This window comes from Nuphar pumila, chromosome 17 (genome assembly GCF_984573655.1).
Source record: "Nuphar pumila chromosome 17, dmNupPumi1.hap1.1, whole genome shotgun sequence".
NCBI classification, from domain to species: domain Eukaryota; kingdom Viridiplantae; phylum Streptophyta; class Magnoliopsida; order Nymphaeales; family Nymphaeaceae; genus Nuphar; species Nuphar pumila.
In genome coordinates this window covers 69,795,448-69,867,536 of record NC_143265.1, presented here as the reverse complement: position 1 = coordinate 69,867,536, position 72,089 = coordinate 69,795,448, and the positions used below count along the sequence as shown (strand labels likewise).

At 38.3% G+C, this 72,089-nt stretch overlaps 3 protein-coding genes across 4 annotated transcripts; 1 reads left to right on the top strand and 2 right to left on the bottom strand.

Moving 5' to 3' along the window:
- Positions 1-19,751: 19,751 nt before the first annotated feature.
- On the top strand, positions 19,752-31,219 carry LOC149812142 (ribosome biogenesis protein BOP1 homolog). Of its 2 annotated transcripts, XM_089992716.1 has the most exons (17): positions 19,752-19,843; positions 20,050-20,148; positions 20,245-20,399; positions 24,426-24,543; positions 24,687-24,788; positions 24,914-25,073; positions 25,439-25,547; positions 25,658-25,760; positions 25,922-26,072; positions 26,174-26,306; positions 26,387-26,493; positions 26,567-26,637; positions 26,753-26,813; positions 29,061-29,288; positions 29,363-29,447; positions 29,717-29,895; positions 30,580-31,219. In XM_089992716.1, the coding sequence occupies exons 1-17, from the start codon at positions 19,841-19,843 to the stop codon at positions 30,663-30,665; spliced, it is 1,950 nt and encodes a 649-aa protein (XP_089848842.1). In that variant the 5' UTR covers positions 19,752-19,840; the 3' UTR covers positions 30,666-31,219. The 2 variants fall into 2 exon arrangements, with proteins under 2 accessions (XP_089848842.1, XP_089848841.1); XM_089992715.1 differs by lacking the exon at positions 30,580-31,219 and having other exon boundaries at positions 29,717-30,157.
- A 1,045-nt stretch (positions 31,220-32,264) lies between these two features.
- On the bottom strand, positions 32,265-56,793 carry LOC149812140 (short-chain dehydrogenase fogD-like). Its single transcript, XM_089993417.1, has 3 exons — positions 56,391-56,793; positions 44,687-44,846; positions 32,265-32,803 (listed from the first exon to the last, which is right to left on the bottom strand). Exons 1-3 carry the CDS (start codon positions 56,737-56,739, stop codon positions 32,461-32,463), a joined length of 852 nt encoding a protein of 283 aa, XP_089849543.1. The 5' UTR covers positions 56,740-56,793; the 3' UTR covers positions 32,265-32,460.
- On the bottom strand, positions 49,060-51,727 carry LOC149812141 (uncharacterized). Its single transcript, XM_089993278.1, has 2 exons — positions 49,643-51,727; positions 49,060-49,364 (listed from the first exon to the last, which is right to left on the bottom strand). Exons 1-2 carry the CDS (start codon positions 50,679-50,681, stop codon positions 49,327-49,329), a joined length of 1,077 nt encoding a protein of 358 aa, XP_089849404.1. The 5' UTR covers positions 50,682-51,727; the 3' UTR covers positions 49,060-49,326.
- Positions 56,794-72,089: the final 15,296 nt, after the last annotated feature.

Genomic DNA, 72,089 nt, shown 5'->3' with positions numbered 1-72,089 from the left:
CACACTCTCCAATGTATGAACTAAGTCAGAATTGCTCCCTCCCCCCCCCCCTCCCTTTGGTTGGGCTTTATTTGGTTTTATTCCAACTAGGTCTAACCTTTAGTTACCTTTTTTAAATAATATATTATTTACAAGTTTTGATTTTTCTTGTTATTGTTTTTAAAACCTTCAATTTATGAAATTTCCACATTGGGTCTTGTATTATTTTTAGAAACTCCAATTTAGGAAATTTTTACTTTGGATCTTCTAGTTGGATCTGGTCCAAATCTAAGCTAGATTCAAACTCTAAAAAGAGTATTAAATTCCTTTTTAATATTTTAACAAAATTTCCTTATCTTAAATTCACAAATTAATGAATAAATCAAGTGTAATTACCTACTTAATATTAAATAAGCATAGTTTATAATTAATTGTTTGTTAATTAGCAAATAAACATTAATTAATTATACTTAATAATTAAATGCTTAATATTTATTTTAACAAATGCTAATAAATCTTAATTAGCCAAGATAAATATTAAGTCACCCAATTGATCAATATTTTCATAAATTAAATTTGCCAAATAAAAATTATCTTTATTTTGATTAAGAATTCAAAAAATTTGTGAATCTTACACGAAACGCGTGAGAGGTCACCATGTTTTTAAACACTGGTTTCAACTTATCCAACAACAACAGTCAGACAAGACTTTTTGATGACATAATAGATGTGTAACTTAGACAATAAGAAGGAGACCTTCGATTGCCACCACTTGAAGTTTGACCTATCAAATTGAGTGAGCTTCTCAAGGTCACGACTCAACAGATTGATGAAATTGGATGTCGAACCATAGGCCATATTGAAGTTCTAAAATTGTTGGAACAAATGGTGATAAAAAATAGGATTTAGGAAAAATCGAGATCCCAAACCCAGAGGCACGTTCTTAAGATCGCTATCTTTAGAACTTTAATCGCCCCACTTCAGGATTTTCGAAGATGCAAAAAGGGTTTGTTTGGCACTGAGTTCTCAGAATACAACTAGGCTTGAATTTCAAGAGTGTCACTGCTTCGCAAGATCAGGTGACCTCTTCCACACATGAATTTAGCAAGTCAAAACAAGAGTAAAAGAATAGAAAGAGAAAAAGCTTGAGAATTAGAAAATCTGATGAACTAAAAGACAAAAATGAAAAGATTTATAGACTTTAGGAAGGCCAATATATTTTTTATGATAAATGAAATTAAGGGCCATAAATTCAACAGTTTGAAAATTATACAAAAATGACCCTGAACGATTACCCACCCGTAACCAACGGTCAATGACCTTCAAAATCGTCCAACAGTCACAATGCCCCATACACACTATATAAATGCCTTTTAAAGTTGTCCAAATGGCCAAATCAATCGAGAAACAGAAAGTCAAAATTGCTTGGTTAAAGATTAAGGTGTAGTCAAAGTGAACCTCAGCGTCAAGCGTGCAAAGTGTGCTATCAAAATGCCACATTGTGTCTTAAGCTCCCTTGCGTACACATGTGCATGAATGACACATTTGTTCTTGTACGAAGTGCGGCAATGTTCGCAAGCCACCCTAACACATAAGGGTTACCAAAGTAAATAATAAAGAACAAAAAATTCTATTTAAAATACAAGAAAAAACTCTTCCTCTTAAATATGGGACTAAACATTTTCAAAGCACTTTTGGTGTGAAGCAATAAGACACTAAAACTTTACAAAACAATGCATATTTTGAAACTTTTTTCAATAATTCAAACAGTGGCACTCATGATTTTCATATGAAACAATATGTTTCATATGGGTCCCAACCATGCCCAAAGGATGGGGAGAACTTTCCCATGAGTGAGTGTGTTTCATATGAAAGCATGCTTCTTGCAGGTTTGTGTATAGCAGATGCACCACAGAAGTAATATTATAGTCTCATTCGCCTCAATCTTAAACTTTGATAAAAAAAATTAGAGTGATACTACCAATGTTTGGGCCAACTTTTAGTAACAATTGTTTGGGCCTTGGGGATTGTACAATTGACCTTCTCATCGTGAATTTTGGGGACCTTTGCAACTTAAGGTTGCAAAAGTCATACTGTATTTGCGAATATGAGGACATGTCAACCAAAGGTCCTTCTGCTTGGTATTTGTAAAAGTGTTGCTAAAGGTAAAAAAACCTTTATCGTCGCTCATAAAGTGATGCTAAAACTTTTAGCGGCATGTTAAAAGCATTGTTAAAGCTTTTAGCGATGCTAAAATCTTTAGTGACACTTTAAAAGTGTGCAAGGGACTTTAGAAAGAATTCACATATTCTTGTCTATCTAAAAAAAATCACATATTCTGATAATTAGGAGGAAAATCACAAATTTATGAGAAAAAATTCACATATTTAAAAGAAAATTTGCATATTTTGGAGAAAAATCACATATTTGGATATTTGAGAGGAAGTTTGCATATATGAAAGAAATTCGCTTGTGTAAAGGGTAAAAAGGTCTTTATAGTAAAAAAGTTGCAAATTTAGATATCAGGTAAATTTTCAAAATTGTAGGGCATTTCAGAAAATATGTTATTTTTGTCCTACAGTACAATCATTTTCTAAAATAATTAAGTTTTTTTGGTCTCTCTCTCCTCTCCTCTTACCACCTCCATTCGAGAAACCTAGCTCATAGCCTGACAGGTTTGTATCATTCATGTATTTTTTCAAAGAGAGAGAGAGGAAAATTGGTCGAACACAGAACAACAAAATACATGAGATGTCAAATTCAGATTGGATTTAGAATAGTTAAAAATTGCAAAACTTTCATTCTGGATTCAACCCATTTGCACACACACACACATATGTATATAAATATATATAGTAACGTACAATGCGGTCATTTTTTGAAGAAAAAAAAACCTGTTTATACGTGATGGCAACCTAAGAAAATGTTAACCCTAATTTAAAGGATCTTAATTTCATTAAAAAATACATATAAAATGCTTGGCTTAAGGCAGCTCGGATAAAATATTCTACAAAAATCATAACCCAAACCTGACCAACATATTACTGCAGTTGTTCAGCTCAACCGAAATAATACTCAAGTCGACCCAAATAATGCTCAGGTCGACATCTTTTATGCTCATACTTGGGTATTTAGGTTCAGGTCGGGTCAGTTATCCGATATAAACCTGAACCATTGACAGCCCTAAATTTGTTTGGCGTGTGGATGACGGTGTGCAGACCCTCAAAAATATAATTTTTGAAACCTACCTGATATCAAAATTCACATTTTTTTACTATAAAAAGACATTTTTACCCTTTGCACAAGCACAATTTTTCCTGATACATGATCTCCCTCCCAAATATCCAAATATCCAAATATAAGAATTTTCTCTTACACATTTGTGAATTTCCTTCCAAATATGAGAATATGTAAATTTCTTCCTAAATATGTGAATTTTCTCTTAAAGGATTTAGTGCACTTTTGAAGCATCCCTAAAGGTATTAACAGTGATTTTAAAGTATCGCTAAAGGCTTAGTTATGCTTTTGAAGTGTTGCTAAAGGCTTTAGCGGCACTTTTGATGCATTGCTAAAGGCTTTAGTGACACTTTATGAGTGAAGCTAAAGCCTTTAACGATGCTTTACGAGTGTCGCTAAAGGCTTTTTAACCTTTAGCGACACTTTTATAAATACTAGGCAAGAGGCTCTTTGCCTGACATGTCCCAACATTTGCATGTACAGTACGACATTTGCAACCATGAGTTGCAAAGGTCCTCAAAATGTGAGTCTCCTTTTAATAAAATTGAGTAAGGGGCACAGGCAGGGGGGACATTCATAAATATATGCAAGAAAATTTGCATATTTGTGTATTTGTAAGGAAGTTCTCATATCTAAAGTAAATTCGCTTGTGCGAAGGATAAAAGGTCTTTTTGGTTGGTTTTGAGATGTTTTTCATAAACGGAAAGACTCCAAATGAATAGAGATAAAAGCAAGGTAATTATTTTCAACGATAATAATAAGTGGTTTGGGAGATTTGGTCTCATGTATTTTGGAATGTGGAAAGGGTAGTTTGCCTCTTAAATACTTAGTAATACCATTGCATTGGGACGGGGGGTGTCAAGACTATTGGGCAGGAGTGGAAGACAAGGTGAATAATCAATTATATATGTGGTTGGCTAAACTATTTTTGTTAACCGGTATGATCACACTGGTTAGGCATGTATTGGTCACGATTGCACAACACATTATGATCGTGTTCTTGATGCTAAAAGAACATCAAAAGGATTAGTGAAGACGTTTCAAAAATTTCTTTGGGTTGGCAGGAAAGAAGGAAATATACAGTCTGATTAATTGGCAGGCGATATCACTGCCAACTGAAATTGGTGGGCTGGTATACAATGGGAACTCAAGCAACAATGCAAACAGAAATGGTCTGAGTTTGATCTGAACTGGGTTGGTTTTCAAACGATGGATGACTCTTCAAATGAGGAGATTCATGAGCTTCAATTTCTGTTTTTACTTTCTTCTTCATGATTGGCTTTAAGGTGACATCTTGTCCCCTATATAAGTGTTGTACAAGTTGTTCTTTTGCCATTTGAATGAATATTTTCTTTCAAAAAAATATGCTTTTATATTATTATATATTTGGCTATAACACGTCTTGTATTTACCATATATTGATTTTGCATAACTTTGTATTTGTTTCCTATTCACTTTCATTTCTTGTATATCGTTTCTTGTCTTTTCTCTCTTGCTTTTCTTACACTTCCACAATCACTTTAAAAATACATCTTGCTTTCCACTTCTTGATACTTTTTGTCTCTTCTTCCCTTTAGCTCCATGCATCACTTCATTGTCTTTAAGGGCACATTTGGTTTGTGTGATACTCCAAAACAAATTTATCAAATTTAATTTAGAGTTTTAGGAATCAGAATCGCAAGTGGCCCTTTAAATTCTGGTTCTCATGTAAATGGCTAAATTATTCTTATTAGCAAAGGAAAATGAGCTTTGTTTTTTTTTTAAGGGAAAATATTTCATAGATAACAATTCAGATTGAAAGAATTACAACCAAAAGTGACCAGAAGTCACTAGACAAGCATTAAGAAATTTGCAAATTTGGACATTGGTCAGATTTCAAAAAATTGTATAGAATTTCAAGAAACACGTCATTTTTATCATATAATACGATCATTTTTCATTTTTTTTCTTCAACTTTTGGTTGTTTTTCATGAAACTAACCTTACTATTTACAGAATAAGTGTGGTTGTATTTTTGAAAAATGAAAATACTATTCAAAAGATATTCACTTTTAAAATCTCATGAGAACTCAAATCATATGAGGTCTTATGAGTTTTGAGTTCTCACACAAATGAGATTCACTTTCTAAATCTCACTTTTGGGGTTATGTGCCAACTTACTTCTTATGAAGTTTATTTTTTAGGTTGTGTAAAAAAAAAACTTATGTATGATTGCTTTTGGGGTACTGTTCAAATGAGATTCACTTTCTAAATCTCACGAGATCAAACCAAATGTGCCCTTTGATCGTAGATACATAGGCATGATTTTATGAGCCTTAAAAATCAACAACCTATAAGGTGCAATATTTTTTTAGGCTTATAAAATCCTTTTTCTTTCATAAAAAAATACATAATCCAAAAGTTGGTTCCTATCATTTGGATTATGCTCAATCCATCTATAAGGTCTGATTGAGTTGATTCATCTCACGCCTATGATTTCTATCTCATTTAGGTGGTCAGAGAGACATAACCAAACCTTAACCCCTCAAATTATATGAATTCTGGCTTAAGATCTCATTTTCTTGACTTGACGAAACCCAAACCCAAACAACTAGTTATTTGAGTGGGTTTGGATTTAATACCCTAATAGGATAGATACCCAACCCCTTGACAGCCCTAGGCTGAGTTTTGTGGATGCCACCACTTCCTCTCCATTCACATAGCTACATTGCTAGTTCCTTTTCACGTAGGGGTGCCAATCGATTGGGTTTGAAATGGATCTGGCGTGTACCAAACCCTATGGGGCTAGAGCCTGGTGATAAAAAATGAGATCTCATTAAAAATCAGACTTTGAATGTCCATTTAATATATGGAGTCGAGTATGGTTTGTAAAATTTCATACCAGACCTAGGTTTGACCCTAGTTCCAATTAAGATCTATAAATTTTTAACATAAAAAAAGAGAAAAAAATTATTATTTTGATGGGCATGGACCATGTCTGATTCATGTAATCCTTATAGGACTCTGTTTTTCTTACTATGAATCCGATTGAGCTGGACTTGCACTTGGTACCAGTATCTCAAAGTCAACATCTGGGTTCGAACAAACCTGAGTCTGAACCAAGCCCAACTCATATATATATATATATATATATATATATATATATATATATATATATATATATATATATATATATATATATATATATAGAGAGAGAGAGAGAGAGAGAGAGAGAGAGAGAGAGACGAACTATAAACATCAACATTACGAAAAGAGTCAACAAACATTGAACTCGGCGGCAACGCAAAACAGGCCCCAGACAGGCCGAGAGTACATAAACAAAACTAAGAACAAAAAGAAACAAAAACCAGGCTAGATCAGCCTGGTTTAGGTGGGGTCCACGACGACAGAAAGCGCTGAAGATCGAGGATGGTAATGTGCAAAATGGCATACACATCCGCCAAAATACAGTTCACTAATTTATTGAAAACTGTCGAAACTTGCCAGAAAATGCCATTGTTGAGAGTCATCCAAACAGCCCACCAGGATGAAAGAAGCCATGTTCTCCAAATAATCTGTCAGTGCTTGCAACTGCGAATTGGCTGAGGGCCCCACAAAAGGTCTACAGCGAATGACTCCTGGCGCACGCTAACTACAAGATTATTCCAGATAACCTTAAAGAGGTTCTAAAAAATAAGGCACTCCTAGAAAAGGTGAAACACAGATTCTTCGGGTGCCTCGCACAGAACACATTTACTAGGAAGATGGAAACTGATAGATTTGAGGAAGTTGTTCGTTTATACCCATTCGTGAAGGATTAGCCATGCCAGAAAATGTGATCGAGGAGTAGGTCTCTTGCTCCAGATAAGGCGCGCAGGGAACCAATCAACCCCCGAAGGAAGGAGAGACAGGTGGCAAGCTCTTGTGTGGAAAGAGTCGTTAGGGGCGAGAGTGCGACAAAAGAACTATGCCTAAGAGACATCATCGCCCTCATTAGAAAAAGCGACAGACCAAACTTGGATCCATGAGCGACGCAGCTGCGAAACGGTTGGCCGAATCATGCGATGGTCAACAAACAATGATTCAACTGATCCGTATTTAGCAAGAAAGCTTGCACATGGGGACCCGGGTTGGTGCGCAAGCCAACTTTGCTTCACGATGAGAACAATACTTTTCAACCTGGAATCCAGAATCCCCAACCCCGCCCTATTTTGAGGAAGCATTAGAGATTTCCAACCCACCAGGTGGCGCTTGTTGTTGGTACTTCGCCCAGACCAAAGAAAATTCGCCAACAACCGAGAGAGCTTCTTGCTTACCCTCATAGGCATCAAGAACATAGACATAAAGAATTCTGGCATAGCATTTAAAACATGCTTGATGAGAGTAAGTCTCTCAACGGCAAAAAGGTAGGATGTTTGCCAAGCCGATATTTTAGTCTAAACCTTTTGAAGAGTTACATTCCAGGCTATCGATGAGATATGCGAGATCTGTAGCGGCAGGCCCAAGTAGGAAAAAGAATTTTCCGAAATAGCGCATCCGAAAATTTGCTGACCAATAGCCTGCATAGAAGGAGAGGCATTTATCATGGACAGACAACACTTATCATAGTTCATAGATAAACCTGACATCGATAGGAAAAAAAGAAGGATAAGCTTGATTCTTAATATTTGTTGGATGGATGCACTACAAAAAATTATCATGCCATCGGTATAAGTAAGGATATGACTAAGAAACTCTTGGATTTTGAGAGAACTAATGAGACCACACTCCACAACCCTCTTAAACAGAATCACAAAGCCTTCAGAGACGATGTTAAAGAGCAAAGGAGACAGGGGGCATCCTTGCCGAAGACCGCAACCAAGTTTGAACTGTTGGCCACTGACCCCGTTGATCTGAATTTGTGATCTGAGAGAGAAAGAGAGAGAGAGAGAGAGAGAGAGAGAGAGATAGAGAGAGAGGACTACGTGAAGGAGCATGTTCTCTCTTTGGATGTCATGGTATGTGTTTAGGGTTTAGCAAAGGGTTAGGGAAGCGGTGGCTTAGATGTGAGGAAGGGACGCTCATTGATAATACTGCACTTCATGGCTATGGTAAATAGGGTTGCTTTTTGTGTCAATGTTAGTATCATAGACAAGCATGTTTGTTCTACTTGTAAATAGACTTTGAGCCCTTCTACTTAAGTTTTTGTGACCATGTTTTGTGTTCCTATTGTGCTTGATGCTTTTTTATTTATTTTTTGCTGTCTAGAGTGATTACTAGTTCTCGAGGAAAAAACAAGGAGCCTCATTGACTAGAACTTGACTGCTCCAATCACTTTTCACCACAAGAAAAATGTCAATTAGCGATGGATAGTAGCGACGGCATTTTTCCGTCGCCAATTAGCGACGACTTAGCGAGCGTCACTAATCTGTCGCGAAGTTTCGTGATATTCACAGATGTAGCGATGGAAAATATTTTGACGCTAAGCCGTCGCTACTTTGCGACGGACCATTTTTGTCGCAACAACACGCTGCGGTTAGCGACGGATTGGGCGACAACATTTTTCCGTCACTATGTAGCGATGCCGTTAGCGACGGACATATTCTGTCGCTAAGGAAATGTATATATTTACGCTGGCTTAGCGACGACATTATTCCGTCGCCCAATCCGTCGCTAATTTTTGCGTAAATCTGATCAGAACCCTTTTCCCTCTATTCCTGTTTCCTCTCTCCCGCCCTCCCTACGCAGCCCGACGCCTTCCTCCACCGCCCGCCGCCTGTCGCCCCGCGTTCCGTCCGAGTCGTCGCCCCGCCGACCGACGCATTCCCCACCGGAGACAGGTTCGCCTGCCCTCCCTACGCGTTTCCAGCAGGGGTTAAACCCCCTGCCTTTCCGGCATGGGGGGTCGACCCCTGCCGGAAAGGCAGGGGGTTTAACCCCCTGCCGGAAAGAAACGCAGGGGTTAAACCCCCTGCCGTAAAGGTAGAGGGTTTAACCCTCTGCCGTGCCGGAAATGCAGGGGTTAAACCCCTGCGTTTCCGGCATGGGGGGTCGACCCCCTGCCGTAAAGGCAGGGGGTTAAACCCCCTGCGTTTCCGGCATGGGGGGTCGACCCCCTGCCGTTCCGGCAGGGGGTTAACCCCATGCCGGAACAGGCAGGGGGTTAACCCCTTGCGTTTCCGGCAGGGGGTCGACCCCTCCCTGCCTTTCCGGCAGGGGGTTAACCCCATGTCAGAACAGGCAGGGGGTTAACCCCTTGCGTTTCCGGCAGGGGGTCGACCCCCCTGCCTTTCCGGCAGGTCGACCCCGGCAGGGGGTTGACTCACTGGCGGAAAGGCTGGGGGTCAGTTAACCCCCTATGTTCCGTAAGGGGGTCGACCCTCTACCGGAACAGCAGGGGAGTCGACCCCTTGCCGGAACAGCTTCCTTTTTTTGTGGCAACTTTTTTTTAAAACTGCATTTTTTTGTGCAGTTTTTTCAACGGAACCAACTCGTGCTCAGCCACCTGTGGTAAGTAAGTGACAAAAACAATGCAAATCGGGTAAATATCCGTGGTGAGTAAGTGATGCAAGCGTATCACATGTTATTTAATTTATTAGATGTAACACTTTATTGTTCACACACTCACTTAGTTGTTGATATTTAGGGTTGCTTTGTTGGAGTTCGGAGATCATGCTGAGCATGATTTTAATGTATGAATATGGAAGTGTTCTTATTTTTGGAGTACGGAGTCCGTGCTAAGCATGGTAGTAGTTAGTGAGATATTGAAGTGTGTTTGTTGCAGGTACATGTTTGTCATTTGTTTGATATGAATGATTACGATGTATTGCAATGTTTGATGTAATTATATCCATGCTTGTATGTAGTTACTTTCAATTTGATTTTGACTTCCATGTGAAATTTTATAATAAAAGCATACTTCAAATGATTGTATCGTGTCATTAATAGTTTGCACATAAAAATATTAAGTTATCAATGCATGCATCAAAATTCTTGTTATTGTTTGACATAGTATAATTGCATGATAAATTTGATATTTTTTTCATCGTAGCATTCTAATTGTTTTCTTTTAATTCGTTAGGATACTATTCGTAACATCATACGACAGAATGACTGCAAACCGTGAATGAATGTACCATAGGATAGTGGACAATGAGTTATCGCATGAATATATGGATGGTGTTGACAGTTTTATTGAATTTGCAACGGCAAGTGTCAGTACAGTGGATCCTACAGGTCAGATTAGGTGTCCCTGCAAGATTTGTAAGAATAATCGATTTGTAGAACCTCATAGCGTTAGACATCACCTATACAGGAAGGGTTTTGTGAGTGATTATCAGAACTGAATGTTTCATGGAGAAGAATTTAGAAACGATTTTGATGCACGGGTGAATGTGGTGCACAATAATCCATATACGGATTTGATATTTGATGCCGCAGGAACAGAACTGGGTTCTGCTATGAGTTTTAGTGATGTAAGAACTGTCGTAGATGAAGAATCACCAAACGATGCAGCTAGTAGATTTTATGATTTACTTAGAGATGTTGATGAGCCACATTAGAACGGTTGTGAGAGTCACACTATCTTGTTTGCAGTTCTTCAACTAATGAATTTGAAGTCCGAGTATAATTTGAGTCAATCATGTTTTGACCGTTTGTGCATGATTGTGAAGAGTATGTTTCCCAAAGATGAGAAATTGCCATAAAATTTCTATCGTGCGAAAGTTATGGTCAACGCTCTAGGTATGGGTTACAAAAAGATTGATGCTTGTCCAAATCACTGCATGTTGTATTTCAAGGATTAGGAAAACAACATATCATGCCCGTCATGTGGGCATCCTCGGTTCAAGCCAAAGACAAGAGACAATGGTAGCACGAGATCAAAGGAAGTTTCATACAAATCGCTCTGCTGCTTTCCTATCACTCCTAGATTGCAGCGATTGTATATGTCTTCAAGGACAGCTAAACACATGAGATGGCATGCAAATAAAGTTCGACACGATGAAAACAAGATCACGCATCCTGTTGACGCTGAAGCTTGGAAGCACTTTGATCGTACTCATCAGAACTTCGCAATGGAAGTGCGAAATGTTAGATTCGGTCTATGTAGAGATGGATTTAATCCATTTGGGGGTAGATCAACTCCATATTCATGCTGGCCAGTATTTGTAACTCCATACAACCTTTCACCAAGCTTGTGTATGAAACATCCAAATCTTTTATTGTCTCTGTTGATCCCTGGTCCGACCTCACTTGGCCAAAATCTTGATGTATATCTAAGGCCATTGATTCATGAACTAAAAGTACTGTGGGATGACGGTGTTACCACGTATGATGCCCACAAAAAACAAAATTTCAACATGAAGGTCGTTGTTCTATGGACAATCAGTGACTTCCCTGCATATGGTATGTTATCTGGTTGGAGCACACATGGGAGGTTGGCTTGTCCGTACTGCATGGAGGATTCCAAAGCTTTTAGATTGAGGCATGGAAGGAAGCCTTGCTGGTTTGAGTGCCATTGTCGATTTCTACCCAGCGATCATCTGTTCTGACGTCAAAAGAATGCATTTAAAGCAGGCACAACTGAAACGGAAGGTCCATCCTCAAGATTGTCTGGCATAGAGATTCTAAGAAGATTGCGATACTTTCCAGATGTATTAATAGATGTCCGCAGTCCTACACTCTTCCGTGGATTTGGGAAGGATCACAATTGGACGAAAAATTCTATTTTTTGGGAACTACCGTATTGGCCGACCCTATTGATACGACATAATTTGGATGTGATGCATGCAGAGAAAAATGTGTTTGATAATGTGTTCAATACAGTAATGAATATTAAAGGAAAAGCGAAGGATAATCCGAAGGCCCGTATGGATTTAAAATTAATATGTAAAAGACCAGAATTGGAACTCAAAGAGTATAATGTCAAAGTACTGAAACCAAAGGCGAAGTACGTGCTCGGACCTGATCAAATAAAACATGTATGTCAATGGTTGAGACAACTGAGATTTCCAGATGGATATGTCTCTAACATTGCTCGGGCTATGACGATTGACGATGGACAGTTATATGGGTTAAAGAGCCATGATTGTCATATCTTTATGCAACGATTGATACCCCTAGCATTCCATGATATGTTAGACAAACCTATATGAGGGGTATTGTCTGAGTTGAGCGGATTTTTCAGAACATTGTACGCATCGGAGGTCGTTGTATCAGATGTAAAGAATCTCGAGGACTCTGTCATCACCACTGTTTGTCTGTTAGAAAAGATATTTACGCCAGCATTTTTCGATGTTATGGAACATTTGATCATACATCTGCCATATGAACTAAGGGTTGGTGGCCCTGTGCAATATCGATGGATCTACCCATTTGAAAGGTATATGTTTTTTATATTTGTCTCTTTAATGACAGATATTTAAAATTTGAAATGTATATTCTTGTCAGATGCATGTTCGACCTAAAAAAAAGGTTCATAATAAAGCCAGAGTAGAAGGCTCTATTTGTGAGGCGTACACTTTAGAAGAGATTTCAAATTTCTCATCTATGTACTTCGAACCTCATATTCCAACACGTTACACATGCCTGCCCCGTAATGATGATGGAGAACAAGTAACTGTAGCTGACAAGCTGTCGATATTTCAACCACTTGGGCATGCATTTGGTAGTCGCCGATCAAGGCTATTGACAGATCGAGAGCAAGATGCAGCACACATCTATATTCTTTTTAATTGCTTAGCGATCGACCCATACATCGAGTAAGTATATGTATATGCAACTCAATTATAAATCCTTTTATGTTCTATATGTGGATATATGGCTCGGTAATATAAGTATTTGTGGTTTGCAGACAATTTGATCTGAAGTTGCAAAGCGAAGTTTCACATCTCACTGATGCAGAAGTACAAAAAGAACATGAAACTAAGTTTGTGGAGTGGTTGAAACAGCTGGTAAAGAAGCTAACATAAATTTTGTACTTATAAACAACACTAAGTTACTTAATTGATCGTGATCACAATCATTGTTTATGTTTGTGCGTAGGTTCGCCATGGTGATGTTAAAGATCAAGGAATATGTGATTTAGAAAATGGTCCGACCAAAGTTGTGCAATGCTACAGCGGGTATATCGTAAATGGTTATCGATTTCCTATAAAAGACTACGGTATAAACAAATCAACGATAAATAGTGGCGTGTGTGTCAAGGGTAGCAGCTACGGTGAAAATGAACATGATTACTACAGTGTTATAGAGGAAATAATGGAGTTGACTTACTTAGGCATGAATAACAGGGTTACGATATTCAAGTGTCATTGGTTTGATCCAACTGCAACAAGACTCGACAAAGCTTCAGGCATTGTGGAGGTGAATCATAAATCCAGGTTTGGAACATATGAACCATTCATATTAGTCTCGCAAACTCAACAAGTTTATTATACTTTATATCCGAGTATAAAAAAGTCAGATAGAAATGAATGGTGGGCAGTTTGCAAGGTGAAATCCAAACTATACCCCGAGTATGATCAGTTACAGGAAGCTGAGTTAGCTGAAGACAGCGATTACTATCAATCAGATGATGTCTATGACTTCGCTTATGGTCACGATATTGCGCATGTATGCATGTCATATCTCCATTGGTCGATGAAACATTCATAGAGGAATGTGATCCAAATGATGTACCAAGTGGATGGGCAAACAATGAAGAAGAAGAAGAAGAAGAAGAAGAAGAAGAAGAAAGTCAAACTAGTGACGAGGAAGAATTCTCAAGCTAGTGAGCAAAATCTTATACTACAAACCTCTATTTAAATGCATTGCAGTACTTGATGTGAGTTGTATTGCAATACTTGGTGTGAATGATTAAAAATTTTATTTGAATGTATTGTAATACTTGATACGAATGATTCGAATGCATTGTAATACTTGATGTGAATGATTTCAATTATTTGAATATATTATAATTTATGCAACGAATGATTTGAATTATTGCAATACTTGATGTGAATGATTCGAATTATTTGAATGCATTGTAATACTTGATGCGAATGATTTGAATGCATTGCAATGCTTGATGTAAATGACTTGAATGCATTGTAATACTTGATGTGAATTATTTGAATGTATTGTATGACATATGTTATTTGTTAGAATATGGTTCGTGGAGGTTATAGTGGTCGCTCATCCAGTAGTGGCCAGGCTCAACCTTCATCTTCACGGGCTCCTGTGATAGGTATATCATATAACTAATTGGATGCTTGATTAGTTCAAATGTGCATTCTGAGAATTTCTAATGTATTTTTTTACAGATGATGTTGCGTCTGTACACGACCCACCTACACCAGTTGATCACACAAGTCAACAGCCAACACAGGAAACAGAGTCTTCTCTGGCTGGCACAAGAAGACTTATTCGAATAGTGTATATCGATAATCGACCGTAAGTATTTTGTTTTCAATTATTGCATATCTTTTAAATATTTTATATTGATATTTATTGTGTAACAATTCATGTGCAGCACGAGGTTTGAGTCACAAGAAGTAGTACGAGAGATTAGGAATTCACTTCTTCAACATCTACCAGGACCAGTTGCTCAATGAAAAGAGTACCCAAATGAGGTGTTAGACAGATTGTGGTCCTCATTCATGATATACAGTTGTTCCTCATAGTTAATGTGTTTCATGTTTAATTTATTTAAGCAATGTCTACTAACTTTCTGAAAATATTTGTAGGCTTCGAATCGCTTCGCAACTACGGTGGAAGAAAATGATACAAGGAAGGTGTGGCAGAAGGTGGTTGTCAATCGATTTGCAGACATGCTGCACACTATGAAGACTGCAGCAAAAAAAGCATCTGGCGTAGTAGATGATCCATTACTGTGAAAGGGCCATGGTCCTATTACTATCAGGAGAGATTACTAGGATGAAATGTGCGATAAGTGGGCGGGAGATGCATTTAGAAATCGCTCTGCGAAGGCTGCACAAAATCGATCGAAGATGCCCGAAGCCCATCTACACACAGGTGGATCTAGGACATTTGGGAGCCACCTGAAGAAAATGGTAACTCATTAATATATAATATTAATTTTATAAGTATTGTTGCAAACTTGTGTACTAAATCTTTTGTTATTTAACTTCGCAGGAAGCAGAAAAATGAGGCAGTGTACCATATAAGGATGTGTTTGTTGAAACACATAAACGAAAGATCACGGGAGTCTTCGTATCAGAGAAGGCGAGAATGACAACGGTATGTATTAATTCTATTAATAATCATTACAATATATATGCAAGTTATCATAATGTTATCATTAATTATTAATGAATACTTTAAACATTATTTTGTAGGAGGCATATGAGCAACAGATGGTAGAGCGATATGGCGATGACGCTACTCAGCATCCATCATTTAATCCTACAGCATGGGTGACTGCAGCAGGTGAACCCAAAAAAGGTCGTGTGTTCGGGTTTGTGAGTAATATGAATACTTCACTAGTTATTGGTTCTTCCAGTTATGGCTCACCGACTTCTTGCGCCGACATAAGCTCCAAGCAGCCGACTATTCTTTCCGGTGATGATATATGCCAGATCGTTAATGAATCACTGAATAACTACTTTCAATACACCGTCGCCCCCTTTCTCCGAAATGAGATCAAGGTCGCTGTTCTGGAAAGGGGATCTTCGATTCCAGGTCCCTCTCAGGTATAATCACATATTCAGTTTTTTGTCTGCCTTAGAACACATATGAGCATAATAGAATCACATATATAACTTTTTGCCTGCCTAAGAACACATATGAGCATGTTATAATCACATATTCAGTTTTTTTACCGCCTTAGAGCACATATGAGCATGCTATAATAACATATAGAGTTTTTTTATTGCCTTAGAGCACATATGAGCATGCTATATTCACATATAAAGTTTTTTTGCCTGCCTAAGAACAAATATGAGCACGATAGAATCACATATAAAGTTTTTTTGACTGCATTAGAACACATATGAGCATGCTATAATCACATATTCAGTTTTTTGACTGCCTAAGAACACATATGAGCATGTTATAATCATATATTCAGCTTTTTGACTGCCTTAGCACACATATGAGCATGATAGAATCACATATAGAGTTTTTTTATTGCCTTAGAGCATATATGAGCATGCTATAATAACATATAGAGTTTTTTTATTGCCTTAGAGCACATATGAGCATGCTATAATAACATATAGAGTTTTTTTATTGCCTTAGAGCACATATGAGCATGTTATAATCACATATAAAGTTTTTTTGCCTGCCTTAGAGCACATATGAGCATGCTATAATCACATATTCAGTTTTTTGACTGCCTAAGAACACCTATGAGCATGTTATAATCACATTATAATCACATATTCAGTTTTTTGACTACCTTAAAACATATATGAGCATGCACAAATCACATATAGAGTTTTTTTACTGCCTTAGAACATATATCATTTATGATAGAATCACATATAATTTTTTTTGCTTTGCCTGCCTTAGAGCACATATGAGCATGCTATAATCACATATTCAATTTTTTGACTGCCTTAGCACACATACGAGCATGATCGAATCACATATATAGTTTTTTGCCTGCCTTAAAGCACATCTGAGCATGGTAGAATCACATATAGAGTTTTTCTAGATGCCTTAGAACACATATGAACATGCTATAATCACATATTCAATTTTTTTACTGCCTTAGCACACATATGAGCATGATAGAATCACATATATATATAACTTTTTGTCTGCCTTAGAGCACATATGAGCATGATAGAATCACATATAGAGTTTTTTTATTGCCTTATATCACACATGAGCACATGATAGAATCACATATAGTGTGTAATTTATTTCATTATATCTTTTTTATCAATACTGACTGTTCTTTTCTTGTGTAGGCTGCTAGCGATAATCAGTGTAGTGGAGCTGAAGGGACAGATAAAGACAATGAACAAGAAGACACACAAAATCTTGGCGATGATTAAAGAACTGTGTTGAAGAAGTTCTATTTTTTTATGTTTCCTAATTGTAATTGTTGAATTGTAAATAATTAAACTTGTTAATTTTAAGGTGGAACGATTAATTGTTGTAGATTCTTGTTATATAATATTTTTTGTGTGGTTTGTTTTTTATTTACAGGAAATATAAATTGTACAGTTCTCGGTATTTAATTTTCAAATAAATTTTTTTAATTTTTTTTCGTGTTTGCGACGGATTAGCGACGAAACCATTCGTCGCTATTCATATTAATCTAGCGACGGAAGTAAATCCGTCGCCAAGCCATGGTTGCCGTTTAGTACCGGCGGATTGGCGACGAAATATAGCGCTCGTTAGTCCGTCGCAATTAGCGACAGACCTGGCGACGGAATAATTCCGTCGCCAGTTAGCGTCGAAATATTCGCGATGTAAGCATACCGTCGCCTCGTTGTCGCTAATCCGTCGCTAACATGGGTAGCGACAGAATGTGGTCGTCGCTAATCTACTGCTTTGTTGTAGTGTTTCAACATTTTGTTGTACACAATGAAAGTTTGAAGCATTTGGTGAAGAAGATGAATGATGGGACTAAATGATTTTTGTTGTATTGCTTTCATTGAGTGTGCTTAATCCAAGGTTGTGGGGCCATGAAGTGGAAGCAAGAAACGATACTAAAAATGTAAGCGAGAAATGAGGTCTTTTAAAATTTATAAGAAGCGAGAAGCGAAACAAGAATACACAAGGAAGCAATATGAGAACTAAATAGAAATCAAACAAGAAGCAAATAAAAAATAAAATAAAAATGACCCATTTTATATTTCATGAATTTTTTAATGTAAGAATTAAATTTTTGTTAAAATGTAACAATGGTTAGCAATTTAGAGAAAGTACATGGGAGAGTAAATGAAAGCATAGAAGGAAGCACATGAAAAAAAAACACAAGCATATATGAAGCTTGGAAGCATGGACCAAGAATATGGGAAGCATAAGAGAAACCTAGCAGAATTGAGATTTTCATAAAGTTTCAGAAGCAAAGAATATAGTGCTCCCCAAGCAAGTTTCTAAGAAGCACGCTTCCTACATGCCTAAAAAGTTTATGGTAACTCTTGTTCAATCTGATTTAGTGTCTGGTATCCATGCGCATTAAATGGTGAGACTATTAAATTCTTGAATCAAACACAAGAAGTGTGCTATTGAAAATTTGAGTTAATAATTTAAATAAGCATAAAATGATCTTGTATGGGTAATTTGATGTGTTCATCTAAAAACCCTATAATTTTTAATATTTTTCTTTATGTCTAAAATCATAAATAGTTAGCATTGAAATATCTCTTTACCTCAGAATTGATAAAATTTGTGCGATATATTGCTCTGCTCCTCGAGTGCCACATACATCCACTTAAAATGAGGCATTTACATTTTTTTATAGACTTCACAAAGTTCGCATAAAATTATATCCAGACTTTCTGTTAAACTTGAACAAAATAAGGAAGTCCTCGTATATTTTATGTGGACTTGAGAAAGTCCGCATCAAATATGTGCAAACTTCCTCAAGACCGCATAAAATATGTGAAGACTTGAGGAAGTTTATGTAAAATATGTGTGAACTTTTTCATTTTGTAAGTTGAAGAGAAAGTTTGCATATAAATTTATGAGAACAAGTCTCTAAAAAAATGTGTGCACGGATCTCATTTTAAAAACGAAGCAATATGTCGTGTGAATTTTATCAGTTCTGCGCATGCAAAAGGCAAAAAGGACATTTCAATGATGGTTATTTGCGATTTTGGATATGATGAGAATATTGCAAATTATAAGGTTTTTAAGATATAGTGTTTTTAGGAGAACACGCCTAATTTTATTGTACGATCATTTTCCATTAAATAAATCTTAAGTGCAACTTTTTCAAATATCGTGTGAATTATCCGAACATGCTTAAGCATTAAATACAAGGACTTGAAATGGACTGTCAACTGCAAGCTTTCATGAAGTGTTTTTTCAACCTCAATTTTTTTTTGACACACAAATAAAGGAAACAGTTTTCCTACAAATTTTCTAGCCTATTTTCTCATGTCACACAAACAAGTGATTTTTTTTTTAATGAAGAGAAGTTTTGAAGGAAAATTTCTTTTTCTATGAGATTTTTTCTCACTCTACCCTCAACAAAATGCCACGTTACCACAATTAGGGATGTCAACAAATTGGATTTTACCCAATATCCAACAGAATTCGGTTTTGTTTATTAAGATTTGATAGGCCAACACCTTGTAATTGGATGCAGATAAGATTTTATTTTTTTATCCAGATTTGATGAATTTCCAAATCCAATTACATGTAAAGGCCTGATTTGTTATGTATCTTTCACCATCCGATCCATTAAGGCAACATTCGATTATTCCGATCTGGTATTGGTCACATCGGACCTGAATCCCAACGTTTACATCCTTACCCCCAATGGGCCAATCCATATTTGTTCGGGTTTGGACCCAATTCTCAACCCATCCAAACTCAGGTAAAAATGAAGACCCGGAACCCGGACCCGATCCACTTGCGCCCTTACTTATACCATCCTCCACGATTCCTTGCTTTGCTTTCAAAGGGTTTTAACAGTTAGGGTTTTAGGGTTCATCTCTGTTTGCAGGTTGGTGGCTTTGTGGAGTGTTTGATCGGAGGAAAAAATGGTTACATTCGTTATCCTTTCATTTGATTTTTGCCATTTTTTTTCTAATTTTTTATCGGAGTTTCTGGCTTTTAGTCGATGCATCCGAAACTGAAACCCTAATTTTCATGGTGTATTTGTGCTCAATTCCTCGCTCTCTGGGGTTTATGGTTGGGTCTGATGGAATCGTGTGAATATTTTATTGTTTCTGTTGTGTTTCCATTGTAGGTTGCTCCCGAGAGTGTTTACGTTCGAGAAGAAAATGGTGGTGTTGATGAAGATGAAACGCATCCGAATGTCGAAGAGAGCGATTCTTCGGAGGATGAGGTAAAGAGGAGATTGATGGAAATACATTAACCCTTTTCGTAATTTTTCCTTTTCTTATTTTTTTTTGTTTTTTAATTCTCGCCCTTTCCTCTCCAGGTTCCATCTAGAAATACCATTGGAGATGTCCCGCTGAAATGGTATGAGGATGAGGAACACGTTGGTTATGATATATCGGGTAAGAAGATAAAGAAGCACCCTCGAAAGGATAAGCTCGACGCTTTCCTAGCAGACACCGATGATTCGAAGAATTGGTAAGTTGCATTTTGTGCTCCATGGTTATATTTGGATGGCGTAACGTTACTTATGGCGAAATTTTGGCAGTTTGTGTGTTTTATTCATTTATGGAGACATTAGATTCCTGATGAGCTTATTTTCTAATGATATTTGATGCCATTGTCTTTTTTTTTAATGAAATTCCCCACAATTATTTGTTTTTCAGCTCCCTTGTTTGAGTGGTCTGATGCTGTATTTTATTTCGTAGGTCTTTTGTGGGGTGTTTTTCTTTCGGTTGTTTTGTCCGTTGAATATTGGTAGTCAATGAGTCTAGCTACTTTGCGTTACTTCAGGTCAGATTATAATCATATAAGCTTCATTGGACAAATTGTCCCCTGAAGAACCCTCCATCGTCTGTCTATTGTAGGGAGGGTTCCTTGGTTTCATTGTGTAGTGGATTCTTTAATTGTTAATAACATTGAGCTTGGTTCGAGAGCAGCATGGCTTCCTAGCCTAAATTTGTTTAAAGTGTACTACTATCTCCAAGCGAGCACAATAAATTGATATTGTCAAAGGTCCACAAATTTTAAACTGCTATTTTGATATATAGGACCAATAGGATGACCCATGGTTTTCTCTCACTTGGATGTTCTTGCTCCATTTTAGTGTTCATGTCCTACAACATTTGGCTACGTCTCCACTAAAACTGAAACTGGCACTTTAGAAACTCTAGCTTTTGTTTAATCTAAGGTTCAAGTCTTCTTTGTCAATGCCCTTTTAGACCTTTTGGAGTCTAAACATGCTTTTTATGGTTATTTTCTGTTTTTTTCTAAAATTGCAAGCATCTTGATGGCTTTGTTTTGCCTTTTTTTATGTTTTTAGTAATAAAAAAGAATAATTATTGTGTAAAATACTAGCCCATGCATTTCCCTACTAATTGACAAACCCTCTCTTGTGTTTAGTTGTCAAGCTTGCTTTATCCTCACTCTTTACAGTTCAATACTCAAATGTGTTTTGTCCTCTCTTTGTAGTTTGAAATCCAAGCAAGTCTTACTCTCTTGTGTGCAAGTGTGTGAACTTTGATGTCCCGATACTCTGTACTTGTGTCTGATATTGGCATCCATATCTGCTTCTAAGTTATAGAACTGGTGCATGAAAGTCTCTGAAAGATTTAATCATCAGTTGAACTTTTTAATAAGCTATTCACTAGCTTATTGCCTGGATGAAGGCTACTTGGTGATAGGCCCATGCTAGGATCGTCTATAAATGGCTCCACTTGACCGTCGCAAGAGTGCGCAAACCGGTAGCCTTCCAAGTAGATTGCTCCCAAATCGAATTGCCTAACTGAGTTCTTCATTTGCGCTTGTCCTTTCAAGTTCTTCAAAATCTTCAATTCACCTTCAATTAAACTCATACAAGACCTTTACAACTCAATCGAGCTGCATACAGCTCATTATAACTCTACTAGGCCCAAATTTACAAAGATCAAACATTTGGCAAACTTATACAACACAGTGCAAGTCAGTTTTGGGGGCCGTCTTTCAAGATGCACAGATCTCAAAATACAAAGGCTTTGAGGCCCAAATTTTACAGATGCACTCTCCAATATATAGACAAACACTGCACAAAATATCATAAAAAACACACACAGATTCAGAGAAATTGGTGCATGAAGTTAGCCAAAAATAAGATTGGTTTGTTCTTGTAGAACACAGTATTCAGCTGTGGTTTGTTGCGCCCAAACGCCGACACTTCCACCGACGCTTCCTTCACTAAATCTTTCTCAGCACTTCAAAGCCTTTGTGAACCAAAATTGAGGCCCAGCACACGAGTGGGTTCGCCAGAATTGTGATCCAAAGGGTCACTAACCTCTTATACATAAGAGTTGCTAAATCTGCAGATCGCTTGGAATCGGTCATCACTGTTGGAATTCAAGACAATTGCTTGGTGCTCGTTGTACAGTCTTCAAGCACACATCTCAAAGTTTCCAACACCACCAAAAACACTCAGAAACTCCACCGAAGTGGTTGGGAATTGCGTCCACAAGTGGCCAGAAATTTTGTGCGACAAGATTCTGCAGAATTGCACAGATCCACCGGAGTCACCGGAAAGCGAGCAATTTCGGGCTACTCACCCCAGATACGACCCTTTCTGGAGCTTCACACTGTCAGATCTGGGGTACATGAATTTCGGGCTAATGCACATGATCCAAGTGATGGATCACCAAAACTTGCTGAAAATTGGCTGGAATTTGATCAAAATTCCAGTCGAAATTCATATCTCAACTAGAATGACCAGAGTGAGCTAGAGAATGAGCTAGTCACTCGATCTAGGCTTATTTCCAGGCGATTTACCTAGAAAATCAATTCAATCGACTCTAATAAACGTAGATCTATAGATCTCTAAGTGATCAGAGAGAGAAAGAGGAGAGAAGAGAGTTTAAGAGGGAAAATTTAGATTCTTTAATTCATGTGCAAATTGGCACCAATCATGATTTTTTATAGACCCACACATGGATCTAAGTGTATCTGGGTCTAAATGCATTCCATCTTATTCTCATGGCCCACATACACCTTTTATACTAAATGCATGTGAAATGAAACTAAATTCAATGAAAATACATCAATGAATATGAAATGATCTAAGTCATAAAGCCTAAGACTTGAACAAGACCAAGGGGTTCAAGGTCGCATGGGCTGAACTCACCCTTGTGTGCACCCATAGGAGGGTAGTATGAGTGAACCCTATCATTCAACCTACTTGGAATGCTACCGTACCGGTTTGCACACTCTTGCTAGGATCAATTGGAGCCATCTATAGACGATCCTAGTGTGGGCCTATCAACTGGTATCAGAGTTACATTAGACCCTCAAATGGCCACATTGAGCTCACATGAGGTTCCTAGGGTGGAGCCTAGTAAATATGAGAAGGAAACTAGGTCTATGTTGGAGGGTATGCACGTGGACCTAAAGAATGACCTCAAGGAGGTTGCTATGTTGACTAAGGCAGCCATGGAGGATGTGAACAGTCTCTCCTACACATCCAGAAAGACCATGAATGTCACCACAAGAGGAAACCAGCCATGACACAATGCTCGGTTGCAAGGTGAAGATCTTATTCCCTTCCTTTACGGGTGATGGACTAAGGGATTGGCTTCTCAACGCCAATCACTATTTCCTATGCCATGAGGCCCCGAAAGAAAGCAAAGTTGATGTTGTGGTTGCTCATTTCGAGGGGAACGCCTTAAGATGGTTCCATTGGTACATAATGGTGAAGGGCAAGCCCAATTGGGACACCTTTGTCCCGGCCCTAATGGAAAGATTTGGCCCAACCACATTTGTGAATTACCATGTGGAACTCAAACAACTTAAGCAAAACAAATTCGAAGACATTAGTGTGCCATTCTCTCTTATGTGGATAGGGAAACACTCTTTGGGTGCTATGTGGAAGGACTCTGAGATGACCTTAGAATTGAGGTCCTATCAGCTAGTGTGAGCACTCTGGAGGAGGATTACAAGGTGGCTAAGGTGTGTGTAGAGAAGGCCAAACACTTGGCCCAAGTCAGAAAGCCAAGTCGGTTCCTTGAATCATAACATACAACTCGGATCTGGATCAGAATCCACACCCGATCCAAGGTTGCATCTCAACATTCATTTCTTGTTATGTTGCAAGTCAGTCATTTTGCTGTATTTGGAATGAAATAGTTTTATCGAGTATGGTTTATTTCTCTTCAGGCTTGTTTTGACCTATTTTTCTGCAAATCAACATCTTTTTATCATTTGCTAATTTGCTGATTTGTGATGACCAAATTTAGGAGCTATCTCACAAATATCACTGATATTTAGAAAATATTGGTGATTTTAATGGGAAATTTTCAGTAGCTGATTATACAGAGAATAACACATCATTTAAGAAAAAATGCAAATATTGAAGCTATCATGTTTTTAACATTTTTCTAAATTTTTACACCACTGTTTGCCCTCTCCAGAATAAATCTGTTGTAAAATTTATATGCTTTAGGAGGAAAGCTTTTGATGCCTCTGGAGTATTATGACTATTTTCAGGCGAAAGATATATGATGAGTACAATGACGAAGAGGTGGAGCTGACAAAAGAAGAGACCAAGATTTTACGTAGATTGTTAAGAGGAAAGACTCCACATAGTAATGTCAATCCATATGAGGTTTGTGTTTAATTTTATTTTCAAATATCCATATTCGTTTAGCTTGTTCGCTTTCCATGTCTCTCCTAGTTAGCTGCTTTAGTTTTGCTTTAATCAATATCTTGCTTTTTTCTCCCGCATAACTCTTTGGTAAAATTATGCAGCCTTATGTTGACTGGTTTGATTGGGATGGAAAAGGGCATCCATTATCTAACGCGCCAGAGCCAAAACGACGTTTTATCCCATCAAAGTGGGAGCATAAAAAGGTAAATTTTGATTGTGTGCTGTATAGTGCATTTGCTGAGGGTTTTGTAAAGATTAGATAATGCTAACTGTGGTTGACTTGTGAGGTATTCGTTCCAATAGAACTGACTTTTTGTCATGGTTTCAGGTGGTTGAATATGTTAGAGCAATTAGGAAAGGATTAATAAAATTTGATCAACCGAAGGAAGCACCTCGTTTTTATTTACTATGGGGAGATGATTCAAAGCCTAATGAGAAGACAACAAATGGCTTAAGCTATATTCCAGCTCCCAAACCAAAATTGGCTGGTATCTTTTTATTTCTTTTGATTCATATATCTTGATTGAGTAGCAAATCTAGGTTATTATGTGTTCATCTCTCTGGCATTTACCTCAGTCATGTCGAAAGCTTCATCATATGAAGTAGGATTCCATTTTTTTCTATTTGTCCTTTTTATTGAATGTCATGCCACTATTTATACATTTTCAAGATTGTGTCAATTATCTGCAATTTAGTTCTTCTCATCATCTGGGAACTTGTCTTAACTTTCCCTCTTCTCATTCATTTTTTGCCATATTCTTGGGTGGTCTATTTGTATCATGAGAACTGCTGTTGTGAGGTTGAAAATACATTTTCCTCATTCCGTATTGATTGAGTTTTACGTTTTGTGCAGGGCATGAAGAGTCATACAATCCTTCTGTGGAATATATTCCTACACAGGAAGAGAGAAATTCTTACCAGCTCATGGATGAGGAGGACCGCCCAAAATTTATCCCAAGGAGGTATAATTATGTTTCCCAGTACAGATCATATATGATAAGAAAGTGGCTTGTTTGTTGTGATTGCTGCTGTTTCTTGACATTCTCCGTCCCTTTCTTATTTGTCTTGGCAGATATGAGTCCCTTAGACAAGTTCCTGCTTATGAGAATTCCCTCAAGGAACGTTTTGAACGTTGTCTTGACCTTTACCTATGCCCAAGGACTCGAAAAAAGCGGGTTGGTTTGGATATACATTCAATGATGAAAAAATTTCTTATATTTGTTCTGTTACTGATCAGCTATATTCATCTACATTGTTTCTCTGTTTCTCTGTTTCTTTGTTGGACAACATAAAACTTTTGTTATCTGATGTATATTATCACATTTTCCATCAACAGCTCAACATCAATCCTGAAGCTTTAAAGCCTAAGCTTCCCAGCAGGAAGGACTTAAAGCCATACCCGTTGATGTGTTTTCTGGAGTATAAGGGCCACAGTGGGCCTGTTACATCAATTTCTGTTGAGCCATCTGGCCGATTGATTGCTTCTGGTCTGGGATATGACCCATCTGGCAAATGAATTTTTTATACTTTTGGAAATAATTATCATATTAAACAGTTAACATGAATGGTTATACACTGATGTTTAAAGGGTCAACTGATGGAACGGTGCGGATTTGGGAGGTAGAAACTGGTAGATGTCTGAGAGACTGGAATGTTGATAAACCAGTCCAGCATGTTGCGTGGAATCCTGTTCCTGAGCTTCCTATCTTAGCTGTTGTTGTGTGAGTGAAATTGTTCTATTTAGCTAAATATGTTTGCAAGAAACTACTTGTTTCTGAATCTAGCATCCTTCTTTGTTAAGGGAGCAAGATGTGCTTCTTTTAAATGCAAGTCTTGGAAATGCCGAGGATGAAGAAAAGCTGAAAGAGCTTCTGCATGTTGCGCCACCTGCAGAGACAGATGAATCAAGTAAGAAAATCATGCCAAATCTTTTAATTTTGTCATGCTTCTTTAAGTTGCCCTAATACTTACCTTATGCAAGGTGACAAAACTCCAATTGTGAGCTGGGCTCGACATGATGCACATGATGGCATCAAGTTGAGACACTTCAAGGTATCACCATACTATTTTCAATGATCTTGTGAAACTTTTGTATGGTATTACTACCATATAAATATCAAATTTAATAATAGTAGAATTCTGTCTAAATTTTATGAACTGGTGGCAGACTGTGTCTTCAGTTGAATGGCATCGGAAAGGTGACTACTTCACAACAGTTGTACCGGATGATATCCTTGAGATGAAATTAGTTTTCTGCTAAAAGTTCTATGTTTTCTAAGATTTAAATGTGATGCCGAACATTGCTTTTTTTTGAGTAATATAATCCAATCTTTTCGGTATAATGATTATAATCTTTTGGCGGAAAGTGCAGCCTACTTCCTTTGCTTGATTTTGGTGGCAGATAGCATGTGGTAAATGTTATGATCCTACCACACTGGATTTATATTTGTTTTGACCTGCTTTGATGCCTTGAATTTATTGTGCTTATCCATGTTGCATGATTTATTTGAAAATTGAATGGTGTGACTGCACCTGCTTCTTGGATGATTGTCATCCTTTTGTGAGAAAGGGGAATGACTTTCTCATTAATGCATAAACTTTGAAGACGTGTTTTAGTATAGGTAACCAGTGAAAGACCCAAATGCGCATGTCAAAGTGAAACTCACATGGAAAAATTGTGGAAAATGTGTGTCAGGTTATGTAACTGTATGCCAAATATGTCTGGTTGCTGGATAATGGCAGCTGGTTGGGATAGAAATTCTTAAATCATCCCATATCAATAGGATCATATGTGGCACTAGATCTGCTGCTGTTGTTGCTTGCAGTGGGGGTTGTGTAAAGACTTGATTAATGTTGATCCCTAGTCTATTTGATGCTGTCAAGGTTTGATACTGGAGGAGGCTATCACAGATGACATCTTGTGCTGCTGCTTTGTGTTTGTTCCCTTTCTATCACTTTACTGTGATATATATATATATATCTATATATATATATATATATATATATATATATTAGTGAGAGAGAGTAATTTGTGCCCTTAACCAGGTTAAGAATGGACTGATGAGTGCACCAATTAATTTTCAATGTTCAGTGCATGCTCTGTAAATCATACTCTATTTATGTGATGCCTATAGTTTATTCAGTACAGAAGATGTATTAGATTAGAAATTTGTGTTAGACAGGTTATAAAGAAATCCAAAAATCAACTGCTAATATTGCATGGAGACTGTCCAGTAGGCTTAGATTAAGCATGTGAGATTGAAGCTAATTGGTCCCTTCTTCAGCCCATTCCCAACCTGGTTGGGAGATACCAATTAGTCTTTTATACACATACCAAGTGTTTGGGTTGGTGGTCATCATCATGGACATGTAATGAAATCAACCGAAAAACAAACCATAATGTTCATAAGCATAAGAACAAGTCCTACAAGGGACAATACAAATGCCAAAGACAATACAAAAGTGCCTAAGTGCATACAATGACTACAAAGAGCCTAAATGTGCACAAGTCCACAAAGGGACGATACACAAGTCAATCAACGGCAAATACATGAGATCATAAGAGGCACCAAAATACATACACAAAAGAACACAAAAAACATAAAAAGATAATAATCTTTATTGAAATAAAATGCTTACGAAAGCATTACATCTAATGGGACAAGAGGTCCCTATTTATATACAAACAAGAGGGTCAAAAGGTCCCATATAACTGTTGGAGATTTCGAACAGCTATATTCACTAAAGGACAAAACTGAATATAGCTGTTGGAGATTTCCAACAACTATATTGACTAAAAGACAAAACTGTCCTTTACAAAAGTGTAAAGGACAGAATAAAAAAAAGGTCTGTTTTGCTCCTAAAGGGTGGAGCCTATTACATGTACAGAATTATCATTATGCCCCTAATGGGCAGAGTCTATTACATGTACACAATTACCACAATACCCCTAACGGGTATTACCTATTACAAAGGGAAGAAAACACTTCAACATTATATGAATCAATACATTTTAACAGGGCAGCACCATTACCCTTTCTAACTAGAAAAATTCTTAGTAATGCTTATCTACCCAAAATTTCCAATTGGTAGGTCAAGTTGATATTAGATCAGCCACAGATTATAGACCTACATCTTTATGATTATTGCCATCTTAGACCCATTAGCATTAAGTAAGATATGGATTCCTTTTGTTGCCTTCTGCTGTACTTCTAAATTTCTTGGAAGGTCACAGACTTGGTGACAGCTTTTCATTCAGTGAGGAAAAATCAACAAGTTATGTCTCTAAGCTATAACCTGCCTTATAATGAATGAATAATTTACATGCACGATATCAATGATCACTTTGCAAGTGATCTGTTCAAAGTTTAGGCTTGTTGACATACTTGCAGTGATTTTGTTGCAAATTTTGTTTTATGGCTTTATGGGCCTCATTTATCCTTTTGTAATTGTAATCCCTTGACTTGTTTCTGCACGGGATTCCAGATCAATACTCATACACCAACTCTCTAAAAAACTAACTCAAAACCCATTCAAGAAGTTGCATGGACTTGCTGTTTCAGCTGTTTTTCACCCTTCTCGTTCAATCTTCTTTGTTTCGACAAAGAAGAATGTTCGTGTATATGATCTTTTGAAACAGAAGCTCATTAAAAAGCTTGAGACAGGACTTCGAGAAGTGTCCTCTATTGCAATTCATCCTGCAGGTTTGCATCCTCCATGTTTGTTGTGGTCGCTTTCATGGTGACACTAGTTCCTTACATGCTTCTGGCTGTTATAGGTGACAATGTGATAGTTGGGAGCAAAGAAGGAAAACTTTGTTGGTTTGACATGGATCTCTCATCTCAACCTTACAGAACTTTGAGGTATGGAAACCACTGGGAACTTTCCATTTTTTTTCATATGCCCTGTGCTATTGAAAATAATCAAACTATTTCCAGATGTCTGTTATTAGGTAGGTGAGTATTGCAGATGCATATTGACTCCTAACTGACCCACCTGGCTCTATCTCTAGGGGTTCATTTTCTAAAAATGGATTTACATTACCATCACCACTCAGCATAAAAAGAATGTCAAGTAGTATGTCAGGTTGCAATCCTGATGTCAGTGTTACTTTTTATGTGCAAATTTGCAGGAACCATTCTAAGGACATCACTAGCATGGCCTTCCACCGTTCATATCCCCTGTTTGCTTCATGTTCGGATGATTGCACAGCATATGTTTTTCATGGCATGGTGTATTCAGATCTTAATGAGAATCCTCTTATTGTGCCACTTGAGATTCTTCGAGGACATGGAAGCTCAAACGGCAGAGGTGTGTTTTTCACCTTTTTCTTTTCATATTTTATTTTGGTTTGCCTTGATTCCCTTGAAAGCTATTGTGTGGACATAAGGTATGGAATTCCTACCATGATTTTACTCATGCTTGGTCACACCCAGTAGGCAATGGATATCTCCTACAGGTGCTTAAACATTTAGCTTTTGCCATAAGTGGTCCCTTGTGATTTATATGGGTATTGTTTCCAATATGGAGCAACAATAACATGTTCGACTCAAAGTCTTCTATTCTTTTACTTTTGATTCCAGAAAAGATATTAGCAGTGAAAAGTCTTTCTGACTATATTAGGAATGTTGGATAGGTCTGGTCTTAATATTCTTAGCAAGATGACGCATAGCCTTTCCAGTTGGTTATATGGATAGACTCACCATGGCATCACTAACTTGATGCTTGCTATCTTTACATTTAATGCCAAAATGAAATGAAAAAAAAAATCTTAATATGTTTGAAGCTTTGGAAAGGTCCAGTCTTATGTTTAGTTCTCAAGGGCTGGTATGCATATGATTTTTGTTTCTAATTATGAGTTGCTTGAAGTTTTGGTGAATCTGCTGCTGGTCGCTCGGAATAAATTTCTGTACGCTGTTCATGGTTAATCTTATTGACCTTTCTAGTCAGTCATCATACACCAATTGAGACCAACCTGTTTGTCTGTCTGTACAGGAGTTTTGGATTGTAAGTTCCACCCTAGGCAGCCTTGGCTGTTCACAGCTGGCGCTGATTCAATAATTAAGCTGTACTGTCACTAAATTCCCGAACAAGCTAATGTAGGAAGAGAATGCACATTCCCAACTGCTGCTCTTGAATGAGAAGGCCGAGGCATCAAAGGTTTTTTGTATTGTCTAATAGAGAAGCTTGATGTATTGGTGCTTTCTGGTGGCTGCTATCGCTGTATTTCAAATGAACTGTAGCGGAAGATAATAGGCAAGAACTTTTCAAGATGAGACCCGGTCACCTCCACGGTTTCAAGCGATGGTTATAATGGTTTGACAGAGAAGTTACATATATTATGGAGTCCTCTTCAAGCTCAGGGTGAAGGGGTGCATTGAGAAAAAAATTATTGAAATTGGAAAACAGATTCTTGGCATTTTGAAATTAGTGGCCATTATTTATACTACAAAAAGCTAGTGTTTCTTTGTTTCACCTGGTCGCTTCTGCTGGGTACTGTTCTTTCCTTTCTTTTCTCTTCATGATGGGCCTGATGAGTAATTCGTATTTAACAGCCTTGTACCTTCTAGATTTGTTTTTTTAAATGATAATTTCTGCTTCAAGGGAGAAATGACGCAAAATCGTGGTATTCTTTCTAGTTTTTGACAGTTGCTCTCTCTCTCTCTCTCTCTCTCTCTCTCATGCGGGTGTTGAAAATGTGAAACGATTGTCTCGACTTTGTCAGTCCACTGCATGGATCAGGTTCAATCACCCTTGTTCAAATGCAGGAACTCATCCAGAGTTGCACGGTCTGATGGAGATCATCAACATTGATCGGTACGATACTGACACCACACCCAGGAGAGTGTGATTTATGAAGATTAGAACACATTTATTTTTAAAATATATAATTATAAAATTATTATTCTCTATTTCTCCTATCAGCATCTTCACTACAATTTTATGGCTCAAAAAATCAAAATTTTAGATTGAAATAACATGATCCAAGGTTTGATCCTTAGCAAATAAATAAATCGTGCTGGACACATTTATATGATCAGACCGAGTCAATACAGCTCCTTCTGCAGCCATACCCTCAGAGTCTTATGCCTCTGGGACGAAGACCGTAGTGATGGCAGGCTAAGCCAGCACACAACCAGGTCTTCCATCCTTGATGCGGTTTCTTCGAGTAATAAGTCAAAAAAACAAAATCAAAATATGCATGTCTCCCACTCCCGGCTATTTCAAATATCAAGAATCAATAAATTATTACAATTTTTTATGTTAAATATTGCAATCTGTATAGTCCTTTAATGTAATATTTGCATATAGTTATTTCTATTTCTTATATTTTTAGATATTATATACCTGAAATTTTCTCAAAAAAAAATCCACTAGAGAATGAGAGTTGTGACCATGGTGCCAACCAGGTTGTTGATTCAAGGTGGTGGGGGCATGTAATTAGGCAAGAGATGAGCTTGGTTGCTCGCCACTCAGGCCTGTCAGCAATTAGTTTTCCCTCCATCATGCTTGGCTAGCGGTTGGACTTTAGATCAGAGGCAACCAAAACGTCCCCACTCATTTCTTCTAACAACAATTCTTCTCACAATCAAGGGAGCAGAAGACTCACAGTCCCATATTCTTAATAGAACTTGTGATCAATGTGCACAAAAGACCTCACACAGGCCGGGAATAAACAATTGCAACCCGGAGCCAAGAATTGATAGCTTATTTTATTAATTAATGGAGCCACAAAAACTTGACCGAGCTAAAGCTGCAACTAATTATGCTAAAAACAGTGGTGGTCTACTATCACAAAATACCTGATAAGCAATACTTCTATTGCAATATTGAGTAAGATCTATAGGAATGGACTAAATCAGTACATCCACGTACTCAACATTTCAATATCAGTCTGAAAAGGAAATCTCGCACCCTAAGAGGAAGATAGAATAGAATGGCAAATGTTGTGGAGTGCCGGCCATATGAGAACCAAGCTGGTGTATTTTTTCCAAGTACAACAGCCACAGTCTTCTCTGCAAACTCTTTTGTTGGAGTAGATTTCTGGCCTTGTGAATACTGAAGCTGGGTTCTCGATCGAATGACCTCTTCAAATGGTTTGTAGAGCTTCCACTCTGGCAACTTCTCGTAGTTAGCTAATGAATTGTTTCCAATATTTGATTTGATCCCTCCAGGCACAACAGTAATTACATCTATGTTGAAACTCTTTAGTTCCATTCTACAATAAGAAAAATAAATAGGTTTTGCTTAGTAACAGGTCCACAAGGACAAAAGTGGTAAGATGGCATCTTGTAAGCAATTAAGCTAAAAGAATAAAGTAAATTTCTTGTCAAATATGTAATAAGGACTTCATTTATTTTTATGTCTTCATCCAGCCTGAGATATGCCATGGTAAAAAAGAAAAAAATGGGCTGCCATCATTGGTGTATCGAGCTAACCATGAACCCCATGTAATCAAATAATAATGAAGAGTACAAGGAATACAAGATGGCTATAAGCCAAGAACACATGCCACTAAGGGCAATACAAATGCACAAAGGCAAAGAGAAAGAGAGCAGCACTTAAAATATACATATTTTATTAATGACTAATACTCACAAAAGGTATAGAATACAATGAGCAGGCTGCCCATATATATACACAAAATGGGAGGAAGAGAGACATGCCTAACGGCTAGCTGGCTCTAACAGCTAGTTAGAAAACAGTAAAAAAAATAAGAAACAAAAAATATATTTTAAATACAATATACATATGTATATGCATAAAATTATATACATACATATATAGTATATACACATAAATATGTATATATATACAACAATATTTAACACTCTGCCTCAAACTTATGGTGAGATTACTGAACTAAGAAAAAAAAAATCATAGTAGAAGTAAACCTTTCGTGAAAAAATCCATGATTTGATATTTAGAAGGAACATAAGGCAACTCAACAGTTCCTTTCATACTCCTCCCGAACGTAGTGACAGTCCATCTCAATATGCTTGGTTCGTTTGTAAAATGTATGATTACTAGCAATATATATGACACTCGTGTTATCACAACACAACTTTGATGATTCTAAAACATCAACTCCTATATCTTCAAGAAGAGTCCGCAACCAAACCACCTCAGTTGTAGAAGTGGTTATAGCCCTATACTCAACTTTCATAAAGTATAATGATACTTTTTGTTATTTTTTACACCATTAAGATATAATAAGGGAATAACCTAGGAACACAAAAACTAGTGGTTGGGTGTTTCATTAGGATTTCCTTCCCAATCTGAATCAGTATAAACAATAAGGTTTAAAGAGAAAAAAGAGGATAAAAACCCCATTGAAAATGATATTTTTTTATACATCTGACTATTCTCAACATCACACTGATGTGAACTGACGTTAGCATGTGTTGAAATTGACTTGCAATATGTACGATATGCGCAATGTTTGGTCAAGTAAAAAAAAAGTAGGTTACAAAACCAATAAGTTGCCGGTATAGTGTTGGGTCTTCTAACCTTAGTTGTCATATGCGCTAGGTGGAGCCTAGGCGGTGAGCCTCTGAAAAGGCCTAGGGGTACCCAAAATAAAAAAACATAATAAGAAACATGTATATTGCTTTCTCTTTCTTCTTCTCCTCCTCTAAAAAGAAAACAGATGATATGTCTTCAAAAAAAACTTTAAAACAAATAAATAAATAAATAAAATAGCCTAGGCAACAATATAGAGCACCACCGCCCATACCTGGTCGTCCATGCGATGGGGCTGCGCCAAGGAACCTAGGCCACCTAAGCGGTGCCTTTGACAACTAAGCTTCCAACGGAGCTCCATCTTTAGCATTAACAACTTCCGGTGTATCCGCAGTTCTATCATTTATGATTCTCGAGCGAGCAATATAAACCGTAAACTTCATTTGAGATAGAATATACCCTCCTAGCGAGAAAGATACTTCAATAACTTAAAAATATCTTAAGTAACCTGTTGGAAAATATTTCACTCAGTGGGTAAGGCAACTAAGCTTGAACCAAGTGTGCTCAGAAGCACGCGTTATATGCACTATCTTTCAAGTGCTAGTTGTCCAACTTATGATCATGTTCTTGGTGCAATGGGTATTCATGCAACTTTGCTCCCAGAATAAAATGAAGCTTTTGCCTTCTCGCGAAGATCGGCCCATGCCATGCACTGGGTGAGACCGAGAAACTCGATGCAGGCCACCTTAAATAGCCTCTTGAGTATGTTAAATTGATGTATGCTCAACTATAGGTTAAACTCTAGGCTCAGGTTGGTTTAGATCCTGGGCTCGACTTAAGCACCTGGACGTACTGGAGTAGAGACTAGGAAAAGCACATGGATATGAACCTACTATATAAGCTGAGAAAACCTACTAGAGAGAGCTCGTATAGGACGAGCACGGGGAAGTAGGCAGCTCGCAGGGAATATGAGAGAGAGCTTAGAGATGTAAAGAGCACACGAGAGAGAAAAAAGAAGAGAGAAAGAGGGAGCATGCTCCTGGGAGGAGAAGAGAGGAAAGTTGAGCTGAGTTATGGAGAGAATAAGAGAGGGTTGGGGTTTATATAGGCCCCAACACAACAATTAGTAATCAAGGCCCATAAAGTGTATTTAGTGGGTCCAAACGACCAACAAAGAATGGTCAAGGCTGGCCAAATGGCTAGGGAAAAACCAAGGGTAGAAGGTCTTGGTCGACAAGACATTATAGAGGTCAAAACTGTCCAAAATTTGATGTGTGGTCAACGGTCAAAGGGCTTTGGTGGCACAGGAACATTGGAGCATTCATTGTCCATGCAGGAACGTTGGGTCAAGGTCCAAGACCGGTTGACGGATCAAATGGGTCAGTCAGTGGGCACTCTTAGACTTGGGGATTAAAATTGTCCCAAGTACAAAAGAAAATGGTCAAAGACAAAACCAAACCAAACCAAACCGCACCGGACAAAAACCGAAATGTAAATTCAAGTCCTAAATTCAATGTTTAAGATCCAAGGTCCAAGGTCCAAAGTCCAAAGTTCAAGGTTCAAATTGATATGCCTCTAATGGACCTTGCCCATAAAGTCCACATCCCACTAAATAAATCCAAGTGAAGTTCTAACACTCTTCAACGTGGGACTAAACTTATATGAATAAATAAACACCTACTAACTTAGGTAAATGTAGAATGATAAGTAGGAAAACCTAGATAGTTTTAAGCTAAAAAACCCAACATAATTGAGGTTAGACATATCAAAAGTTTCTTCAAGCACAGATTTAATTTGTTCAATGTGTTTCTTATCACTAGAAGTGATAATCACACCATCCCCGTATAAGAGTAATACGACAATACTGGAACCTGTAGATCTTATAAAAAGAGCATAGCCAATATAACACGATTTAAAACCAAGATTCAACATAGTTTTATTGAACCTATCATACTACACCTTTGAGACTTGTTTAAGTTCATACAAAGCTTTATGAAGACAAAAAACCTTACACTTCTCGACATTAAGAGCGGGAGGAGGATCCATGTATAGTTCATGCATTTTTAACATCTAAATGGTATACAAATCAGTTTATAATAGAGGCTACAACAATGAGGGTCTTAACATTAGTCATACAAGCAATAAGAGCAAAGGTTTTTTTATAATGTCATATTCTTCGAAATAACCTTTGGCAATTAGCCTAGCTTTATATCTTTCTAATAATTTGTTACTTTTAGTCTTAACTTTGAATACTCACCTACATCCTATAGTTTTTTTTTCTTAGGTAAATGTTGAATTTCCCACGTTTTAGCTTTATGGAGAGCTTTTAATTCTAATGTTCATATCTTCTACCCACTCCCTTACATCCATGGCTTCACTATAGGTTGAGGGTTCATGATACGAGTGAATAGATATGAGGCAAGCTCTATAATAGGTGAAAATGACTCATAAGAAACAAACCTATTTGGGGCTCTAGAGATAAGCTCAGATCTTCTAAGACTAGGTGTTCTTCTAACTCATCTTTAAAAAAAAGGTTCTTCTAACTCATGAGATTGGCTATATCTATCAAGGGACATGGAGGATTCTCACCATTACGTCGAGAGTAACATTGAAGTTTATGAGTAGGTTCAATATCATTATTGGATTCGAGAATGGGTTGAATATCAATGCCATTAGAAACATCATTATCTACAATATCATGCTAACCAAAATCACAATCAATAATTTTGTCATCATTATTTTTGGGCAATAAATCAAACAATACATACTCAAGATCTTTCTTAGATTCCTTAGCTTTAAACCCTTTTTCATTTTCAAGAAATATAACATTTCTAGAAACGTAAAGCCTGTTATTTTTTAAATCATAGCATCTATGCCATTTTTGGTTATCGGCATATCCAACAAATGCACACTCTAGCTTTGGGAGAAAGTTTGTCATGTTTTTCAATGAGAACAAAATACTTGCATCCAAACACACTCAATATTTTTAGATCCGAGTTAATTTTAAAAAGTTTTTCTTCAAGAGAATTATTTTCCAAAGTTGATGAAGGCATTCTATTTATCAAATATAACACGGTGAGAGCAACTTCGGCCAAAAAAAATTTAGGAACTTTCTTTGAAATAAGCAAAGTTTTAATGGTTTCAATAATATGTCGGTGTTTTCTTTCCGCAATTCCATTTTGTTGAAGTATTCTTGGGCAAGATTTTTGATGTAAAAACCCATGACACTTTAAATAATTTTAAAAATCATTAGATAAAAATTCTCCCCGTAAATCAGAGCAAAAAATTTTGATATTGGGTTTGAATTGATTTTTAACTAGATTATATAATTCTTTAAAACATGCAAAAACTTTGGATTTGAATATAAGGAAATAAATTCAAGTATATCAACTATAATCATCTATACAAGTAACATAATAAGAGAACCCCCCCTTTTGTCTTCATACATTCGAGTGCACCAATTCAAAAAGTTCTTTAGACACAAACAAAGTGACAATTTTTCATTTTTTATTTTTTTAAGTATATAATCATTACAAACAAAGTTTTTCTCCTTAAAATATTTCTCCAAAAAAAGAAAAAGTGACAATTTTGATTCACTTGGGTGTCTTAATCTTATATATCAAATAACGAGATATGTTTCTTGGACATAGTTACAAAAAGAGTCTTCTGGTAGACAAAGAAAATCCATATAATAGAGATCTCTTTTATGGTCATGTCCAATCAGCTCCCTTGTATGGAGATTCTAGACCCAACAAGCCTTAAATGAGAAGGAGATCTCACACCCATAATCCAATATTTTAGAAACTGAAAAAAGGTTTAAATTAAAGTTTTGGAATCACTCTAACATTTGGGACAGAAAAAATCGAGAATCTTTTGTAAAATCCTTTAGGTTTCCAATACTTTGAACATTTAAAGAGGTACTATCGGTGATGGAAACACGTGCAAATTTTGAATTGGTGCAACAATAGGATAAAAGGGACTTATTCGGTGTCATATGGAATGAGGCTTCCAAGTATAAGATCCACGACGGCATATCGGGAGGAGAAAAGGATGATAGGGTTTTCCTTCGATATGATTCTCCATTGCGGTTGCCTACATTAGATAGTTGGAGTCGTTGAGTTTGAAGGAAATCATAGTGGTAGACTAGACATGGCATTTTTAAAAATATGAAAGATCTCCTTGGACTGCTTAAGAGGGTTGAACTTAAAATTTTGTCCAATTTGTAGTACTTCTAGGTCATTCCAGGATGAGACATTGTAAAGATGCAAATCACACAACTTGGAAAAAGCCAGGACACTTGAGCAGGCTGCAGCAACTCTAGAGATGGAAATGAGACCCTAAATTGGTTTTGGTTGTTTCAACACATAGACCTACTTGGTAAGCATTGACTTGGGGATCTGTAGGTGGCCCCTTGCTGATCTTATCCACTCTTCAGCTTCCTTATCCAACCAACTCAACCAAATCTGAATCCAGAATACCTTCACAGGATCTGATTAAGACCTCTCATATCCTTAAGCATGCCCATCTAGTTGAAGCACAATCTTGAAAGGCGTTTAAAGTTGTCAAAGATAAAAGCAATGGCATGCTCTATACAAAACTGAAAGTGACATTATGGAAAGGGTGTCTGAGTCATACAGAAATCTTTCCGTTAATTGACCCAAATCATAAAAAGATTTCAACTGCTTACAGGCAGCAGTGAACCAAGAAAAAGGATTTCCGTCTAGCCTTATTTGAAAGAATGTGATTGCAGATGGATTTCCTCAAAGTTCAAGAATGGGCATGACATATAGTCATAGGTGAGTTGGAGTCAGCCTCATTGCTTGATGTTGACATTTCAAAGTACTCTTGTGTCCCTGATTTATAGGCTTGAATAACATCAAATAGAGTAACAACTTTTTGAGTTCTAGCTGACAAATTTCAACACCAATGGCAGTTCAAAAGCAAAGGATGCAAGAGAACAAGGAATAAAGACATGAAAGCATAACCCAGAACATCAGGGATGCTTTTATAAAAAACCCCACTAAGGAATATGATGAGAAGAGATCAAATGCCACAATATTAATTAATACACTTTGCTCTTTAAGTGCACATGCCACAACTTCAAAAGATCGTGTGAAAATACCTGCCACTTGTTCAGTACCAATAAACTTGGCATAGAGAATAGGACTGGTAGCTTATGTAAGAGCACTTTGATTGTCCCAAAATACTGTTGAACGTCAAATCGTCATTGATCTTCCTATCCCTATAATTTAATAAGCAGCTCCAGATAATACATTGCATTCTGCTTCAATAATTGAACTTTCTATGGCTTTCTCGCTCTTTCATGAAATCAAATTCTTCACCAGCAACATATAATAACCCAAAACTAGTTTTGATAATATGGATCACTTGCTAACCTAAGTCACAGGGATTCGGCCAACCAGGTGCCGCACCCGCGTCGACGCGACGCGGGTGCACGTGTGGGTGCAGCACCCGGTACGGTAAACCCGACCCTGGGTGCGGTCAACGCACCCAAGGATCATTTCTGTCTAATTTTTGGACCTTAAAAAAAATACGCCTGATGAAATGGGCTGCGGAAAGGAGGATTATGGCAAATTTTTTTTGCCCTAATCCTCCCTTCCTCTCCTCCCGACCTCTCTTCCTGAAGCCGGCGACGACATCTCCGCTGAACCCCGACGCCGACGACGACCTCCCCACCGGACCTCTCCTCCTCAGGTACTCTCTCTCACTCGCACTGTCTCTCTTCTCTCCATCTCTCACTCTCAATCTCTATGTCTCTCTCACTATCGCTCTCTCTTCTCTCGCTCTCTCCATCTCTCACCTACTCTCGCTCGCTCTATCAATCCATCTCTCTTCTCCCTCTGTCTCCGTCTCTCGCTCCATCTCTATCTCTTCTCTCACTCTCAATCTCAATCTCTATGTCTCTCGCAGTCGGCCTGAGTGGCAACCGGCCTAGGGAGAAGGTGCTGACCCCTTCGTTCTAGCTTGGGTCTCACCGTTGGGGCAAGAGGTAAGCCCACAAAGTTTTACGGACAACAACTGTAAGTATGGCAGACAAAGCCTGCACGGCGAGGTCTCTTATCCTAAGAGTGGTTTCTCCTTGTTAGTAAAAAAAAACTCAATGCCATGGTTATTATCATGACAAAGTTCCCAAAATGATAAAATCATGACACTATTTTAACAAGCTTCGAAGATCATCCATTTCAATATATTGAGAATTTGTCAGAGCTATTAATTTTCATTTTTTATGATTTTATATATCATGTCAATGTAGGCACAACTCTTACTATTTAAAAAAAAGTGGCACTATTGTTAATTTCTTAGTATGCACTAAAAGTTAAGGCTATGGTAATTCCTCAGTGTAGACTTTTCTTCTTCTTTTTTAAATGTAAGAGAGAAACCTTCGATTGTTGAGTTGCTAAAAGGTGCAACATTGACCGTGCACTATTTCTGTGCTCAAACTCCACGAGTACTCCCCCTTGTCTATTGGGAAGTTCCTTAAGATAATTTAGTGACCAAAATCTTGCTCTATTTGCATAGGCACATAGAGTCACATATGTTGTGAGCACTTGGAGGAAAATAGAGCAAAAATAAATCCTACCTTCTTCCTTGCATTGGAATTACAGAGAAAATTAAAGAACCTATTAAAGATTTTTAACTTAATAGTAAGCACTCATTGGATGCCATTCATCAAGATGAATAGTTATCATACTTGGGAGTATGCATGTCAATGGTTCAGATTTGGGTTAGATATCCAAACCAAACCCAAATCTGTGTACTCGGATTTGATAAAGTGAGGAGCATCAAATTAGCAATTAGATTTGAATTCATGTAGAAGCCTCACACTTGAATTTAAAACCAATAGACTCTTGATTATGTGTAGAAGTGTATCCAATTAGCTATTTATGCTACTAAGATGTGGATTCCGTATTGCTATTTTTATAATCTACTCTCAAGATCATTATATCTTTTATAATCATATGCTTAGGAGTGTTCACTTTGCATTAATGATTATCATTAATGTTATTGTTATATATTTTTCTCGTACCTTTTGGTATTTATTTATACGTACTACTACTATATTTTTTAGAACTTATTGTATATGTTATTGGCCTTGCACTCAATATTATAAATCTTGATTGTATGCATAATTGATTTTAATATATTTTTTTTTAAGACAAAAATGATGGATAAAGGAAAAGGACTTGCGTCATTTTCATCCCCACATGTGAGTTTTGCTGCTAATATTGCTGATAGTTGTAGTGGGAGTGATGATGTGTGGCCACTATGGGTACATGTAGATAAGCTTGCAAAAACTAGAGAAGGAGGTGGTGGAAACAAGAGATTTTGTTGGGTCTTACACAAGAGTTAAGGCTCATTTATTGAATATACCAGGACATGGCATTTCAGAATGAAGAAGAGTTGATGAGGCAATGCTAAAACAATACAAGAAAATACAAGAAGAATATGAGAAGAGGAAGGCAATGAGTGATTCTTGTGCAATTAGTGTGTCATTTTTAAGCCACCAAGAAGATGCTCAAAAGGAAAGAAAAGTAGATGTAGGAGGTAGAGGAAGAGGAATGATACAAGCATCATTCAATACATATGGAAGGAAGGAGATGGATAAAAAGGTAATGATGTATTTTTATTCTAGTTCACTCCCATTTAATGCAGCTAGAAATCCTTATTTGAAGGATTTAATTACTTTTTTGGCAAATTGTAATTTGAGTAGCTATATACCTCAAAGCTCAAAAAACTACGAACCACACTTCTTACAGAAGAGAGGGCAAATGTTGAGAGATTGCTAGAGATTAAAAAATATTCATGGGAGAAAATTGGAGTTTCCATTGTTTCTAATGGCTGAACAGATATTCAAAGGCGTTCACTAATCAATTTCATTGCTTCTTCGCTTAGTGGCCTAGTATTCTTGAAAGCAGTTGATGTATCTGGGGAATATAAAAATGTCGAGTATTTGAAGATGTCGTTTATAGAAGTAATAAAAGAAGTGGGTGATCAGAAAGTAGTACAAATCATCACAGACAACGCTCCAGTTTGTAAAAGTGCAGCATTGAGTTTGGAGAGTGAGTATCCTCATATTTTTTGGACTCCCTGTGTAGCACACAGCTTGAATATGGCCCTCAAGAGCATCTGCAACCCCAAAGAAGAGAAAAATTCACCAACATATGCTTTATGTTCATGGATTGAAGAATTAGAAAAAAATGTCAAAAGCATTAAGAATTTTGTTGTCAACCATCATCATGCTAATGCTATATTTAATAGGCATTCTGACCTGAAATTGTTGAAGGTCGCTGAAACACGTTTTGTGTCCATCATTGTGATGGTGAAGAGGATTAAGGAAGTGAAGAATGTTTTGGTTAGCATGGTGACTGATGAGAATTGGACATTCTATCGTGTTGATGATGATGTCAAGGCTCAAAAAATTAATAAATTTATTATTGATTATGAGTTTTGGGATAAAGTCGTATATTTCCTTCAATTTACGCAACTTATTTGAGAAATGTTGAGAGAAGTTGACAAGGATGAGCCCATGCTTCACAAAGTTTATGAAATGTAGGATAATATAATTGAAAAAATATAAGTTGTAGTTTTCAAGCATGAAGGAAAAAATTCTTCATTGGATGATTCAGAATTTTTTAACCATATTAATTCAGTTTTAGTCAGAAGATAGGATAAGAGCAACACTCATTTGCATTGCATGACACATCTTAATCCAAAATATTATGCAAAAAAGTGGCAGGAAGGTGGTATTGGTCGTGTCCCTCCAAATTTAGACCCAGAACTATCAAGACATAGAAATATGTGTATGACAAGACTTTATCCAGAATCATATATTCTAAATCAAGTCAAACAAGAGTTTGAAAAATTTGCATCTTCGAGATTATATGGACAGGCATTACTCGCGAGAGAGGAGGATAATATAGATCCTATTACATGGTGGTCAACATTTGGATCAAAAACATCTCTTCTCCAATGTCTTGAATTGAGATTGCTATCCTAGCCTGCTAATTCATCCTATTGTGAAAGAAATTCGAGCACATATTCTCAAATCCACAACATAAAGAGAAACAAACTCACCAACAAGCGTACAAAGGATTTAGTATATCCTCATTCAAATCTTCGACTAATTTCGCGAACCGATGATAAATACATGTACTAATTTGCTCTCTTAGTTATTTAACTATTTCTTAGTTTTGTCATTTAAATATACTTGTATTTAACATTTTCAAATTGGGTTTGTAATGCAGACAAGGAATATCTAAATTTTGGGATGTAAACCCAGAAGACTGTGACTTAGAAGGAGAGCATGATTTTAACATTACAAACATGGATTTATCTGAGCCCAGTCTTTCTTGTTATGATGCATTTGGTGATGAAGAAAAAAATTATTAGGATCCATTACCATCATCATATACGTTGTGTAGGATATACTTTTAGTATGTAATTATATATTTTTTGCTTCTTTTGTTAGTATACTATATAATTTACTTCTTTTTTGCTTTACTTATTTGATTGTTTTTATAATTGTGGTGTTGGTTTTTATGATATAGAATAAAATTGTAGATTGTTAATTTGATTTATTGCATGCATGCATGATGATGAATTGATTTGATTGTTTTTTATTTCATTAGTGTTACTGTGGTTAACTGTTAAAACTTAAAAATTATATATATATATATATATATAATTTTTTATATTTTTGCCGCACCCCCACATCCAAGTTTTTTGAAAGTGCCGCATCCCCGCACCCATGTGACATAGTTGCTAACCAATTTTGTTTGTCTACTTGCATGATCAAATATTTTTATTTCCAGCAGTCACTTCTTCATACCTTATTGTTTTTTTCCAGTGCTTGCTTCCATGTGCTTTTATAGGTGCATAAAATGTATGATGTATCAAGTGACCTAAGCAATGCTCTGTTATGGTTCTATATTTGTTTGCATTGGCTCTTGCCGTAAATTCATTGGTTGCCAAGCTTCTTATTCATTATTGAGAATTGATAGTGGTTTAATATTACCATTTTACACTTTTCAAAGCATATTAGTTGCATACTTCTATTATAGAAAAATTTATGTAATTTATTCTATTCCAAGGAACTATCTTAATTCCCCTAAGACCTTCATTTGAAGCTTTTTGTATATAAGTCTTCAACTTTGGCAATCACATCTACAGACATTCATTAGAACTATAGTTTATGCACTTGGGCTTGATTCTTGAAGACCTGTAGCTAAAACTAAGAAGGTTCTAACTTGATTTTCTTTTTTGCTGTAGAAATATTTTCTAGTTTTATGAGAATAGTTTTATATCTTTCTGTTTATTGTTTGACGTAGAATCTCTGATCTAGATGTTTTCTCTTGCAAGAGTATTGATCATTATAACCTCACTAATAAAATTGGAAAAGGGATATTAGAAATATTAGCTTCACATGGGAAACACATTTCCAAGGAAATTATGTCTAAGATATGTTTTGTATCATTTTCAAAGCATTGGGTGAAGAACTGCCCTTAGGAAATCCAACTCCCATCACATGGAAAACACCCTTGTGTTAGGCTACATTGTGATCTCAGAAGAAATGAAATGCACGAGCAACAGCAGAGAGAGAGAGAGAACTGCCGCAAACCTCAAGGAATCACTCAAAGCATGAACTGCAGCTTTAGATGCAGAATAAGCACCAGCCCAAGGTACAGGTGCTAAGGCAACAGCACTTCCAATATTTACTATCTTGCCCTTCCTTTTCATCACCATGTGTGGGACCACTGCCTGAACAAGTCTCATTGGGCCTGCAAAGAAAAATGTAAAGAGAAATGAAAATAAGTAATGCAAACAAGGAACAATGAACACAGATGCAAAAGGAGAAAGTGAATATCACAATGAACCACAGCAAACAGGATATAAAACTCAAAGGTCAAGTGGTATTTATCCACAAGTTCATTCAGCAAGCCCATTTCAAGAGACATATTGTCCATGGGAGAACGCCATTTTTTATCACCTAGATGATTTATCAATTTTAAGGGAAAACCCATGAGCATTTCATCAAAATCTACTACATAAAATGGTTTAGAATTTATCTATTTATCAGGCTGCTCGCAAGAAGTTCTCCACAATCAGTGAATTTTGGTCACCGGAATTGCATTGCTGGGAAAATTTACTTGTCAGGAACCCATCGTTTTTAGCCATTCAACAGTTGAGCCTTCTCTTGCAAGACCTGGCCTCTGTAGCTCCCTCTCATCATTCAGATCGCCTGATTTGGAAGTTGACCGAAAATGGTGAGCTCTCTACGGCATCCACGTACAGGGCATTATCAGGTGCTTCTCCTTCATGGTTGCCGCGAAAATCGCTTTGGGGAGGTGGTCGTCGATGATGGGTTGATTGATTTTGCACGGTAAAGTCAAATCAGAAACCTTTTTGAAGAAGCAGGGGTTGCAGTTAGCGAGCCGGTGTATTATGTGTGTTAGTGAGGAGGAGTCCCAAGCCCGGATAACGGAGGAGGGGCGGTAGGCTAGTGACAGCCAGCGTAAAAACTTAGTCACACCCTATAAATATGAACCAATATGCGGATTTCGTTGGGGTGTTCTCTACTAAGCGACGCTCTGTACTCTATAGGCCTGGAGGCAGTGATAAGTGGGCAAGGGTAGCTAGGACATTGCCCAGAAGCAATGCGTCAAACCGGCGCCTGGGGGTGGGGTCAAATAGGCAAGGGTTCCTGCACTTTGTTGGACGGGTGAGGGTAAAAAAGATAGTTCAAGACCATACAATTAGGTTAACCACTTGAAACATAGGGTCTTTAACTGGTAAGTTGGTAGAGTTAGTAGATGTTACGTGTAGGAGAAAGATTGATATTTTATGTTTACAAGAGACCAAATGGGTAGGTGAGAAAGCAAAAGTGATACAACATTGGGGATATAAGATTTGGTATACAGGAATACACAGGAATAGGAATGGAGTTGGGATTGTTATTAGTCGTGAGTTTATAGATAATGTAGTTGAGGTCTGTAGGAAGGGGGATAGGATTATACTTATTAGATTAGTAGTAGGTACGAATATTATCAATTTTATTAGTGTCTATGCACCTCAAGTCGGTTTAGACGATTTCATTAAGCGTCAATTTTGGAAAGATTTAGACGGAGTAATACAAGGGATATCTCATAGAGAAAAGATTTTCATCGGCGAAGACCTTAATGGACATGTAGGCATTAGTAGGTGTAGAATGAGAAAAGATATACAGCCACCTGTGTGTAGAGAGAGAGAGAGAGAGAGGAAGAGAGAAACTGCACAATAGAACACGTTAACTACGATTAGGGCTTCTCTCTATATTAAATAGAGAGAGAGGCAAAAACTGAGAAATTACATCTAAGTCCTTATAAAAAAAGTATTTCAGAAAACCTCTAATAAAAAATAACTTAACCTAAAAAACCACCTATTCTCAACACTCCCCCTCAAGCTGGAGCATAGATATCTATCATGCTCAGCTTGTCACAGCATCTGGAGAAATTAGGCCTAGCAAGAGGCTTTGTAAACATATATGCAACTTGGTCTTCAGACTTTAGGTATTTTGTAGTGATATGACCAGCTTGAATCATATCTCTTACATAGTGACAATCAACCTCAATGTGCTTTGTTCTCTCATGAAAGACAGGATTGTTTGCTATATATGTTGCCGCTTTGTTATCACACATCATGGTCATTGGAGAGGAAACCTTCACCTGGAGATCATTAAGAACAGTGCGAACCCATATCAATTCAGCAGTTGTTTGGGCCATAGCCCGATATTCTGATTCTGCACTTGACCTGGAAACCACATTTTGTTTCTTACTTCTCCATGAAATCAAGTTGTCTCCCAGAAACACACAGAATCCTGTGGTAGACTTTCTATCTACTACAGATCCAGCATAGTCAGCATCAGAATAAGCTACTATCTCCAGTGTTCCACCTTTCTTGAACAGTAACCCCTTTCCAGGAGAGGACTTTAGATATCTGAGAATCATTATGACTGCATTCCAGTGTACCTCAGTTGGTTTGTCCATGAACTGGCTAACTTTGCTTACTGCTAAAGCAATATCTGGTCTGGTCACAGTTACATATAGTAACTTCCCTACTAGTGAGCGATAGCGTTTGCTATCAACAGGTTTTGACCCTTCTTCAACCAACTGAACTTTATGGTCCATGGGAATATTTGTTGGTTTAGCTTCCAACATGCCTGTTTCCTTTAATAAGTCAAGAACATACTTTCGTTGAGACAGAACCATCCCTTCACGGCTTCTAGCAACTTCTATACCCAGAAAATACCTGAGTGAACCAAGGTCTTTTGTAACAAAGTGTTTGTGAAGATGAGCTTTTGTGGCTTCAATAGCTTTCACATCATCTCCTGTAAGAATGATATCATCCACATATACTACCATAACAACTATGTCAGAGCTAGTTTTCTTTATAAAAAGAGTATGATCTGCTGCTGATCTGTTAAAACCAAAGCTTGACATCACTTCAAACAACTTTTGAAACCATGCACGAGGACTTTGTTTCAAGCCATAAATCGCCTTTCTCAATTTGCACACCTTATGACACTCCCCCTCAACCTCAAAACCTGGAGGTTGTTGCATGTAAACAGTCTCAGAGAGATCCCCATAAAGAAATGCATTTTTCACATCTAATTGACACAAGTTCCAGCCATGTTGAACAGCTACTGAGAGAACAAGACGGATGGTACCCATCCGTGCAACAGGAGAAAACGTTTCAAAGAAGTCAATTCCATATGTCTGGGTATATCCTTTCGCAACTAATCTGGCCTTGTACCTTTCAATAGAACCATCAGATTTGTACTTTATTGTATATACCCATTTACAACCAACAATGTCAGCATCTGCTGGGGAATCAACTAGATCCCAGGTATGCTGAGATACCAAAGCTGTCATTTCTTCTTGCATAGCCATCTTCCAGCGATTATCAAGTGCTGCCTGCTGATAGTTCAGAGGAATGGTTTCAGCAGACAAGGCTGAAATAAAAGACTTCATCTTATGTCCAATTCTGGCATGGGAGACAAAATGAGCTATGGGATATAAGGTGCATTGTCTTGTCCCTTTTCGTAGAGCAATAGGCCTGTTATCATCATCCTGAAGAACACTATTGTCAGTAGAACTTACCTCAGGAGAAGAAGAAGATGAAGGCTCTTGCGGAAGTGGAGCTCTACGCACATATACCAATGGAGGATTATTAAATCTGGAAGAGGATGAAGTTTGGTTCGGTAAGGAGGGCACAGATTCCAAAGGAAAAGGAGGTACAGGTAATGGAAAAGACTCAGCTGGATCAACCTGCAGTGGAGAACCGGAACTAGAGTAATATGGAGAGGATTCCAGGAAAGATACGTCCGCACTGACATACTCTCGGCGAGAAATAGGATCATAACATCGATAGCCCTTCTGATTTTTCGGATAACCAATAAATATGCATTTTGTAGCTTGAGCTGCTAATTTATCACGGTCAGGGCCAAGTTTATGAACAAAACAGACACATCCAAATATTTTTGGTGAGAAAGAAAAAAGTGGGGCATTAGGTTTTAGGATATGTAATGGAATTTGATCACCCACAGAAGACGAAGGCATGCGGTTGATCAGATAGCAAGCAGTGGTAATCGCATCACCCCAGTATGACGCAGGAACATTGGATTGAATCATAATGGTCCTTGCAACATCAAGGAGGTGTCGATGTTTTCGCTCAGCCACCCCATTTTGTTGAGATGAATAGGCACAGGAAGTTTGTGGTTGGATGCCATGATCTTGGTAAAATTGTAACAAATCTTTTGATTTAAACTCAAGAGCATTATCAGTGCGAACAATCTTGACAATAGATTCAAACTGAGTTTTTATTTCAAGAATTAGGGATTTAATAAGACTTGAAACTTCAGATCGTTCTTTTATTAAAAATACCCATGATAACTTAGAGAAATCATCAACAATAACAAGATAATACCGACACTGAGTCCTAGTAGGAATTTTACTAGGACCCCATACATCTGCATGAAGAAGTTCAAAAACTTTATTACTAGACTGACTCTGACTCAAAGGGAACGAACTTCGATGATGCTTGCCCAACTGACATGCTTCACACTGAAATGATGTGGTGGAAGAAATCTGAGGAAAGACCGACCGAAGCTTTGACAATGAAGGATCACCAAGACGACGATGCCACTGAACAGGGCTGAATGAATGGTCCACTGCAGCATGAACAGAACCCATTGGATGATGTAGGTAGTAAATTCCATTTTCTTCATAGCCTCCACCAATCTTCTTCCCCGTCAGCAAATCCTGAAAATGACAACCCATTGGATCAAATATTACTCTACAATTTTGTTCTTTTATAAGGCAACTAACAGAAAGTAAACTTTGAGGAAAGTTTGGAGCATGAAGAGCATTTTTCAACTGTAATGAGGAGGATATAGAAATATTTCCCTGACCAACAACCGGGGAGGAGCTCCCATCGGCTAATGAGACTCCAAGTTGAGCCTTAATGACCTTTAGATCTGAAAAAACACGAGAGTTTCCACACAAATGTCTGGATGCACCAGAGTCAATAACCCACTTACTATCATTCGGATGGAGATGATTCCCGGTTGAATAGGCAATACCAGCTACAGGAGAACTGGAACTCAAAGGTCGGAGAGCAATCAACTCATCATATTCTGCACGACTAAGGGTGATACTACTTTCATTTGTAGTGAGATTCTCTTGTGCATTAGTTGCCTCAATAGTAGTAACATGAGCTTTAGGATTATATGACTTTGATGCAGAAGAGATTGGCCGACCATGCTTATCCCAACAACGATCTTCTAAATGTCCAGACTTTCCACAGAACGTACATTGAAGCTTTCCTCTACCTCCCATACCACGTCCACGTCCTCGTCCTCTGATATTCTGAATATTTCCACGGCCATAACTAGATGGGGCAACAAGAGCAGATGTCTGAGTCACAGGTTGAGATTGTGGCAGAGATATCGCAAGTCTACTCAGACGATTGTAAGCGTCAGCAAGAGTCGGAACATCTGAACCAGTCAACATTTGAACTTTTGCAACAGAAAAATCTGAAGAGAGACCTGTAAGAAAACGAGCAACCATGGTTTGTTCTTGATGATCCTTTTGCTTCGAGCAACACAGAGGCCGATGAGCATTAAGTCTTTCAAACGCAGCTTTGACAGAGGCATAGTACTGGGCCAAGGTCTGATCTCCCTGTTGCAAGTTATATATTTCCTGTTCGACTTGCAAGATACGACTAACATTCGTTTCTTGTGAGTATGTATCACGGAGATTGTCCCACATCAGTTTGGCTGTATTATAGTAGATCAATCCATCTGCAATATGGGGTTCGACACTATTCATGATCCAAGACATAACTATGTCATTATCTTCATCCCAAGTAGCATATTTTCCCAATTTCTCAGTGGGTTCGACTTCCAACAAAATATGTTTTCGACGATGTCCAGATACTGACATCATAAAAGTTCTGGACCACCTGGCATAGTTGGTTTCATTCAACCTTACAGAAGAGCCATACGAGAAGGGGTTGGCAAAAGCCTTATACTCCCCAATGTGTTCCATTTTGGAATCACATTTCGAAGTTTCAGCCATATTGAATATGTGAACCAAAAAAGAATAATTACCTCACTTGAACAACAAGTGTTCAAGAGGAATTTTCCAACTCAGCAGAAAATCACACCTGTTGTTTCCACAACAACCAGCAGCCCACACATAAAACAAAAAATCAACACAGCAGGATATCACACCTGCTATTTTCCACGACAGAAGAATACCTTAAGCTACCATGCTTCCAAAAAAAAATTCAGTTGTTGTTGATACCACAGGAATCACGAACACTGCTGCACCCAACCACATCACGACAAATGATAGAATGCAATCGCAAAAAAAAAACTAATATTCACTACACCTGTTGTTCTCCAACATGTAAGGCACGACATCCAGTAAATCTTCAGGGCACAGTTAGACAGATCAAGTATATTTCGATCACAAGCAATCAACACAGGATTCTGATTTCCCGCAATCAGCACAGGGAAGAACTCACCAATCACGGCAACACAGAAAATGAAGATTTTTGTTGTTCCCAAACAGCAGGAACACCCTTCGACCAGAAGAGAACTCAGCAATCACGGATCTGTATTCACGGCAACACAGAAAATGAAGATTTTTGTTGTTCCCAAACAGCAGGAACACCCTTCGACCAGGAGAGAACTCAGCAATCACGGCAACACAGAAAATGAAGATTTGTGCTGCTCCCAAACAGCAGGAACACCCTTCGACCACTCACGAACCCCAAAAAAAAATTCACGTCATAGCAGGAACTGGACTCGGCAACACTAGGTCGCAGCATGAGATCCCGACGAGGAGAACAGATCTAGATCTTCTCCTTAGATATGACGACAGATCTGGGTAACATCCCAGATCTGTTATCAGATCTTCCCCCAATCAACCAGATTCAAACCTGATTTTTAAGAAGTCGTAGGAAGATTTTTCTGTTGATCACGCTCCCACGATCACGATTCCACGATCTCGATCACGATCCACGCGCCCAATCAACCAGTTCCTGTTGATCACGCTCCCACGATCACAATCACAATCCCACGATCGGAAGCTTTGATACCATGTAGAATGAGAAGAGATATACAGCCACCTGTGTGTGTAGAGAGAGAGAGAGAGAGAGGAAGAGAGAAACTGCACAATAGAACACGTTAACTACGATTAGGGCTTCTCTCTATATTAAATAGAGAGAGAGGCAAAAACTGAGAAATTACATCTAAGTCCTTATAAAAAAAGTATTTCAGAAAACCTCTAATAAAGAATAACTTAACCTAAAAAACCACCTATTCTCAACAGTAGGGATGGATTTGAGAGTATCCATGGAGGTTGTGGTATAGGAGAAAGAAACGAAAGTGGAGAAAGGATTTTAGATTTTGGTTTGTCCTATGATTTGATCTTAGCCAACACGTGGTTTAGGAAGAGGGAGTCTCACCTAGTAACATTCAAAAGTGGGGTTAATAAGAGTCAGATACATTTTTTCTTACTCAGAAAGAGAGATAGGGGTTGTTGCATCGATTGTAAGGTTATACCGGGAGAAAGTGTAGCTACACAACATAGAGTCTTAATTTTAGATCTTAAAATTAAAAAATGTCATAAAAGGGATAGACATAGGATAAATCCTAGAATTAAGTGGTGGGCACTAAAAGGAGCTAAACAAGAAATGTTTATAGAACAGGTAGCTAAGGAAGCTAATTGGTGTCTCGAGGAGGATGCAGAAACAATGTGGAATAAGATAGCGAGTTGCATGCGAAAGGTGGCGAAGGAGGTTTTGGGTGACTCTAAAGGTGGTGCACCGCTAGGTAAGGATACATCATGGTGGAGCGAAGATGTCAAATTAGCTATTAAGGTTAAAAGAGAGTGTTATGGAAATCTAAGTAAGAGTCGTGATAATGAGAATTTGGAAAAGTATATGGTAGCAAAGAAGGAAGCTAAAAAAGTAGTTCGAAACGCGAGGGATAAGGTATATAAGGAGGTCTATGACAAGTTGGATACCAAGGAGGGCGAAAAGGATATTTATAGGCTTGCAAAGATGAGAGATATGAAATCGAGGGATCTGGGTATGGTTAGATGTATCAAAGATGAAACACAAAGGGTTTTAGTTAAAGATGAGGAGATTAAGGAGAGATGGAAAGATTATTTTGATAAGCTATTTAATGGAAGACATGCACAGGATCTTGGAGACTTCTCCATTCCTTTTCATGAGATGAATCGTGACTTCATGCGCAAGATTCAAAAGAAAGAAATTGCAGAGGCTTTAAAGAAAATGCAATCCAGAAAGGCAGTTGGCCCGAATGGTATACCTATTGAGGCTTGGAAATGCTTGGGGGAGAAAGGTTTAGTATGGTTGGCAAATCTTTTTAACAAGATTTGGCGGACAAATAAGATGCCTAATGAGGGGAGGAAGAGTACTTTGGTGCCTCTCTATAAGAATAAGGGTGATATACAAGATTGCACAAACTATCGTGGTATAAAACTCATGAGTCATACTATGAAACTTTGGGAGAGGGTGATTGAGTATAGGTTGAGGAAGGTTGTCATGATATCGGAGAATCAATTTGGTTTTATGCCTGGAAGATCAACTATGGAAGCTATACATCTTCTTAGACAACTTATTGAGAGATATAGAGAGGGGAACAAAGATTTGCATATGGTTTTTATTGATTTGGAGAAGGCATACGATAGAGTACCTAGGGATGTTCTCTGGTGGACAATGATGGAGAAAGGTATCTCTCTCAAGTACATTAGTATAATTAAAGATATGTACGAAGGAGTAGTAACCAATGTCCGCACTTGTGGAGGGGTGACAAACAATTTTCCTATAACGGTTGGGTTACATCAAGGATTTGCATTAAGCTCTTTCCTTTTTGCTATAGTGATAGATGAACTTACGAGATCAATTCAAGAAAACGTGTCGTGGTGTATGTTGTTTGCTGATGATATTGTTTTGATTGATGAGTCTAGAGCTGGGGTTAATGCTAAGTTAGAATTATGGAGACAGACTTTGAAAGCAAGAGGTTTTACGTTGAGTAAGAGTAAGACAGAATATATGGAATGTCGGTTTAGTAAGCAACGAAGTAGTGATGAGAGTGTAGTGAAGCTTGGTGAGCAACAAATAGCAGTGGATGACTGTTTCAAATATTTGGGATCTATCATTCAAAAGAATGGAGAAATTGATGGAGATGTAAATCATAGGATTAAGGTTGGGTGGATGAAATGGAAAAATGCAACTGGAGTGTTGTGAGATCGTAGAATGCCATTGCGGTTGAAGGGGAAGTTTTATAGGACGACAATTAGACCCACTTTACTATATGGTACGGAATGTTGGGCTACCAAGAGACATCATTTTCAAAAAATGAGTGTAACTGAGATGCGTATGCTTCGATGGATGTGTGGAAATACACTAAAAGATAAGATTCGGAACGAGGAAATACGTAAGAAGGTAGGCGTTGCATCCATTGAAAATAAGATGAGTGAGAATCGTTTACGATGGTTTGGGCATATTCGGCGAAGGCCTAATGATGCTCCGGTTAGAAGGATGGAGAAATGGGAAAATCTATTAGCTAAAAGAGGTTGGGGTAGGCCTAAGAAGACTTGGATGAAGATGATAAGAAAGGATATGAATGCTTTGAACCTCACCGAGGACATGACATTGGATAAAAATGATTGAAGGAGAAGGATTAGATGTGGAGGACCCAAAATTATTTTACTTTTGGTTCATATCGCCGACCCCAATTGTTTGGGATGAAGGCGTTGTTGTTGTTGTTGTTGTTGTTGTTGTTGTTGTTGAGTGAGGAAGAGTCGGTTCAGCATGTATTTTGGGACTGTTTATTCATGAGGACTTTGTTACAGCAGGCCTGGGGTGATCAGAACGTATCTTGGGACCGCTTAGAATTTCTGAGGCAAGTTCTGGTTGTAAAACAAAAAGGAAAAAATGGAAATTCTTGCGGCGGGTTTGGGTGCTGTCAGCTTGGAGGCTAGTTTGGCTCGAGCACAATAGCCGCCTATTCAGGGATAAGTTCAGCACCCTAGAGCATTTACTCTGGCAATTGAGATGGGAGCTCCCCTGTATGGTGAGCAGGAAATGGAAGAACCAGCCTACTTCTTGGATCAGCCCGGCTAGAACTTTGAGATAATCCTCTGTTACTTCTGTTATTGGGCCTTGAGGGCTCTTATCTATTTGTCTATTTGGTTCTTACTCGGTTGTGATATCACATCACACCCGATTCTATGTTCTGTGCTGCATTGATAAATCAATGACATTTTTTCTCTCTCAGTAAGTAGACTGCCTTACCCGGCATATGCATCACTTAAGGACTTCTTTGTTTATCTTTAGGCAAGGTGGACATGCTCTTACTTGGACTTGAAGGCAAGAGCTGCTTGTCTAATATGGGGTGAATTGCAATTCAATTACCATTTAGAGTTGATATTTATAGCATTGCAGCTGTAATCTACCGCTGAACCAATAAAATTTGGGGACATATTCCCAGCTAATACATACCTACATGAGTGTCATTTTGCCATGATAGACATCAGATCTCCTAAGTCAAAATATCCAAATACCTTGCACGTTAGAATAGTTTTGGTTGTGTATTTGCCTTCTTTCCCAAATTTTTTGAAGGTTTCTAACCTAAATTTAGCAGAGAAGTAAAAAACAAAAGCTCTCTCTCTCTCTCTCTCTCTCTCTCTCTCTCTCTCTCTCTCTCTCTCTCTCTCTCTCTCTCTCTCTATATATATATATATATATATATATATATATATATATATATATATAATACATTCGTGTTAAATGAAATATGCTAAACGGGTTGAGCATTCTTAAAGACACCAAAGAAAAGTTAAAAAGTGGAACCCATCGCCTTGCAAGTAAACCAATAAAGCAATCAAATACTTGCAATTAGTCTGAGGTGAGATGCTAAAAATCTGAGTCCTAAATTGATAAGACTTTTTTTTAAAGAGTTTTGATAGGAAACATTCCTCTAAGAGGGAGGAGGGGAGGGATTGGAAAAATATTTTCTACTAAGAAAAAATGGTGATTTACTCCCCACCACCCACCTCTAGAAAAACCGCCTTCCCCACGATGATTTTTCATCATCCATCTCACCATTACCACTACCACCCACCATCACCCCACCTCTCAAAAATCGGCGCCTGAGAAAGTCCACCACCACCACCCCACCCCAAGATGATTTTCCACCACCATCTATCTCACCACCACTCACCTCCCGGAAAACTGCCCTCCCCACCATCCATCACCACCCACCATCACCCACCTACCAAAAAAACAGCACCAAAGAAGTACCACTACCACCATCGAAGATGATTTTTCACCACCACCATCAATCTCACCATCACCCACCTCTGAGAAAACCAGGCGGGAAAAGCTCCACCTCCCCCTCCTCTCGCTCTCTCTCATTTTTTAAAAGATTTTTCATTTTATTTTTCTCATACTACTCAAACAAGTGAAAAATCTTCATTTTCGAAAAATTATCATCTTTAAACTTCTCCTAGATTTTTTTTTCCTACGAGAGTTTTCCTTGCTTCCAAACGTCTTCCAAACAGTTCTCTACAAGTAAGCATCTAAGAGCTGCAAAATAAAGGGCGAAAGCCAAAAGAGCACAGCAATTAAAGCATAGGATAAGTGGACAATCAAACCTTTGAACTGAAACGGTTATGCAGAGAGGAAAATAGCAAAATGTAAGAAAAATGGATTAGAGAGACGGAGAGGGAGAGGGATATGGGTTGTACCAAACACGTTGGTATCGAAGATGTTCTCGAAAACTCGTAAGGGAAGCTCGGCGAGGGGGCCGACGGCGTGAACGCCGGCGTTGTTAACGAGCACGTCGATCTTGCCGTACCTCTGAACGGCGTTCCTCACCGCCCGATCGATGCTCTCCTGCGACGAAACGTCCAGCTGTTCCAGAGAAACGCCGGGGCAGCGGCCGAGACCGTCCATGGAAGCGAGCGACCTGCTGGTGGCCACCACCCTGCAACCCCTCGCAGCAAAGGCCAGCGCCAGAGCGTGGCCTATGCCACCGAGTGAACACCCCGTTATCAGCACCACCACCAACTCACCCCCAGAAGCATCACCATCCATTTGGTAATTGTGATTTCTGCTACATGAGTTGCAGAAAACAGAGAACCTCTCTCTCTCCTCTCTCTTTGCTCAAAAAAGTATATATTGAACCACGTTTCTTTAGGCTTACGTATAACTGCCCATATGAAAAGAGGGGAGCCCCTTATTAACAAGCAAGGCCAATGTTTTCCACGTGTAACTTGGGGGTGGTAAAATCTGACACGACCCTTTATATATACGTTGCAAAGAAGATACCCAAAGATTCATTAAATTACATACATACATAGTAGGATTAACAATTTTTGACTAAAAGAACCCTTACATTGACAAAGAATGGATTTAAATTGTGTTTATAACATTAATATTTGATGCAAAAAAGATACAAGCTTTTTAGATTAAAAAGTTGAAAGCAAAAGACTGAAGCACGAGGTTGTTCTTGTCATTGAGGTTGAGTGCAATGCCATCATTGCTTGAATCTATGATTCTTTCTTATCCTTCAGTCTCTATGGCAGCGATAATAAACCTAGGTGACTCTGAGCATTTATGGTCATCATCTCTTGCATCATCAACCTATCTTGATCACTATTTATTTTATTTTTTTATCTAAATGCTACTAACTTTTGCGGAAAAGACCTATAATGTTTCATCGTTACCAAAGCATTTTAACAGGCACCATTTCCCTATCTTGAAAAAAGATAGAACAGAATACAAATGGAGATGTAATCGGGTCGTGGTGACCCGACCTGTTTATTAAACGGGTTAACCGTGTCGGGTTACCCGTTTAATAAATGGGTCATGTTCGTGTTTGCCACAACCGACCCATTTAATAAATAGGTCAGGTTCGTGTTGAGGTATGCTGACCCGCCAACTCGACCTGATTTCCACCCCTACGTGTAACAAGGCATGTTCATTATTCTATTCAAATAGCAACAGATAGACATGAGGGAAGTTCAGCTCAAGATTCCATCTTATTGTTCATGCCAAGGCCAGAACTACAAATGTTATGAAAATATCACACGATGCTCCCTATGTCACAACCTTATTTGGAAGCACTGTGCTACACATGATGATTCCAATCAAGTTAGTTTTTTGGGTTAAAAAAGCAACACAAATACCTCATACTAGGGTGCACACTCACAACAAAGTCGAGTCCACAATCTCAAAGAGAGCAACAGAGACAAAGAGAAAATAAGATTACACTAAGAGAGTAAGAAGGAAAGAGGAACCCGTAACAATTGTTGTTCACGGAAAATCTTAGGCCAGATGCCATTTATGTATACTACGAAGGATCAAAGAGGTATTTACATCAAGAAACAAAGGTATCAACATGGCGGGCTGAAACATGATCCCCCGCCTAAATTGGCATCAACCTCGACGCAATCTGTTGTTGGTAGTCTTCAATGGCTTGCTAAAACAGGCGAATATTTCTTGAAGTCTCCCAATTGGCATTATTCTCTGGTCGTCTTTTTCATTTCACGAGATACTTCTTCACTTCTCCTAGATAGTTGTTGACGTGATCCATGATGAATTCAATTTCTCTTGAGGTCGATGTTGATGTTGGAGCTCGCTGAGGAATGAGAGCCCACTGAGGTAGACTACGGCTGAAATCCTCTTCATCTTCATTGAAAGGCTTTAGATTACACACGTAAAAGATAGGGTGAACCTGAAAACTGATAGAAAGGTCTAGCTTATATGCTAACTTGTCAATCCTCTGGATAACATAAAAGGGTCCATCATATTTTTGAATGGGTCTGCGATGGTGTCTCTGAAAGATAGTCGTTCTTTCGAAGTATAATTTGACCAGCACTTTATCTTTGACTCAAAACTCGATGGGCCAACGATCTTAATCCGCCCATTTCTTCATTCGTTTAGCAACTTTGTGTAGAAATGCCTTTGCTAATTTTGTCTAATCATGCTAGTTCTTGACAAAGTTATAAGCAAAGGGCTTCTTTCCTCGACCTTGGGCAACGATGGAGTGTGGTGGCTGGGGTTGTTGTCCGGTCCTGATGATTCACTATTTTGAAGATTATAGCAGAACTGAGCGATATCCAATAGATCTATCCAATTTTTTTGATTTACACTTACAAAGTGCCTCAAATATTCTTCTAGCATCCCATTAATACGCTCAGTTTAGCTGTCCATCTGCGTGTAGAAACTGGTAGAAAAGTACAATTTTGATCCCAGTAACTGAAAGACTTCTCTCCAAAATTTACCTGTAAACCGAGTATCATGATCACTGATAATGCTCTCCGAAATGCCCAAATAATTCACAACGTGCTTCACAAAGAGTCGAGTTGTATCTTTAATTGAACAATTGTTAGGGCTAGGTGCAAAGGTTGCATATTTTGAGAATCTGACAACTACAAAGAAAATGATATTGCACCCCTCAATTTTTGGCAAGCTGATGATAAAATCCATAGAAATGTTCTTCCAAGGTCGGCTTGAGATAAGGAAAGGCTCCAATAGTCTGACAGACTTTTGATTCACGGCCTTATCCTGTTGACAGATCAAATAAGTGTGTGTGTAACCGTCTACATCATCACATATTTGAGGTCAGTAATAAACTAGTTCCATCAATGCAAATGTCATTTCTTTCCCTGAATGTCCTGCCCAGGGAGAGTCGTGGCACTCCTTCAATATCTTTCGACGCAAGGACTCCCCATTGAGGCACATATACTCGATTCTTGGTTGTTATCAACAATCCTTCTTATTCCCCAAATCGTCTTAGCTTTCCTTCTTTTACTAGAGAGAAAAGATGTTATACCATGGAGCATTCTCGCAAGCCCTCTCGGATTCTGTCGAGGAGGTCGCTTCGAGGTCCAGTACCCCCACTTTTATCTTCAATCAAGGCCGCTAGTCTGGCCTTCTTGCTAATGCATCTACCACTACGTTGGTCCTTCCGGGTTTGTACTCCAGAATCATATCAAATTCAGCTAAGAACTCTTTCCACCGAGCTTGTTTGAGACTAAGCTTTCTCTGTGTTTGAAAATAGTTCGTGGCAATATTGTCAATGTAGACAACAAACGTTGACCCCAGTAGGTAATGCCTCCACGCACATAAGCAATATATGATGGCGGTCATTTCTCTTTCGTGTACTGTGTATCACCGTTCAGCGTTACTCATCTTTTGACTCTCGAAGGCGATAGGATGGCCCTCTTGCATCAATACACCTCCAATAGAAAAATCCAACGCATTCGTATATACTTCAAAAGGTTTTTCTTGGTTCGACAGCTATAAGACCGGTTCTTTGGCCATGACATCTTTAAGAGTCTTGAATGCTTTTTGACATTCTTCTTGCCAATCCCAACTTTTGTCCTTCCTCAGCAACTCTGTTAGAGGTGCCACAATGGTTGAATATCCCTCAATGAACCGGTGATAGTAGTTTGCTAGGCCCAAAAAAGGCTGTAACTCAGGGACCTTGGTTGGGATTCCCCAATCCTGAATAGCTCTTACTTTCTGATTATCCATCCTTAGACAATCTTTTCCAACCACATGGCCCAAAAAACTTATCTTTTCTTAGTTGAACATGCACTTCTCTCTTTTTACGTACAACTTATTGTCTTTTAGAATTTGAAACATCGTGCGTAGATGTCGCACGTGTTCCTCCATATTTTGACTATAAACAACGATATCATCCAGATACACGACCACAAAACAGTTAAGATAAGGGTAGAATATATGGTTCATCAGTGTAGAGAAAGTCACATGTTTATTCGTTAAACCAAATGGCATCACAAAAAACTCGAAAGCACCATATCATGTAACACATGTAGTCTTGGCCTCGTCTCCTTCCGCAATTCTGACCTGCGCCAATATCCTGATCACAAATCCAATTTTGAGAAAACTCAAGCTTCTCCTAGCTGGTCAAACAGATCAGCAATTAGGGGCAAGGGATATTTGTTCTTGATAGTCAATTTATTGAGTTCCCTATATTCCACACACAGCCTCTTGGACCCATCATGTTTGGTATGAAACATCATGAGAGCTTTGAAAGGAGACTTTGATGGTCAGATAATACCAGCAGCTAAGTCTTCTAAGTTCTATTAGTTCGGGCGGAACCATTGTGTATGGTATCATTGTGGGAGGTCTTGCACCTGGCACCAACTCTATCTGATGATCCACTTCCTTTCGCGGTGGCAAGTTTCTTGGCAACTCTCGAGGCATTATTTCTTGGAACTCTTCTAATATCGTAACAATAGGTGATGATATATCTTCAAGAGGCTTCTCCTTTGTTTCTTCTCACATCGTCACTAGAAATGTTCGATCATCTCGTTGGAGGCCCCTTTTTATCTGCAAAGTAGAAACCATACGGATGTTCGACGTCCACGACGTCGAGGCAGGGATCGTGCAAGGGGACTCTTCACTCATAAAGATGATAATGTCCAAGTGGGGTATAGGCACGACCTTACTCGCCCATAGGAACTTCATCCCCAAGATTACTTTGAAATCGTCTAACAGAGCAATAGAGAAATTTGTTCTACCAGCCTATTGTTCAACACCAACTTGTACATTTCTTGATACTCCCAAGATGGGTTGTGCAGTTGAGTTCACGATCTTCATGTGACTGGCTTTTCGATCTCATTGCAAGCCCAATCTTCGAGCTTCCTCTTGGGCCATGAAGTTATGTGTGACTCCCGTATCAACCATCGCATTAGTAGCCCTCCCATTGATAGTCATCGCCAAGTACATTAACTCATTATTTACCACGAGCATTATAGAGGTGGACTCCTCTAGTGTGTTCACCCTCTTTAAGGATCTCATTTTGACATCCTCTTCTATCTCGATAGCATTGGCCGCCCTTCGTCCCACATTCTCTTGATTTTGGTTGGAGCAATCCCGTGTAAAGTGATTTTCGCTGCAGTACCAACACCGAAGGTTTGGAGGTACCCGTCTATTTTCTAAAAGTCCATCATGTCGTGCTTGAGGATGATTTCTATGGTCTCGAGGAGGTGGTCGATATTGGTTTTCCCCTTGGCCTTCTGCAACATTATCCTGATCATCTATGCAGAACGGCCTTCCTTGAGGTCCCTCACGATTTGGGAACTCAACTATTTGTTCAGCTATCGCCATTGCACTTACATGGTCCGTCGGTTTCATCCTAGTCAACTCTTGTTCAACCAAAAAACTTAGGCTTCTTTTAAAGAAGTAAATGCGATTCATTTTTGACATGTCTTCTATATCGAGCATCATCGATGAAAATGCCGTCACATATTTCTAAATGCTTCCTATATGCTTTAGGGCCATCAGCTTATCACAAGCAAGTTCATTAGCATTGTGTGGAAGAAAATATCCCCTCATTTCTTTTTTGAAGTCGTCCCACGATTCAATCATAACTCCTTCACATTCCATGCTTCGATATTGCGTCCTCCACCATACGACGACACCCTTAATCAAGTACCTAGTCCTCGTACGTATTTGATCAGCATCGCTGTCAATCTCTGCTTGATCAAAGAATTGTTCCACATCTCACAACCAATTTTCCACGATCCTAGCATCTCTCTCACCTTTAATTTTTTTTTGCTCGACTGGTTTCAACTTGGGGCGATCACGATGAAACATCATTGTGTTTCACCCTTGTGGGTTGTTTTCAAGATTTTCAGCATTGGCCACACCACTAATCCTGTTTCTCAACAGCTTTTCTAAGACTCCATATCGTTCCTGGAGTTCCCATATTTCAGCCTCCTATATACCCAATCAATTTGATAATTCTTGGACTGTAGTCCTTAGTTCTTCGGTCTCAGCTCTCACATCACCATCTAACTTTCCAAAGCCATCTTGTGCCCTTTCAACATCATTGACATAGGCATGAGCGTCACCTGTCAATTTCGTCATTCTTTTCTCAACTTTGGTCATCCATTTTTCTATAGAGCCAACTTGTTCTTCCAAGCGAGACATTTTTGTCAACTCTACGACAAATTTCTCCTTTTTTACCTTTTTTTCTTTATGAACTTTTTCAAAGAGTTCTTCCAACTCTGAGTCCATTATCAAACTCAACTCACGAGGGTTTCAACAAATACCCCTCTTTCCTTCTCCCAGTTTTCGAGTAAGCTTTATTACCAATTGTCACGGGTTTGGGTGATTTCAACCAGGTTAACCTTATTTGGAAGCACCGTGTGACACCTGGTGCTTCTAACCAAGTCAAGAAAGCAACACAAACACCCCGCACGAGGGTGTACAATCACAACAGAGCACGCATAATCTCAAAGAGAGCAACAAAAAAAGATAGAGAAAGTAACTCATATTCATAAGTTGTAAGATTACACCAAGAGAGTAAGAAGGGGGGAAGAGGGACCCGTAACAATTCTTGTTCATGGGAGATCTTATGCCAAAAGTCATTTAGGTATACTAAGAAGGATCAAAGAGGTATTTACGTCAAGAAACAAATGTATCAATATGACAGGTTCTTTCTCTCACTTTCAAAAAAAATAGTAGACTTATTCAAGATGAGTTTTTAATGTAAAAGTGGAACATGGTCAATCAGGTCTAGGATCCATTTGGATCTTTTTAGTTATTTTAGGACTTTTTATTATATTTAAAGTGAATATTGGATTGGATTGATTTTTTTTTTTGTTAGGTATTGAATCTATCTCTGATGCAAATTAGATTAGGGTTTTGCTTTTGCCTATAAAGACTGATTGTATAAGGTTTTATTTTTAGAATTGAATGAAAGAGTTATGCATATTTTCTTAAAATTTTGTAATTTGTCATTAAATCTATAGATTTCCCTAACATAGTATAGGAGTAGCTTTGTAAATTGTAGATTTTCTGGCGAATTAGGCAACTGATTTGCATAAAGTGAGTGATCTCAGAACAAGATCTCAATCTCCGGACAATGGCAGGAAGTGAACAAGATGAAACTAAACTATGTCAGAAATCGTGGTAGACACCAAGGATATGGTGGTGGACTTACTCACAAAAGTGCTCGATTTGAAAGCTGATGTGCGGGGGTTTGCAAACATCTGTGTTGGACGTAAAGAAAGACATTGTGCGATCAATCGCAGAAATCATGCAACAATTGAAACCAAAGTAGTTGTGCCCTAGAGATCCATGATGATGAAGGCAACACATAAGAAAGAAGTGTGGTTGGATTAACGGGCGTGGGACTGAATCGGTCCCTGTTGGATGGTCAAAGTTTTCAGCGAACAACTGCCACCAACGCATAAGCCGAGGGCAAAGTCACAACCGGAGGCTGACCGGGAGGTGCTCGGAGATTCACAACCACCACCACCACCTTCCCTTTCCTTGTTTTCCCTCCACCACCACTGCCTTCTCCTTTCCCTTCTTTTTCCCAATGCTAACACCATGCTCATCTCCTCCTTCTCTGCCTCCACCCACCATCACTAGCCAATCGCCAGCCTCCATGGCCGACGACCCTTCTCTCTTTTCCCATATCAATCTACCGCCTCCATCATACTCACCATCTTTTTTCACTGGAAAGACTAGACGACGATCCACCACCGGTGGGGATGAACTTACCTTTTTTTCGTCCCGTCCAGTCCAGTCCCTTCCCGTCCTGTCCAGATCCCTGCCTTGCCTTGCTCTGCGCTGTCCCCAATCCTTGTAAGGATGTCAATACACTTAGGGAAAACGGGGTCCCACCCCGGCTCGCCTTGTTTGGACTAAATCCATGCTTAGAGACCTTGTCCCCCGACCCCTCTTCGTCCACTGCCATGGATCGAGAGACTCTCACCCGAACCGATTTGATCCTCCTTAATTTTACCCCCACTAAATCGTCCTATCCTGAACCGGCTGCTAGAATCGGTTTCAATCTTTTTTGGTGACCACCCCCACTATATGAACCCAAAACTGCCACAAAACCACTATACCAAACTTCCTTGAACCCTAATACCTTGTTAAAGCCTCCTAGACCCAAAATACTTTTTGATATTTTAACCCATATCCCAAGCCTAACCTTTCCATTTAACCCAGGTCCTACTCTAAAACCCATGAAAGGCTTGGACCCCGTTATAAAATAATTAGATCCACTTAAACCTGATTGGGCCCAATCAGTGGCGTAGCTAGGATTCATGCGAGGGGGGGGGGGCAAACAGGGGTGTAGAAAAAAAAAATTGTGTGATAGTCGGGGGCGCAGCCCTCGATTTTTTTTTGTTGAGATAAAATAAAAAATAGCTACAATTATTAATAAAAATCTATTTCATATGGACAAATCAAACTATTTGCTGCAGTCAGGGCTGGGCTAAAAAATGGATAAAAATCGATTTCATATGGAATCATGGCTGGGCTAGGACTGGGCTTTTAAAAAATTTAACTGTTTCGGGAGGCAGGACTGGGCTCTTGCCCCCCCCCCCCCCCCCCCCTAGCTACGCCTTTGGGCCCAATAGTATTTTCAAGTGGACTTTTCTTGCTTGACCAAAATATCTACTCTCAATTATGTGGATGGTGTTTGGGATTTCATTTTCTTGACTTGTATAACCTAAAACTTGAGTGCTTGTTATTTGAACGGATGTCTCGTGAATTGCATGTGTTATCCGTAAAACACATGCACGATAAGCTAAAGATGACTTTAAGAAAAATCATCAATGACATCAGTAACAAGAAAAGTTTATATATAGATTATTTATAAACAAACATAGCATTGATGGAACACACAAAGAAAAAACTATATGTTACATATGAAAAATTCTTTAAAATGCTTTGTGCCTATTTGGATTATTTGATGATGACAAACCGAGAAATGGTAGGGTACATTGAGGTCAATAAGTAAGATCAATTTAAATATTTATTCTTATCCTTTCATTCATACATCAACGGCTTTTTAAAATGATGTTTTCTCATTCTTATGGTAGATGGTGCATTCCTATAATATTAATTTTTGTAGTGAGATATTTTCAATAGTATTTGCAGTTATAGATAAAGATCCCAAAAAGTCATGAGCATAATTTTTGAAACATCTAAAGGAAGAACTCAAATACTTTGATGACTTTAAAGAGAGAAATTAACAATTATTTAGATAAGCAGGTAGGACTAAAGTATGTTGTCCCCCGTACATAGCCTAAATGGGTCAGATGTCTGACCTATTGGCAGCCCTATCCTGACTCAATACCTGTTAGGGACCTAATTCTAACCTTGACGCATTAAAAAGCTGGACAGCTTGGATTTGGCTTGAGTCAAGTCCGTCAGTCGGGCCCATTAGACTTAACAGATGTTGGGTTGGGTAGGTTGGGGTCCCTTATTATATTTTTGCTTGTACCAAAACCCGGCCTGTTTTGCCATTAAACCCACTGTCCAGCCTATATTTCTTTAAAAAGTCTCATTAGGTTAACCACTGATTGCAATATTTATTTTAAAAGAAATGTCTCAAAAGCTTGGTGTATGTACTCTTCCCATAAACACTAGTCTCGGCGATATTTGAAAATATATCATTTTTAATATGAATTTAAAGGTGGATGTTGGGCCCCACACCTGATAGGCCCTGTCCCAAAGATAGAAGGTGATCAGGTGCTTAACGCACAATTTGTGTGCAATCGTATTGCACCCGATCCGTATTCCGGGAACACACAGCTTGGCTATGTGGCAAGTTTAGAACTTGGGACATTCCTTCAACTTGGTGACACTCACAAGTTGCCCCTACCAGATGAGCCAAACCCTTATGGGCTGTTTGAGCTTTATTTACCAAGGAAGCAAATCATTTAAAATAAATATCATTTTTTGCTTAAGTACATTAACCTTCTCATTTTTGCACCTCTCTCTCTCTCTCTCTCTCTCTCTCTCTATAGGTTGCTAACTTATTACATTTAACTGCCTACTTTCTTTTTTAGGTAGTCAAGCTGGGATTAGGCAGAGCCCGTTTTTTTTTTTTTTAAATCCATCTGGGGTCAGTCTGACCTTACCAGTGCATTTAAAAGCTATACAAAAATTACATAAAAAAATATCAGACTGCCATTTGGGAGGTTAGGTTTGTCCTTCCAAAGGCATTCCTTGTTAATTTTGCCAAAGTATATAACATCTCATTACTGAGCTATGTCACTAAGCAAATCTTTTAAATAAATATCTATACCTAAGGGCCCCATGTGTTGACAATGCCTGCCAGTGGGGTCTTGGTGCATGCAAGGTGTCCCTGTCGTCAAGACTCAAGAGGGTATCTCATTGCTTAGGAACAGTGGGTCCTCTTTAGGTTGGACAGTTGACTCACTTGGTATTTTACTTTGTTGGGGGACATGCCCATTAAATGTCTTGCGTTCGGTAGGAAGGTTCCCACATCAAAATAAAAAAAATTGTCAAGTTATAAATTGATATCTTTGTCTTTTCTTATTAAACATCTTATTTTTATGTTATTTTATGATTTATGTTAAACAAGTCTATAAAAATGATGATTTTTTTTCTAGTAAATAAAACTCAACTTACTGATTTTAAGACCAAGGTGTTTTTGAAGAATAACTTATATACATAGGCATTTAAATGTAACAAACAAAACATTAATTAGGCAACATTTTATGAATAGTTTATAGGTTGTTTTTTGTAAATTACTCATTATTATTATCTGTGTAAGTCGGGCTGGTAGACCAGCCCAATAAGCCCAGTGTGACCTGCTCCGGCTCAGCCTCTTTAAGGTGGAACCCCGGTTCAAACTCGAACTCAAGTTGAATCGTTAAAAATAAATAAATGATATGTTTTGATTTAGAAAGCATTTCATTTCAAGCTACCCTCCCCTTTATATATATATATATATATATATATATATATATATATATATATATATATATATATATATATATATTATATTTTGTGGCAATATTGGTAAACTTTTCCGCAATTTCATAATCAGACAAATGGCAAATTCAAGAACCATAAACCCAAAATAAAAGCAATTTTACCAAATTAACACTTTTGGTAAAAAACTTACAAAAAAACTCTAAAACTAAAAGTCTTTGCCAGGTCGGGCACTGGTGCAGGCGGAGATGGTAGAGCGGCTGGTTCATGGTCCGTCGGGTGGTGGAGGGGCTGGTTAGTAGTCCGTTGGGGGCGGTGGATGGGCATCTTGGGTAGGGGGAAGTGCCATTGGGTGAGGCCCTGAGAGGTGGCGGAAGACTATGATGATGGAGGTAAAGATTCTGGTAGGTGAGACAGTGTACAGGGATGAACACAGGGATAGAGGGTAGGATTTTGAGACAGAGCATGGGTGAAGACCTTGTCCCCCGGCCCCTGCCCCAGTCCACGGACATCCCTAAGGGTGGGGATAATTATGAGAGACAATCAAATCCCTCACCTTCTAAATGATAGCTTAATGAGATAAATTTGAGTTGAAGTGGCCAGTTTTTAACCAGCAGACGACACATCAAGAAAAATATTTTAAATTTTTATTTAAAAATAAGCCAAATCAGCTCAATTCCGTATTAGATTTTTCTGTTGATATGATACAAATCGGCAGATTCACAATGATACTGACAACATTGATACAAAGTAATCAAGCCCCAGATGCTTTCTATGCAGGATCTAATGTTAAAAACAAGCATAGATTGGCCTTCTTCCTAAAGTGGAGCCAGCTAGAGCGTTCTTTCAGCTTTTCCATCTTCCCATTACAGGGATAGACAGTGCACCTTTCACCATCAATATCTCTCATTTTTACAGTATTGAAGAAAGATTGATTTTTAACCCATCATACATGGTTTCAACTGTAATAATTAAAACAAAATAATAAACCATTCAAACTTCTCTACTTAGATTAGGCTCATGTCACCTTCAAACTTAATTTTAGCTTGGCCTTCTTCCTAGTGTGTGTGGCCAACCAAAGCAGTCTTCCATTATTCCTTCGTAGGAACAGATATGATACACCTTTCCCATCAATCTGTCTCACTTTAGAGTTTACTGAAGAAAGCTTGATTATGGAGTCTGGACCAATATGACCCATAGAGGTTGGTCTTTTTATAGAGTGTAGCCAACCAAAGCTATCGTATGTTTTTCTATCTTTTCATCTTTCTTGATAGGGTTAGACAATGGAGTTTGGTTTCACTCATCGCCTATGTCATCCCCCATTTTTATACATCTTCTTAAATCTTATGATGCAAGTCATTTTGATCAAATCTGACCTTATAGATGAATTCAACATGGTTGATTTACTAAAAAATGACTCTTGCATTGTATTTTTTTTAAGTAAAAAAAAAATAAGAATTTTTAAATCACAAAAATTTATGTTTTATCAACCATTGATTTTTAAATCACCAAAGGATCCAGAACACAAGCAGGATTTCAGTGATTTAAATTTTGATCCTTACTAAATGAATGCTGTAGATTACATCTATAGTATCTGATTTGATCGATACAAATTTTTTTTAATCATTAAGCTGGGATATTATGGCCACCCTCCTTTCAAGTTGGCATGCCCTACTGATGGCTATACAATTCAATCACCCATAGCAATGGAGTTCAGACTTGCATAGTCCCATCACATGGTGACTTGCACAAACTGCTCCTACCAAACAGATGGAGCCCCTGTGGGTTGATCAAAACAACTTGCATCAATGAAATCCTAAAGAGGGGTATGAAGATAAGGATGACATAATTTATTGAAGAAAGCTTGATCCTCACCCTCCTAGCATTCTTTTCACCGAAACAAAGAAAAGCAAATTGAGTTTCTACATTTTTTTAAATTAATCATTTTTGGTCTCTCAAGCCCATATGAATTAAAAGAGAGAGCGACAATTGCCACATCCTCTTTGAAACTATCTTTGATTGGACGATCTTAATGCCAAATTTGTTGCTATGATACCATGTTAAATATTTATGATGTACACACATATACACCTCACACACATACACCCACACGTGCTCAAGATGTAACATGGTTCGGCCCATGTAGGCTTATGTCTACAACATGAATCTCTCTATCTCTTCAACTGATTCAGAGATGAGAGGTTCCTTTTAACACACACACACACACACACACATATATATATATATATATATATATATATATATTACAATTGTTTAGGAGATCCAGCTATCTTCTTGGCTGTTGGACTACAACCTGGATTCCCACCGGCAACTTGCGCCCCATCCTGTATGAGATGTTTTTCCTGTAGGACTCTATCATTAGTCCTGTCACAACTCCTCCTCAAGCTAATCCCATTTTGATTGCAAGTCTTGGAATCCTGAAGTTCTTGATTAGGACTCTTGACTTCTTGATCTTGGTAGATCTTGAAAGTTACCAATCTCTCTTGACTGCAACTCATTTGGAGAGGTATAGGACCCACTGGTCGTGACATCTAGAGTGTAAATTGCTTCAATTGTGGGACCCACTGGGACGACCTTGGATCTGAATGCACTTTAACACCACCCAGAAAAAAAAAACTAGTGGAAAAAACAGTGATGGTGATTGAATCCTAACCTTGATTCAAAGTTGATTGCTACATGGATGGGAAAATTGATGCCCCCAAAAATTTATGGGTAAGATTTTCCTTGAGAAAATTTGTACATGTGAAGGACTTCTATAAAGAAAGTGGAGCTGTCATAACTAAGTTATAGAGAAGAATACGAACTTTTGCATGTGAAGAAGGTTACCATCACACAATTTCTGCCCAAGGTCAGAAATAAGTCGCCATCTGAGTCTTTGGACTGCCCATGGGCCAAAAACTGACACATCTCCTCTCTCTTCTTTTGGGGCCTATGCCTCATCCATCCTCTGCTCGTCAACCAGCAGGCCCTCTTCTCCATCCAAGAGGCTTTGAATGACTGGGGGATAGCTTTCGCCCTGCGTCGCCTAGGCGTCTCCGTTGCCCTCCCTTTCTGCCTCTCCTTTCGTATGTTCTTTTTCCTCTCGAAGGTGTTCGCTTCTTGTCTGGCTTTCGGCTCGTTGCTCCCTCGTGACGTCCGGCATTTTATGCGGGCCGTCAAGGTTGAGCCTCTTCGTGCTTGCTCGGTCAGCTCTCTGCTTCGTGCCCTTTTTTTCTAACGTATTTCTTCCTGATCAGACGACTTACGTGGCTAACAGGAGGTTAAGTCACCCTGCTAGCGATCATTTACCCAGAATCTTTCTCGTTCTAATCTTCCCCAGGCTAAGTCAGGTAACTGGTGGTGTGCCGTTTGTCGGTCACTCAACTTTCGAAAGAGTCACGCTTGCCTCCATTGTGCCTCATCTTTCTGGTCCAGGCGACATCCGGTTTGCAGGCACTCTAGTGTTGTTCTTTCATCCCCTTTCTGCGGCCGGGCTTCTTCGCGAGTTAAGCACCCCCGGCGCAAAACGTGTTCTCGCCTTGGGTGAAGATCGGTCAGCTGCAGGATCTTTTGTCTTCTTTCATGGCTATAAAGATCGGTTCTACTTGGGTGCCGACTCTCCCATCATCGTTCGTGTCTATGTTGTTCACAGGGAAACGTTTTCAGCAAGCCCATCTCGGTAGCATCCCTCCCAGTGGACCTATTGCCCTCAATGCTCGTCTTTACCTGTCGTCATTCCCTTTTCTTTCACTTCCTTGACCCCATCACTTTAGCCAGCAGACCATGACAAGTTTTATCATGCGTGAATACCCCAGGGATGAATGCAAATGAAATGTTGTTAAGGTATGCTATGGGCAAAACTAATTACAAACATTTTTTTTTGAAGTGCAAAAATAAGATTTGAAGTTGATAGAGCACTGATAGGATTGTAAATGATATGAGTTAAACATGAATAAGTTCACAAATACAGATGAAGTCAAGCCCTAATGAAAATTTTATCACAATGTATGGTGATCTTATCTAATCGGAAAACTCAGGAATATAGCAGCACAACCTGTAGATAGTATCATGACAAAAATACATGGATGCAGGGGTCGATCCCAACGTCCAATAAAATGGATCTTAGTGGGCCATCCCAGTAATCTAGTTCTTTGCATAGAAGCTCCTTGATTTTGTTTTTGCTCTATTCACACATACTGACCTTACAGAAGACTTGAACATATGGCAAGTAACAATCTTTTCAAAGGACATTCTCTGGCTTCATCGTAGGAGAGGAAACGATAAATGGCATGAAACTGTAAACAGTAAGAATTAATGGCTGGCAAATCCTAAATTAATTGTAGCAACGATAGTAAGTGGAACAATAAGATGAAGTGATGCTTTCTCATGAACATGCTATCCAAACCCAAAAGTTACAGGTGAATAAGTATTGATGATTGAACGTAGATGATGTGGAGTGAAAAACAGGGGAAAATACTATGCATCAGACGAAGAAGGGAAATGGGAGTATGGTAAACGATTAGATGACTGGACGAATCCACGATACTGACCTAATCTAGTAGCATCAGCACAGGGCTGGATCAATTTGAATGAAGAAAATATGTTGTACCATGAAAGAAATTTAGCTACCACAACCTACACATATTTAGTTGACATTTAAGCTAGGAGCCGAAGATGAGAGGATATGGTATTTAACGAGG

Bases quoted from the DNA above. Each gene is read 5' to 3' on its own strand.
- LOC149812142 (XM_089992715.1), top strand. The intron at 24,544-24,686 runs GTTTGTGTTTAA...AAAATTATGCAG, and splicing joins GTAATGTCAATCCATATGAG to CCTTATGTTGACTGGTTTGA. The intron at 26,814-29,060 runs ATATCCTTGAGA...TTGTTTCTGCAC, and splicing joins CACAACAGTTGTACCGGATG to GGGATTCCAGATCAATACTC.
- LOC149812141 (XM_089993278.1), bottom strand. From the start codon at position 50,681: ATGGCTGAAACTTCGAAATGTGATTCCAAAATGGAACACATTGGGGAG. The intron at 49,365-49,642 runs GTAAGTGGGTTA...TGTCATTTTCAG, and splicing joins TCATCTCCATCCGAATGATA to GATTTGCTGACGGGGAAGAA.
- LOC149812140 (XM_089993417.1), bottom strand. From the start codon at position 56,739: ATGGATGGTGATGCTTCTGGGGGTGAGTTGGTGGTGGTGCTGATAACG. The intron at 44,847-56,390 runs GTACAACCCATA...TTTTCTTTGCAG, and splicing joins CTTCGATACCAACGTGTTTG to GCCCAATGAGACTTGTTCAG. The intron at 32,804-44,686 runs GTTTGCGGCAGT...TTCTTATTGTAG, and splicing joins GCTTTGAGTGATTCCTTGAG to AATGGAACTAAAGAGTTTCA.